General features: G+C 43.0%; 1 protein-coding gene across 2 annotated transcripts; it reads right to left on the bottom strand.

Annotated features, from left to right (window-relative positions):
- Nucleotides 1-9777: 9777 nt before the first annotated feature.
- On the bottom strand, nucleotides 9778-53298 carry c12h21orf91 (chromosome 12 C21orf91 homolog). 2 transcript variants are annotated; one of them, XM_043701411.1, is made up of 6 exons: nucleotides 53066-53298; nucleotides 42720-42827; nucleotides 33617-33747; nucleotides 15409-15951; nucleotides 12358-12420; nucleotides 9778-10084 (listed from the first exon to the last, which is right to left on the bottom strand). In XM_043701411.1, exons 2-6 carry the CDS (start codon nucleotides 42758-42760, stop codon nucleotides 9918-9920), a joined length of 945 nt encoding a protein of 314 aa, XP_043557346.1. In that variant the 5' UTR covers nucleotides 42761-42827; nucleotides 53066-53298; the 3' UTR covers nucleotides 9778-9917. The 2 variants fall into 2 exon arrangements, with proteins under 2 accessions (XP_043557346.1, XP_043557347.1); XM_043701412.1 differs by lacking the exon at nucleotides 42720-42827.
- Between the last annotated feature and the right edge of the window lie 6323 nt (nucleotides 53299-59621).

Below are 59621 nucleotides of genomic sequence, written 5' to 3'. Positions count from 1 at the left end.
GTAAATGTAGGGGTATGGGTGGGTTTCGCTTCGGCGGGTCGGTGTGGACTTGTTGGGCCGAAGGGCCTGTTTCTACACTGTAATGTAATCTAATCTAATCTAAAAAAAAGTGGGCATTTTACTTGAGAAGCCTCGATGTCCAGTCAGATTGATTGTGGATTGAACAAGACCCAATCAGCTATGTAACTTAATAAGGAACTTAACTGATATTTCCTAAAATCTGGGAAGTCAATCCTCCCCTTGCCTGTGGAAGCTGTAGCTTCTTCAGCTTAAATGAGGGGCCGTCTATGATTCCAGATAAAGGAACCCAACCAGCCATATAATTTATGTAGTGCCAGCCTCGGCAGCATCACCGGAAGCATTCTCATAGGGTATAGGAGACGGGGCAGTACATGCATTTTAATTAGTGCTATTCTACCCAACCAGGAAATTGGAAGGTCTCCCCATCGCTGGAGGTCCTGCCTTATCCTTTCCAGTAAATGCACAAAGTTAGCCTTGTATAACTGACCAAATACTGGGGTAATAAAAATGCCTAAATATAATAAACCCTCCAGGGACCAACGAAAGGGAAAGTGGGATCCGTCCACTAAGTGGGGTATCATAGCAAGGCCACCCATTGGTATAGCCTCTGATTTTGAGAAATTAATTTTATAGCCTGAGAATGCGCTAAATGTATTAATAACTTGGATTAGGCGAGGTACGGACATCAGAGGATTACTGAAGAATAGAAGAACATCATCTGCATACAGGGTAATTTTATGTTTACCTGTACCAATCCTCGGGGCCGTTATATTAGGATCAGCTCGTATAGCTTCTGCTAGTGGTTCAATTATTAGCGTAAATAACAATGGTGAGAAAGGACATCCCTGATGGCAGCCCCTACCCACACTGAAGCTATCCGAACCTAATCTATTGGTAACCACAACTGCTTTGGGATCACTATACAATGTTGAGACCCATTTGATACACCTTACCAATGCCAAACCTTTCCAATGTATAAAACAAATATGACCATTCAACCCTATCAAATGCCTTTTCTGCATCTAATGAAACTACGACTCCTGGTATCTTTCCCTGATGGCAGGCTTGAATCATATTCAAAACCCTTCTAATATAATTGGATGATCTACTGCCCTTAATAAACCCCGTCTGATCCTCCTTTATGATATGTGGCAGTACCCTTTCTAGTCTCAATGCTAACGTTTTAGAAAGGATTTTAAAATCTACATTTAGCAAGGATATTGGTCTGTATGACGTACAATCTTCGGGATCCTCTCCTTTTTTAAGGATAAGAGAGATATTTGCCTCTTTCAGCGAAGGCGGGAGATAGCCCTGACTATATGGATAGTTATACATGTCCATAAGTGGACCAGCCAATATTTCTGTAAATTCTTTATAGAATTCAGCTTGAAAACCATCTGGGCCAGGTGTCTTACCGCTCTGAAGTTGCCTGATTGCGTCAAGTATTTCTTGGACTGTTAGGGGAGCATTTAAGACCGATATCTGTTCCGGAGTTAGGCCCAGAAAGGTCAAATTTTTAAATAATGATTGCATCCTCCTAGTCCTGTCTTCACAATCCTGCGATTTATATAAATCAGAATAAAATTTTCTAAAGATTGCATTAATCTTTTTATGATCATGAGTCAAAATGCCCGTACTTTCCTTGATAGATGTGATAGTTTGAGGGGCCTTTTTTTTCTTTGCAAGAAATGCTAAGTATCTACCCGGTTTGTCGCCAAATTTAAATAACCTTTGTTTTGCAAATAATATTTCCCTCTTAGCCGTTTGGGTAAGCGTTTAGACTGTCCTAAGGGCCGTAATCCTTTGCAATTTAATAATAGAAGGTCTATCAGCGTATGCAGTTTCAGCTGCTTTTAAGCGAGCTTCGAGCAGACGCTGTTGTTCTCCCTTTAATTTTTTCTGGGTCGCTGAATAGGAGATGATCAAACCTCGCGTGTAAGCTTTGATGGTCTCCCACATCATTGTGGGAGACCATCAAATTTAGCCGTACCTAAATTAATTTCTAAAAAAGTTTTAAATTCTTGAAAGAAGTACTTTACAAATTTACTGTCTTTCATTAGGAAGGGGTCCATACGCCAATGCCGAGGGGATGTCCCATTGTTCCTCGCCTTGGTTTCCATATATACAACAGTGTGGTCGGAAATTGCTATACTACCTATTTTATAGGATGATATGGAATTTTTAAAAATTGAGGGGACAAAAAACATATCAATTCTGGTATGGCATTTATGTGGATTGGAGTAAAAAGAAAAACTATTTGTAAATAATTTTAAAAATGAAACGTATTTAAATGGAGATTTTCCCCCTTGTTCCCAGGGGGTGTCACTCCCTTTCCAAAAGTCCATCGTATCCTCTCCCAACCAATGCCACACCCTTGACCCAGGCGCTTCTCAATAGGATGAGGAGAATTCAGATATAATACAAAGCTAGAGTTAACAGCGAGTACCCTACCCCCACCCACCCCCCGCCCACACCTGGATATATTTGGTATGTTAATACCATGTATAAACATATATAACTATAAAATTACAACCTCAACAAATAATAATTAAATATAATAATACAAAATAGCAAGGGAAAACAACCCCGACAGAGGTAAAATAGAATAGAATAACCTCCCCCCCACCAACATTAACTAAACCCCCGGCATATATATACATATACACACACATACATAGAATAATAATAAAAACAACCCCAAGGGGGGAGAAAATCATTAAATAGAGAACAAATAAATAAAACCCTCTCCCCACCCCAAGATAATATTAAACAGTAAGGTAAGAAAAAAGAAAAAGGGGGGGGGGGGATATAAACTGGAGTGGGGGAAAGGCAATCCAACATCCATTGTCTCTTACAATTTATCGAAGAGAGTCCAAAAGATCCTTAGCCTTTTCCAGTGATCCGAAATTATGCACGGATCCTTCATGGTTAAAGTGTAGCGTCGCTGGGTAGCGTAAGGAGTACTGAATATTTAAGTCCCTTAAACACTTCTTTGCCTCATCGAATGCCTTCCTCTTTCAGACCAGCGCTGGGGAAAAGTCCTGGAATAACATGATCTTGGATGCTTTATAGATCATAGCTTGGGAATCTTTTCCAATATTTCTAGAGGCTTCTAGGAGTATCTGCCTCTCCCTATAGTCTGCAGCTGGAACAGGACCGGGCGTGGGCGCTGGTTCGAGCCGGGCCCATGTATTGTGACCCGGTAGGCCCATTCCACCCTTACCTGGCCTGATCCAGCCTCCAGATTTAAAAGCTGTGGCAGCCACTGCTGGAGGAATGCTGTAAGCTGGCCTTCCTCTTCCCGTTCGGGAAGGCCCAGCAAACGAATTTTTTTTCGACGACCTCGATTATAGAGGTCATCAATGTGATTCTCTAAGGTCCGGGCTCGCTGTTCGAGAGTCCGGACCTGATCCACGGCCGATTGCGCTGTGGTTTCGGAGGTCGCGGCCTTTAGCTCCACCCCTCCGACTCGGCGCTCGATTTCTTGAATGTCTCGGTCGTGCTTTTGCAGCGCGGCTGAGAGGGAGTCCCATCGACTTTGGGATTCTTCAATGAAAGCATCGATCTTTGCATCCAGTTTGGAGAGGATTTCCACGAGGCTTGCCACTGTAGGTAAGTCCCCCGGGGTGGCTGTGGACGCCTCTGCTGAGGCTGGAGAGGGTGGGGGAGGGGTTCCTGCTTGCTGAGAGCTGTGGGCTCCCTTCCCTTTAGTCATTTTTAATAAAGATTAGATTGTTTAAATTTAATACTAAGCAACTAATTAAATTAAATAGCTATTTTAAATGATTTGGTGAGTGTGGTGGGGGTGGGTGGCCCACTTTGCTCAAGTCTTGGGAGGAGCACTATAGACTCAGACTTGCTGGGTCGCCGCCATCTTGGATCCCCCCCGGATTCTAATTCTTAAAGAATTTTCTTTTTATGTGGCACATCTTGGAATGATGTACAATATAAAATGCATTTTAATGAAAAAGTTTTCTTGCTCAAAGAGCAAAATTGACAAATTACAAATACGCCACAAGAGGGCAGCAGCAGAACAGGTTCTTAAAAAAAAGTCCTGTTATTTTCCCCATCCATTGCTGGAGCCACAGCAGCCATTGTTTATCTCTGTTCGGGACAAAAAAAACCCTGCAGATGCTGGAATCCGAAGTCGGACAAGGAGGATGCTGGAAGAACACAGCAAGCGGAGAAGTCGCTGTTTCGGGTGTAACCCTTCTTCAGGAGGGAGGTTGTACCTGAAACATTGACTTCTCCACCTCCTGATACTGCCTGGCTTGCTGTGTTCTTCCAGCCTCCTGCTTGTGTACACTGTTTACCTCTGTCTAGGTTTGAACCTAACTAGCAAGTTATTCAAGTATAAGAAGTTGTACAATAGAATCCAACTCAGTGCCTGTTCACTGGGAAACACTGGAGAGCTCTCAGGATTAAGAAGCCTGGCTAACTTCATCCAATTGCTGTAAAATTCTCAGCCATGTTTTCAACTCCTTCTGTCATCGCCATACACAATTCGTGAAAAGATTTGTAGCTCGGGTGCTCGTCATTGTGGTTCTGTTCGCCGAGCTGGGAATTTGTGTTGCAGACGTTTCGTCCCCTGTCTAGGTGACATCCTCAGTACTTGGGAGCCTCCTCTGAAGCGCTTCTGTGATCTTTCCTCCGGCATTTATAGTGATTTGTACCTGCCGCTTCATCCACAGATTCAATCAATAAGCACATCGACCTGGACCCAATATACCGACCACTACAGCGAATAGCTGGAACTGACAACTGGAAGCTGCAGATTTAAACCACTACAAATGCCGGAGGAAACATCACAGAAGCGCTTCACAGGAGGCTCCCAAGCACTGAAGATGTCACCTAGACAGGGGACGAAACGCCTGCAACACAAATTCTCAGCTTGGTGAACAGAACCACAACATCCCCATACACACACCTCCCACCCCCCCATCTCTAACTTCAAACCTCAAAGATCTTTAAGGCACCAAGGTGGCTCAGTGGTTAGCACTGTTGCCTCACAGCGTCAGGGACATGAATCCAACTCCAGCCTTGGGTCTGGGTGGGTTAGTCTCTGGAGAGTCAGTGTGAACTTGTTGGGCCAAATGGCCTGTTTCCACACTGCAGGGATTCTATGATCACTGCCATTTGTCCACATCTGGCCTCTTGCACAGCTTATGTTTCCAGTGTGGCAACTGACTGTAAGCTACAAGTTTTTAAAAACCTCTCCACTATAACATACATCTCATTGACCAAACATCACCATGCATCCACCAAATCCCACCATATGTGGTTGACAGAAATGGTGGGAGAGTCACACACTCAGAACTGTCTGTTGAGGGAAAAGAAATCTCCATTAAATATGGAAGATTCTTCCCATATTTAAAAAGAAACAACAAAGAGGCAGAATAAGAAAATATTATTTATTTAAAATCTATTTTCCAGTAGAGTTTTAATTTATACAGCACGTGTGTAAAAAGAGTTGCAAGACTGAGGAAATGTATTTGCTACGTCTTCCCCAACAGCAGGGGAGCAACCACAGGAAGTCTGCAGTACAGACAACACAAGTATCAAACTAAAGCAGAATCTACTCAACACATGTCAGCAATCCCCCCCCCCCCTCCTCCCCCAGTGATATCCTGACCTAAAACTGGAGAAAATAGCAGTGGTTCACAGATGTGTGCAGCACACCCTATTATGAATTCCTGCGGGGCTTCTGGGAAAACCTCTCTATTTTTCCTGAAGACTTTGAAGGTGGAACATTCTCAAAGAGGAGGAGACAGGTCAGGATAATGGGATGGACACAAAAATACCCACACTTCACACATTCATAAGGCTGCTCTGTATTCCAGACAGCACAAATGTGTCAAAAAGAGCTGAGTACACGTTTTTGTTTAATTGAACCCAAGTGACCAACCCATCTGTGGCTGAGAACGTGGGACTGAAGCTGGGATATTGCCACTTGGAAGGTTCAGTACCAACCCGGGGAATTATCCAAAATCAAAAAAACCAAAAGAAAAAAGGAGTCAACATGACAAGTCAACACAGAATGCTTCAAAACAAAACAGGAGTGAATATTCAGACCAATGAAAAGTCAGAGGGAATGAAAATCCTGAGGAAACCCACGTAAATGTGGGATCTGGGTGAACACTGAATAAAGACACTAGAAGTGTACAGACTGCTGGGTTTGGATACTCCCTGAAACAGCCTTGTGTTCTTGCACAGTGTGAGCTGATGAAGGCACAACTACCCCAATCCAAAATGGCAGCTCACACACTACAGTCACTGAATTTACCGATGTGTTCCAGACACACTCCAGTGCTGCAGTATACAAACAAAATGTTGTATTTTCAAACCTCTGAACACACCTGACCTGCGTACAATACAAAAATACAAAACCTCTACCTCCAAAGACAATAAAAAAAAATACATCAATGCTACAGATTCAGACCAAAATCACTTTACAAAATACGGACTGAAATTGGAAAATGCTGAGCACAGCAGGCTGCTTTCACACACACACACACGCACACAGTTAATGTTTCCAAAAAAGAGCAATTAACGTGTCATTAACACTCCACTTCCCTCTTCCACAGGTGCTACCAGACTTGCTCGAATTTCGACAACTTTCCAGGCTTAATTTCAGATTCCCAGAATCCGCAGTATTTCACTCATCTTCGGATTGTGGAGCTTCTCTGCAGTACACCCTTACAAACAGTATTTACGTCATCCTCCTTTCCACCCACTCAAACACTGGGCAGGGTTACTACTCAAGCACTTTACCTAACGTCACAAATAAAATATACATTGAAATGTGAAACAGGCAGTGATTCTAGAAACTCTAGTCGGAGGTTCACTGCAAGAAGTTGCTGAGAGGGCTGAACCTCATCAGGCGGCAACAACGAGCAACTCGCTGGTCTGACTTCGGAGTAGGTGGCACCAACTCTGTATTTTGTTGAATCCTCCCTCCCTCTTCCACATGTTCAGGCTTTCAACCGCAAAAAAATTGACATCACCTACTCACCACCACAGCAGGAGGCCATTCAGCCTCAAGTCAATTAGAACTTGGCCAATCCGTCACTTACTGCAGGTGGGCTCAGTTGGCTGGAAGGCTGCCTTGCAATGCAGAGTGACTCTAACAGTGCAGGTTCAATTTGCCAGACCTGCTGAGGTTACCAGGAGGACCCTCATGCTCAATCTCTCCCCTAGCCTGAGGTGACCCTCAGGATAAAAAGCCCCCAATCATTTTTATCACACACACACACACAAATCCTATGATTCACAGGGGCTATGGCAGCTTGACTTATTGTTGTTTCAGTTATGCGGACAGGCTGGAAAACTTAGGGAAGTTTGAGGGAGGTCTCATGGAGATGGTCAGAACATGGAGGAGCTTGGATGAAGCAGACATGGGGAAAACACTCGCATTCAATGGCCTGAGGGCACAGGTCAAAGGTGACATGAGGAAAATTATTAAATGATCACAACTGAGTATGCACTACCAGACCATAGGGTGGGTGGGGGAGCAGATTCAATTGGAGGATTTTAATAACACCATTATCTGAAAAGGAAAACTGTGCAATGATACAGGGAGCAGGCGGAGAATGGTGACTTTCTTTGGGGCATTGGTGGTAGGGAGTGGGGGTGGGGGGGGGGGGAGGAGAGGGGAGAGAGAAGGAAATCCAGAATTGGAAACTAGTCTCAGTAACAATGACCATTAAACTATCAGAGTCAGAGATTAGCAGCATGGAAGGAGGTTCTTCAGCCCATCATATCCACATTAATCATCAAGCATTTATTGTAATCCCATTTATTGCTGTAAAAACCCTCTTGTTCACTAACAGCCTGCAGAGAAGGAAATCTGTCATCCTTATCCAGTCTGGCCTACTTGCAACTCCAGATCTTAAAATTCCCTTCAAGAGCAAGTGGGGCTAGACGACAAATATTGGCATTGTCATTACCATGAAAGAATTTCTCTAGAAGAACCAGCACTGATATGATGGGCCAAATAGCCCTCTTCCATGCTGTAACTATTTGATCAGTGCATCTTATTCTTGTGTTGTTGGGCAATAGGTGATTGATATCACACATGTATGGCTGTAGGAACAGGATCACTCTGCTAATCAGTAGCTCCTTTTGTTGTCACTGCTTGAAGAGGACAGAAGGGCTTAAACATTTCACTGCAACTACAGTAACTCTGGCGTAAAACCCCGAGAGCACCATATAAACAAAAGAGTTAAAGATCAGTGAAATTCTCCCTTCCACGTCACAGCAGACAGGGAGTGCACACTCATGCATCCCTCGGTAACACATCACCTTCTGTCAGAGTCACTCACTAACCCTACTTTGACGCGATTAAAAAAAACAACCTCCAAAAATAAAAAAATAACGGAGCTATACTTAGAAACTGTCCGGGCATCCAAGGAGGAGACTCACTGCACTGCTTGTCCCGAGAATTTCTGACATCAAAAAGACACACCGTTAGCTGTGAAGAATTTGAAGGATGATGGGAGGGCTTTCCTTTTCTTAAAAAAAAAATCCAAATCTTCAGATCTGAACTAACCCCTGAACGTTCTGGTTCCCCACGCTGTGGGTTCAAAATGCCAGGAATGGCTTTTGGTATATGGCTTTATCAAAGAAAGAGCCAAGCTGATAGGCTCGAAGCACTGCCAGAAATGATAACATAACTCAAAGTCAGGGTGCCTGAGCCAGACCTGGTAACAGAGGGAACTGGAGAGAATTTCCCTGTGTGGCTCCAGAACCCGCTGAGAGCGCGGAGTCTGATGCCCTCCATAGGACTCAACCACAATTTCACATATTGTTCCAATCATTTTGCATACATTAGTTAGATCTCGCTGTGTACAGCCAGCTTAGCTCTGAACCTTGGTCTCCGGACTGTGAGTAAGTTAAGGTAAAATTGCCATAGTCTTACCTGGCCATTGTGTTGCTGTCTCAGAGAATGAGACACACACAACTGGTAGTGGCTTAACCTGTGCGTCACGACATAGAATAGAATAGAATAGGCTTTATTGTCTCATGTACTCAACGAGTAAAGCGAAAAGTTTTTACGTCGCCAATTTAGGGAGAAACTGAAAAGGAGAATCCTTCATTGTAACCTCAGCTTTACACCAAATATGTGGAGTATGGGCATACAGTTGAATGCACCAGAAAATGTAACTTGCCGATTTTATGAATGATTAGAATAATAGATCACACAAAGACCAACACAAAGTGGAGTGCCAGTGAGGCTGAAATAATGGATTCCAGCATTGCTTTCACACACTAAGGTAGGATGCCACAAATCAAAGTTAAATGCCTAATCAGGATAAATGTCTCAATTGCCATGGCCTCCAGGGAATTTCAGGCTGAAACAACGACATACTTAAGGTGTCACAGCCCTGTGCAAACTTGTTGCTGCTAGGTCTTCCGGCAAACAAGTAGGGGGGGGGGGGGGAGCGGGGAGAAGAGTGTGTAATGACCAAATGTGAACTCGCAAACAGTGTTGGTACTGAGCGGTGGAACCTTGGAAAACTCTCCAGCCCATCTGTGACCAGAGAGTAAACTTCAGAGCTAAGTCGCCTACATTCAGCTTGTCCTTACAGCCCAGTAAAACTCCCAGTCATCTTCAATGCACAATTCCCCAAATTACACTTGGTAGCAACTAACAAACTCAGTTGGAGATTCCATAACAAAAGGTTTGGTCAGACACACAGGGGTAAGAAAAAGAAAAGTATTTTTGAAAAAAAAATAAGTCGCTTAGAAACCAGTACGTAAAATAAATTATTTTTTTTTTCACCTTTTGCAAATATAAATGTAAAACATACAAAACACCTCCCCGTGGTAGAGTCCAACTTGACACTGCTGGGAGCCCCATTTCATGTAAAGCTGATTTCTGATCTGTTAGCTGTGAGTCAATGATCAAGGGGAACATTGGGCTTGATTCCTCCTTGTCCCACTCGCAGCCAGGGCAGCTTCTCCCTGTTCTTGAACAGCTGCTCAATGGCGATGTAGCGTACATGGAGCTCGGAGGAGAGAGAGTCCTTCTTCTCTAATTCCTGTGCAAGATCCTCAAAGACCACTTGAAGACGACAAAAAAAAATCAAGTTGGTTTCAAGTACAAGAGAAGGGAATGTTCTATCTTCTCCTAAAAAGACAACTAAAATGCTTGAATCAGTTTCAGCTGGAATACTGCCTCCAATTCTGGGTGTGATATTGTGTGTTAGTTTTTGGGGTGACTCAGTGGTTAGCATTGCTGCCTCACAGCGCCAAGGACCTGGGTTTGATTCCATCCTGTGCGTGGAGTTTGTACATTCTCCCGTGTCTGCGTGGGTTTCCTCCGGGTGCTCCGGTTTCCTCCCACAGTCCAAAGATGTGCAGGGCCAGGTGAATTGGCCATGCTAAATTATCGCAGTGTCCAGTGATGTGCAGGCTAGATGGGTTGGCCCTTGTAAATGCAGGATTGTAGGGATGTGGTGGGAGGGGGGTGGGATCTGGGTGGGATGCTCTTCATAGGATCGGTGCAGACACAATAGGCCGAATGGCCTCTTTCTATACGTTTATTTTATATTTTTATTAATGCGCTTATTTAAATGTCATCCACATTGCTGTAGTACCTGCAGTCACATTCAGGCCAGATCTAAAGGACATTGGTGAACCAGATACATTCTTATGTCAACTGACTGGCTTTGGGTTAGTTTTTAAATTTCATATCTTCTTCACAGTCTGCCACAGTGGGATTTGAACCCTTGTTCTCAGATTTGAACCCATATCCCTGTAGCTCTGGATTACTCATCCAGTGTTGTTACCACTGTGTCATTACACCACACTTCAGGAAGGGGTGTCAATGCCGTGCAGAGACTGCAGAAGTGATTGCAAAGAGGGGTTCTGGGTACGAGGGACATCAGCTAAGGGGAGGCAATAGCCTGGTGACAATACCACTAGTCTATTATTCCAGAGACCCAGGTACAGTTCAGGGGACCCAGATTCAAATGCTGCCATAGCAGATTGTGAATTTGAGTTCGATAAAAATCTGGAGTTAGGACTCTAATGATGACCCTGAAGACCATTATCCATTGTTGGGAAACACCTCATTTGGTTCACTAATATCCTTTAGGAAAGGAAATCCGCCATCCTCACCCAGTCTGACCATGTGACTCCAGACTCTCAGCAATATGCTTGACTCTTAACTGCCAATAAATGGTAACCTCGCCAGCAATTCCCATTCCCCGTGAAGGAATTAAATAAAAGTTAAAGGGAGAGAGAGAGATTGGAGACATTGGGATTCTCCTCCATGGAGCAGAGTAGATTATGGGGCAGTTTATCGGAGATGTTCGAAATGGAGATATTTTAACCACAGGATGGCAGTAGGATCAAGGTAAGGATTGAAGATAATTGGTAATCAAGGCAATTGGTTTAAAAAAAAAGTGGGAGAGAGCAATTCCTTTTCTTCTTTACCATAATCTGGAACAGCCTCTTAAAAGGTGGCAGGGGCAATTTCAAATATAATTTTTTAAAAATTGGAAAAAATGCTTCAATATAGAAAATTTACAGGGTTGAGAGGAATATTGGGCAGGAGGACTAATTAGGAAGCTCTTTTTAGGAGCGAGCATAGGTACGGTGGAAAGACTGGCATCATTCTATGCTGTCCAGGATTCCTTGCAAGGCATTGACTCATTGTATCAGAGATGGTCCTTACGCTGTCAGAGATAAAATATCCATCAGGACACCTTGGGTAAGTCACCTGCTTTCCCCCCTTGAGAGAGCAGGGTGAAGATGCAGACAGGAGAAAGTGAAACAGGAGGAACGGGAGGAGAAATCCCCTAAAGTGTCCCTTAATTAATATCTTTCGATATTAGTTGCAGAGTCAACTTAAAACTTATGTACTTGGGCAGTTATACCACAACATTTACTCAGAAGTATGGGCTCCAACAGGTAAATTAAGAAAAAGCATAAATGAGTCAGAATCTCTTCAAATTATCCATTTGAATCATACGCAACACTGGTTTTAATTAACTGATGTTAAACTGAGGCTACATCTGCAGTCACAGATGGATATAAAAAGAATGTTGTGGCACTATACTGAACAAAGAGGAGAGAGATTCCTGACCACTATCAATCCCGCAATCAAACACATTATCTGTCAATTATCAGTTTGATGTTCCCGGGGGCCTGTTGTGCATGAACTGGTTGCAGCATCTCCCATATTTACAGGATTGGCTAAACTGGGACGGAAAAAGAACTTATACGAAACAAAAAAAATCCAAAGTTTTAGGAGTGTTTTCTGTAAAGAATCGCGACATGTTAATTTAAATTTTTGAATGCTTCCCACCCCATACAGATGTGATTGCGTACCTTTGATTTGTTTGAGGAGTTGTTCGTTCAATGGCACCAGATCATCCACCGACATAGCACTCACTGAAAGAAATATCAAACAGCGTTCGAGCTATTTTGGGCATTGGTGTAAGCAAACGCAACACAGAGAGTCTTCTCTGTTTGTAATTCCCTGTAGTCTGTACAGTAAACAAGACAGGCATGGGTACTATGCAATGAGAAAGGAACATTGGTAAATGTATTCATGAGAAACTCCTGGGGGATGAGTGACAATAATGGTTTAGAATTCTTCAACAAGATAGAATGTGAGGTAGTTGACTCTGAATCTAGGGTCCTGAATCTTAATGAGGGAAGCTGCAAAGGTATGAATTGGCTGTGTGGATTGGGAAATGTTACTAGAATGAATGACAGTGAATGCTTGCCAGTGCCTGTCCATTGAGTGAATGGGTGAATTACAAAAATGACTTCTGGCGCGAGAGAGAACAGTGGCCAAATCCTGGCTTATGCAGGAAGTTAGAGATAGCATTAGATGCGCAAAAGTAAAAAAGCAGGTATACCAAATGGACAAGAAAAAACAATAGACCTGAGGATAGGGAACAGTTTGAAAGTCACCAAAGGAGAACCAAGGGGTTGATTAAGAAGGGGAAGATAGAATGAGAGAGTAAGCTTGCAGTAAACTTAAGAACTGAGTGTAAAAGTTTCTATTGGTAAAGATGGGTGAAAACTAACATAGGCAGAAATGTGACAAATTACAATGGGGAACAAAGAAATGGCTAACAAACCAATTTAATACTTTATTCATGTTCTCACTTGTGAGGACAGAGGCAATGTACCAGAAATGATGGAGAACACGGGGTTTACTGAGAGGGAAGAACTGAGGCAAATCTGCATTAGTAGGCAAATGGTGTTGGACAAATTGAAGGCTGATAAATCCCCAGGACCTGATAATCTTAAAATTGACTCATTTTGTGGGATATGGGCATTGCTGGCTGGGCCAGCATTTATTGCCAGTCCCTAGTTGCCCTTGAGAAGGTGGTGGGGAGGTGCCTTCTTGAACTGCTGCAGTCCAACTGCTGTGGGTTGATACACAATGCCTTAGGAAGGGAATTCTAGGATTTTGACCCAGCAACAGTGAATGAACGCCAGTATATTTCTAAGTCAGGATTGTGAATGGCTTGGAGGGGAACTTGCAGGTGGTGGTGTTTCCACAGATCTGTTGTCCTCGTCTTTCTAGATAGAAGTGGTCATGGGTTTGGAAGGTGCTGTCTTAGGATCTTTGGTGAATTTCTGTAGTGCATCGTCTAGATGGTACACACTACTGCTGTTGAGTGTCAATGGATGTGGTGCCAAACAAACAGGCTGCTTTGTCCTGGACGGTGTCAAACTTCTTAAGCATTGTTGGAGCTGCACTCATCCAGGCAATTGAGGACCATTCCATCACACTCCTGACTTGTGCCTTGCATATGGTGGACAGGCTTCTGGGAGTCAGGTGAGTTACTTGCTGCAATATTCCTAGCCTCGGACTTGCTCTTATCATCACTGCGTTTATGTGGAGAGTCCAGTTGAGTTTCTGATCAATGGTAACTCCCAGGATGCTGATAGTGGGGGATTTAGTAATGGTCACACCATTGAATGTCATGGGATGGTGGTTAGATTGTCTCTTATTGGTGATGGTCATAGCCTGGCATTTGTGTGGTGTGAATGTTATATGCCACTTGTCAGCCCAAGCCTGGATATTATCCAGATCTTGTTGCATTTGGACACGGACTGCTTCAGTGTCTGAAGTGTCGCGAATTGTGTTGAACATTACACAGATAACATCTCCATTTCTGACCCTATGATGGAGGGAAGGTCATTAATGAAGCAGCTGAAGATGGTTGGACAGAGGACACTACCCTGAGGAAATCCTGCAGAAATGGTCTGGAGCTGAGATGACTGACCTCCAACAACCACGACCATCAGCTCATGTGTCAGGTATAACTTCAATCATTGGAGAGTTTTCCCTCAAAACTGATTCCAGTTTTGCTGGGGCTCTTTGATGCCACACAGTTAAATGCAGCCTTGATATAAAGGGCTGTCACTCTTACCTCACCTCTGGAATTTAGCTCTTTTGAACCAGGCTGTAATGAGTTCAGGAGCCGAGTGGCCCTGGTAGAACTCAAACTGGGTGTCACGGAGCAGGTTATTGCTGAGCAGGTGCTGCGTGATAGCATTGTTGATGATGTCTTCCATCACTTACTGATGATCTAGAGTAGACTGATGGGGTGGTAATTGGCTGTGTTGGATTTCTCTTGCTTTTTATGGACAGAACACCCTTAAAGAAGTAGCCCTAGAAATAGTGGAAGCATTGGTGATTAACTTCTAACATTCTTTAGACTTTGGAATAATTTCTACAGGTTGGAGGGTAGCTAATGTAACCCCACAATTTAAGGGAAGTAGAGAGAAAACTATGAATTATGGACCAGTGAGTCTGACGTCAGTAGTGAGAAAGATGCTAGACTTCCAAGTCAGGATAAGAAATGGGTTGGTGGGAATTTGTAACTGCTGGTGCTTCCATGTATCTGCTGTGCTTGTCCTTTCCGATGGCAGTGGTTGCAGGTTTAGAAGGTGCTGTCTGAGGATATTTGGTGAACTCCTGCACTGTACACACTAGTGCTATTGAGCATCGATAGAGGGAGTGGATGTGGTGCCAATCTTTGTCTTGGATGGTGTCACACTTCTTGAGTGTTGCTGGAGCTACACTCATTGGGGGGAGTATTCCATCGTGCCTTGTAGATGGTGAACAGGCTTTAGGGAACCAGGAGGTGAGTTAATAGCTGCAGTCATTGTGGCTACAAGAGCACGTCAGAGGCTAATGTGTTGATATGGCGAGTCCAGCTCAGTTTGTCATTAATGGCAGGCACCAGAATGTTTCTCCTGACATTTATAGTTTACCCTTTGGTTCAGGTTCATTCAGGGACAGAGTGCCATACCCAGATATTTCAATGGTTATAAATGAGATTGTTTTAAGAAGTGTGTCGATGGGTCTGTAATCAGTGAACCTTCCTCCTCCCGCCCAACCCTGATACTTACACTCCTCTTGGGTGTAGTGGCGATGACATCTGGACTCCACTCTGCCACAGCTTCCCATTGAGAGCTGAGATTCTGCCCCTCGCCCCCGCTCCTCAGGCGACCAGCCAACGTCCACACCTGGAAACCTGTCAACAGCCACCCCCAGCATCCCCAGCCGGAAGTCTGCCGGCCCATCCTGCTCCAGAATCCCCTGCCTGCACTTGGAATATCCCGGCGAGCTCCCGTCCAGCCAGCGTGGGGAGTACCGGGGTAACTGCAGGCCGTTCACCTGGGGGAAGTGTGTCCTGAGTGCGCTCGGCTGGGGGTCATGACCCTTGACCTGGCCCTGCCCGCACTCCCGCAGGTCAGAGTGCGAGTGCTGGTTTTGTGCGTACTGAATAATGCGGTTTATCTTCCTGCTCAGGATCTCCTTCACATCCTTGTAGGTGCTCTTCAAAACTCTCGGCTGTGGGAGGTCCTGGTTGGCGATTAGGTGATACTTCTCGAAGCACTCTCTGTGACCACGCACTGATTCAGTGTGGAGGAGATTCTCCCTGGCCACCCCTGAAAGACAAAAGGACCAAAAACAAAAACAACACATTTGCAACAGTCCTCCAATCAGTATTCACTTGGCTACGGAGTCAGTTATCAGTCACACTCCCAGCTCCAAGATGGCAGCAATAATCTCAATTCATACGGTGTTTTGAACAATCGCTGTGGCTCAGTGGTTAGTGCTGCTGCCTTACGGTGACAGGGATCTGGGTTAAATTTCACCCTCTGGTAACTCTGCGTGGAGTTTGCACATGTTCGCTGTCTGCGTGGGTTTCCTCAGAGTACTCTGGACATTGGCAGGAAACCAAAGATGTGCAGGTTAGGTGGATTAGCAATGGGAAATGCGAGGTTACAGGGATAAGGTAAGGGGGTGGGTCTGGATGGGATGCTCTTCAGAGGGTCAGTGTGGACGTGACAGGCAAAATGCCTGCTTGCACATGGTAGGGATCCTTTGATTTAGGAGTGCTTTCAAGAACAGAATTTAGGTTTCTTACATGTGTGATTTTGGTCATGTTCACGACAGAAATATTATGACAAGTGACCAACAAATTTGATGAAGGAGGTCAGTTTTAACCAGGAAGAGGGATTTCAGAAAGAGGTTTCGTTGCTTAGACCAGAGGCAGTTGAAGAGCTACTGCTGATCCAGACAGCAGGATGACAGGACGGAAGGATGAGGAATGATAGTGACAGGAGAGGAAGGCTAGGACAGAAAGGCGGGGAGGAGCAGGATAGAGGAGAAAGGTGAGAGACAGGGAGCTGAGGAAGAGGGGTGGGAGCCAGTTGTCCTCTCTACCCAAAGCTGTTCAGCTTTCCTTGGTAACTGTAGAGCACAGAGTTTGGTCAGAAACACGCAAGACATCTGCTCCCAAAGGTCACGCCAGACCCAAGAGAAAACAGGTGACCAACAATGCAGCACCACACCGGCAGCAAGTTGATGCGTACAAAGATGAACCCAATGAAGTAAGAGGCAAAACTTCAGAAGATGACTGAACTTTCCATATTATTAGTTGAGAGTGCATTGCAGGTCGGGCAGCATCCAAGGAGCAGGAAAATCGACATTTTGGGCAAAAGCCCTTCATCAGAAGTGAGGCTGGGAGCCTCGGGGGTGCAGAGATAAATGGGAGGGGGAGGAAAAGAGAAGAGAAGGTAGCTGAGAGTGCAATAGGTGAATGGAGGCTAAAGGATATAGATCAGAAAGGAGGATGGAGCAGATAGGTGAGAAGGAAGATGGACAGATGGGATGGGTTATGAGGACGGTGCTGAGCTGGATGGTTAGAACTGGGGTAAGGTGGGGGATGGGGAAATGAGGAAACTGGTGAAATCCACATTGATGCCCTGGGGTTGGAGGGTACTAGGGCGGAAGTCAAGGCATTCTTCCTCCAGGCGTTGGGTGGTGAGTGAGTGGCGATGGAGAAGGCCTAGGACCTGCATGTCCTCGGCAGTGTGGGAGGGGGAGCTCAAGTTCAGCCACGGGGTGGCGGAGTTGATTGGTGAGGGTGTCCTGGAGATGTTCTCTGAAGCACCCTGCGAGTATAAACCAGGTTGAGCGCAAAAGGCAATCGGAAGCTTTTCTGACCATTAATATAAATATATGTCCTGAAAAACTAGGACAACACATGCAAAGCTTAGAATCAGCAGGGGATAGCGCCAACATAATTCTATTATGCATTGCCCAAGACATGCATCTCAGCAGATGGCACACAGTGAGGCAGCCAATCAGACCCCCATACAGCAGAATACCAGTTCAGTGCATTACCACAATCACACTGCAGTGCCCATACACAAACTCCTCCTGGGTTCCTGCAATCTACCACCAGTTGAAGTTGCAGGACCATCCATGCAACGAGATTGTAACATGATTTGTGTTAAAATGTGAAAAGGTGCCACTCTGGTGTACCAGTTAATGCAATTAGCTTAAAGGCGTAAAGACTGAATGTTCCATGTGGCCAGAGGAAATGCATTGGGTGACAGCCACTGAAGTTTGTACCCATTAAGAGTTGGGCACTGTTAGAAACGAGTCAAACAGGAGGAAGGGGTTTGACGTGATATCGCAACTAATGTACAGCAGTCCAGCCCATTTGACTCAAATGACCCACGACAAGAAGTATGGTCCACATGAACCTCCTCCAAATCGGTTGCCTTGCCTTCTTGGCACCTTTCTTATTGCTTTCTTTGTTACACACTCAATTGGCTTATGCTGAAATTCATCTACATCATTCACATTTACCACTCTGATAGTGAGTTGCAAATTCCTACCAACTCTTTGGAAATCCCTGGAATTAATCTTCTGATTTATTACTATTTTATATGCTAAACTCTCCAAGTTTTAGTCTCTCAAACAAAAAGGAAAAAAAAAAAAAGTGTTCTCTCCACCCTCCCAAATCTCGAGCAAGTTATTTTCTGAAGAAAGGGACTTCAGTCTTTTTCAGGGTTTTGTGATGGGCATAACCTCTGAGCTCTGCCATGATTATTTACTGTGCTCTGTTTTCAGCAGATAGCCCTGCTGCTGGTTCAAAACAAAGGAAAGAGTAATCGTCTGCACTCCTCCCCCACCACCCTTCCTGTGTGACACCACATCTCTCTGCAGGTTGCAGCAAGTTTGCTCATACAAGTTGCCACATCTACAGTTTCATCAAGAGCAGCTGAATTTCACAGGGCTCAGCACCAAGATGAGACCGTACCAGCGTGCAACCAATTGGCACATAGTCAACCGAGGCAGGACTGGGAGGGGGGAAAAAGGTGGGGGAAGAGGAGAGAGGGGAAAGGGGTCAAGTCAGTCACCTGGAGGGAACTAAAATGCAGGATTTGTGACTTTGCATTGATCTACTGAGTGGCTCTTGATTTTTCTGTACTGCGAGATATTTGGCTTTGATTAAAAGCTGTACCATTAACTCCTTTTCCAAGGCACCAGCTGTCTCACAGTTACACAACAGTGGTGTGTGTGTCTAGACGGGTTGGATTAACAGGCATATTCCTGGAACTAGGTTATTGAAAAGATAAGATTAATAAAAAAAAAGCTGAGTCTCATCCTATTTTTAGCCCCATGCTCACACACATTGACTTCTGATCACCATCCAGTGAAAGTCAGCCAGAACATTCAGCTCATTAACCCAGGAATGTGACTGTATTGTGACAGCCGTTTCACTCTTCCAGGGTAACCTGATGAGCTAATTCAGCAGAGGCTAGGGACATAACCTGCATCAGTCGTCTGGCCAATGCGAGGGGAGATGGTGGCAGCGTTGTAATACTTCTGGACTGGAAAGGCAAGCTATGCTCCCAGGGCATGGTTTCAAATTCCAACACATCAATACATCTGGCAAATGCAGCTTGTTTCAGTAATGGCAACCACAAAACTTGAAAACCCAGGTTAACCAATTCCTTTTAGGGAATCAATCCTGCCATCCATGTGACCCCAGACCCATAGCACTTCTCTGGAGCAAATGATGCTCTGAAGCAGAGTCGGTGAGACTCGAAACGTGAGCTTGCTTTCTCTCCAAGGATGCTGCCTGACCCGTTATGATCCACAGCACTTCTTGTCGATTGTTAATTACCCTCAATGGGCAATCACAGATGGCCAACAGATGCCCTCACCCCAAGATAGGTTAGAGATCAAGCAGTCAAGTATGGTGCTAGAAAAGCACAGCAGGTCAGGCAGCAGCCAAGGAGCAGGAGAATCGATGACAGTATCGGTGCCACCTCTTGCTCCCCATGAAGAGGTTGAACAGTTCATCAACTTCACCAATACCTTTCACCCAACCTCAACTTTACCTAGACCATCTCGGGGTCACCTCCCTCCTCTTCCTGGATCTCTCCATCTCCACCTCTGGTGACTGACTAACCATGGATATCTACTACCAGCCCAATGACTCCCACAGCTACCTGGACTACACTTCCTCCCACTATACCTCCTGTAAAGACACCATCCTTTATTCCTAATTCTTCTGCCTTCACCATATCTGTTCCCAGGATGACTAATTCCACCTTAGTAAATCCCACATGGCCTCCTCCTTCAAATACCACAATTTCCCCTCCCACATTGTTTTTCCCATCTCTCCGCTCCACCCTCCTTTCTGACCTATCACTTTCTCCCTCATCTTCATCGACCTATTGCATTCCCAGCTACCCTGCCCCCAAACCCTCCCCCTCTCATTTATCTCTCAGCTCCCCCGGCTCACAAACCTCATTCCTGGTGAAGGGCTTATGCCCGAAATGTTGATTCTCCTGCTCCTCTGACGTTGCCTGACCTGCTGTGCTTTTCCAGTACCACACTCTCGACTCTGACCTCCAGCATCTGCAGTTCTCACTTTCTCCTAGAAAGACAAGCAGCTCAATACCATCCAGGACAAAGCAGTCCACTTAAATTGTTTCTTTGGGCAGTCTCTGGGGCTCAAAGACATGCTATGAAATAAATCTTAATAACTTGTCACTGAGCCAGTGAAAATGTCATGACAATTAATCCACTTTTTCACGTCCAAACAGTTCTCTCTGCTCATTTCCCACCTCTTCTTTATAACAACAGGTATTTAAGAAAAAGAAATCGGCCTACACTGGGGAATTAGTTTTAGATTCTTTTTTAAAAGTGCAAAAACAAAACAATAATGCAGTATAAAACAATAATGCAATATAAACAGGAAACATCTGTCATTATCATCACCATATCCTCAAAACCTGGCAACAGATATATCGTTAAGGAAATTACATCACAGGTTGACAAGAGAGAGGGGGAAGTGGGAGAAGGTTGGGTGGGTAGGAAGGAATAGCAGAGTAGAGGGGGAAGAGGGAACAGGAAGGAGTGAGAAGGGAGAATGGTGGGGGTGGAAGGAGAGAATGGAAAAGAGAATTTGACTATTAACACTTATTGCTTCCATTGGGCTCTGTGTTTGTGACTATGTTCTGGCGCAATATCTCATGGAACTAATTCAAAGTTACCATTTGGCAAAAAAGCGCAATTTTGAAACAATCGCATTTCAAATGAAATCACACCTTCCACCATTAATACGAACAGACAGTGCTGTGGTCAGGAACGTTATTTTTAATAATTAGATGTTAAACTGAGACCCCAGTGACTTTTTCAAAAATAGACATAAAAGATCTCATGACAGCACTCTGATAAAGAGCAGAGGGACTTCTCAAGTCCTAACTGATACTTATCATGCAAATCAAAATAACTTGAACTCGTTATATTTGGTAATGAGCAAATTGATGATCATGGGAGTTTGCTGTGCAAAACTGGTCACAGAGTTTACTGTATTAAATGATGACTACACTTCAAGAGGTGCAGGCGTGGTGGAATGAAAGGCTTCATGAGTGCTATATTTCATTGACCAGTGGATAGCTGTTGAACATTTGGCTGGTTAAGCATCGCATGATTCTTAAACACAAAGCGTCAGAGTCATACAGCATAGAAACAGACCCTTCGGCTCATCAAGTCTATGCTGACCAACAAACACCAAACTATACTAATCCCATTTACCTGTGCTTGGCCTGTAGCCTGCCATGCCATGGCAATTTAAGTGCACATCCAGATGTTGCTTCAATGTTGCAAGAGTACCTACCTCCACTGTCCTCTTAAGCAATACATTCCATATTTCTAACATAATTTTGGTAAAATTTATTTTCCCCCCAGATCTTCTGTAAACCATTTGCACCTCACCTCAAAAATTATGCCCTCTAGTTCTGGACACATCAGCCATGAGGAAAGGAATCTCAATCTAGTCCGTGCCCCTCATAATTTTGTGTACCTCAATCAGATCTCCCCTCAGCCTCTTCTGCTCTGATGGAAACAAACTCAGCCTATCCAGTCTCTTCTCATGCCTAGGATGGAATGTTTCAGTTAACATCCTCTCCAGTGCCATCACACACTTCTGATAGCATGGGGATGAGAACAACATGCAGTTTTCCATCTATGGTCTAACTGCAGCAAAATATAGTCAAGGTGATTCAGCCAGCTATATCTGTGCTGACCACAGCTAAACCATACAGTCTCCTTTCAAACCACTTCTCATATTTTTAAGCCTTATAGGTTCTAAATGAAATGCATATCGGAGTATAATGTAAACATAATGAGACTATTTGCCTTCACCATGCTTTCTGGCTGGGAGCTCCCAACACAGACCACTGCCAACCACACACAGTTTATAGATCGAGGCAAAGTAGGAAGGAAAGAATTTGTAACTGCACCACCAGACGTTCCCGCACTGGTCACAAGAAGAGACTACTTTTCATATTCTGGGAACCGTGGCTTAACTGGCAGCACGACACGTGGACACTGCGCTAGCAGATAACCAGTCAGGCTATTTTTAGACCACTGCATCAGAGGTTTGCAGGAAATCAGTCGGTGATAGGGTGGTTGGGAAAGAGATAACAAAGAAACAAAATCTCTTTATAAGAAGATTGTGTCAAGGGTTCGAAAGCACAGCATGAAGTGTATAATCAGCTTCCTCTTCTCGAGCTGCACTTGCTACCCACTCCTCACTCAGATTCGCAATGTGTGAAATGGGCAAAGCCAAGTGAGTCAGAAACAATTTGCCAAGCCTTGTGAACATCCTGTTAGTTTCAGAGGAGCCTTGTTGAGATGCCAGGTCCTACTTTAGGGGAAAGTGTAGGCTGGTAGAGCAAAATAACAGTGCCCTTGAAAACCTCTATTATAAAGACAGGGTCCTCCATGGACATCATGCTCGTAGACTTTCACCTCTGGGGGTTGGGGACATAAACTTCTGGTGGCAAGAATTTTCCTGCAAATCAAAGCAAAATGCAGCATTGATATTTAAAAGATTTCGAATAACCTCAAGTCACATTGTCATGTTTTTCCTTGTGCTTCAGTCTGACGTAATCTGATGTCACATTATTTTCCCATCTAAGTACAAGCAAAGAGCAGCTCCCAAAACTAGAAGTCTAAAGCACTAACAATGAGTCCCTCTGCTATATCATTATGGGGGTACCTGGTCTATGTAATTAAAATAGCCCTCATTAAAAACAGGACTTGATGTGATTGCAGGGGCAAAGGGAAAAATAAAACAATATTTGGACCACATTGTAGCCTCAAGGGTCCAACAAAAAGCTTTACAATTAATCAATTATTTTTAGAAGAGCAGTTACCATTAAGTAGCCAATGTGGACAAAGCCAAATGTGCAGCAAGATCCCACAATCAAATTTGAATGAAGTACTAATCTGTTTGGACTGTTGTTGTTGGAGAAATAAGAGCCAGAGATCTCACCTAATGTGGTTGGGTCTTTACATCCACCTGAACTGGTGCGTGGACAGAACCAACAGTTCCAATAGGGAATGGTGAGCCTCAAGCAATGCAGCACTTCTTCAGTACTGACCCTACCTGAACACAGCTCTGTCTCGGCACTTAGTTCCCAGTCTGAGAGCTTGGCAGATAGTGAGTACTGACCCTCTGACAATGCAGCACAACCTCAGTAAGGTGTTCAATGGCAATGAGAATGTGAAACCCATCATTAGAATGAATAACACAGCTGCATTAAAAAAAGGAAGAAACTCTTATTAGAGAAGGGAGAAAGGAATAGAAGGATATGCTTAGAGCATAGAGGTTTGCAGATGTCTGCTATTCCGAACGGTCCAATTCAGTGCTGTAAAGTCTGTGCAGGAGCTGGAACAGTGCTTGAAGCTACAATGTTCTGATTGAGAAAGTGGCGTGCTTACATAAGCTGCATCTGGATGCAAAGATAGAGTCTACCTTCAGCATGGTGATTGACACAAGCACAGAGATGCTGTTCAGATCCTCTTTTGGTATAATGTAAACACGTGCAGAAACACTAAGTCAGAATGGGATTGGATTTGGATGGAGGCAGATCAGGAGGTGGCACTTTCCGTGACAGAAGATAAACCAAAGAACCCTCTCTATCCAGCTCTTCCCAACCATTTACTTTTGTAAAAGCAGAAATATTTGTACATCGACAAATCAGCTTCAAGTAGCTGTAAACTGAGAAGAGTGCTTGTCTTGACTATTTCATTAGCTGTCTAGTGTTAAGGAAATTAATCATCACACTGGTTGCAAGAATGTTGCCAGGGTTGAAAAATTGCAGCTATTAAGAAAAACCGAAAAAGCTAGTGTTTTATTCTTTTGAACAGAGCAGAATGAGGGATGACTCAATTGAGGTGTATAAGATTACAAGGGGCTTGGATAGAGTGCACAGGGAAGACACGTTTCACCAGGGGACAAGGTCCATTAGCAGGAGGCAGAGAACTAAAGGCAATGGTGGAACGATTAGAGGGACACAAATGGGAGGGAACCAGAGCACTCGGAGGGTGGTGGATTTCTGGCATTTGCTGCCCAGTTTGCTGGTGGAGGCAGAAACTCTGAACTCAGTTGAAGTGCTGGATCCTGAAAGGCTACTGCCTGGTGCTGAAAAGTGGGGTTAGAATCGGCATCTAGCTTTCCCCTCCCCTCGGCCAGCAGGAATTGATGAGCATAGAAAGAAGCCATTCAGCCGTAATATTTCTATGGTTCTATAGCAACTTTACAGTGTTAACTTAAGTATGTGTCCTCCAATACCTTTAATCTGAAGGACTAATTAAACGTAACTCAAAATAGAACTTAGTGCTGGTGTCAGTCCTCTTCTATTTATAAGTGCAAAAAAATTTAAAACAACCTGCAATTTATACAATAAAATTTGAGCTCTATGTATTTATCAGTCTTGTGTGCAAGTAACAATTTACAACCTGAGAAATTAGTCCCATGCTGATTCCAGAGTCAAATACATCATTATTTTAAAACAGCACAATATTGTGGATGTCTTAAATTGAAAAACAAAAATCAGAAAGTGTTGGAAACATGAGTCTGACAGCATCGTGGCTGGAAGACAAGTCGAGTTTCAAGTGGATGGCCATTCATCAAAATGAGTGAAAGTTTTGTTGAATTCTCTCTCCATGGATGCTGTCTGATCTCCTGAGTGTAGCCAGCACTTGCTGTTGTCAGAAGCAACACTAACTGGGTTTCTTGGTAGTAGGAGTCATTTCTTCTGTCCTCTCAAGCAGTTGCTTGCATCTCACAAGGCAGCACCGTCATCAGGGTCAGGAGGTCATCCTTCCACTCTCAAGACACTCCCAGTGCCTGTACTGAGGGCAGGTTGCATTGTTGAAAGTGCCTCGATAGTTTTGAAAGAGACCTTGCCTGCCCCTCAGATGCTGAAAATAACATGGGTTTCTCTCCAGTGTTGTAGGCCGACATGTGGCTGTTTGAAACAGAGCACCTGACAATTAGCAGTTATGTTCACTTGGGCCTTGCTGGATGCAAACATGACTACCTTCTTTCTGACATAATAGTTTCAGATAAAACTATTTTCTCACAAGACAATGGATATTGCACTAGAATAACCAAGATGGGAAGTCTTGCAGGCTGACACTTGAGTGGGATCCCCAATCGATAATGGCCAAAAGACCTTAGGACACAGAAAAGAAGTAGGCAATAGCCTAGTGATATTATCGCTGGATTATTAATCCAGAGACTCAAGAAATACTCTGGTGGCCCAGGTTCGAATCCCGCCATGGCAGATAGTGGAATTTGAATTGGCTCTAATGATGACCATTGTCATTGATTGTTAATTGCCAGGAAAAGCCTATCTGGTTCACTAGTTTCCTCTAGGGAAGGAAACCTTCATTAACTAGTCTGGCCTACATGTGACTCCAGACTAACAGCAATGTTGTTGACAATTAACTGCCCTCTGGGATAGGCAATCAATCCTGGCCTAGCCGGTGACACTCACATTTCATGACTGAATAATAAAAAAGGCGATTCAGCCCATTCAGTCTGTCCTACCGAGGTCGATCGGATAATCCTCAACGCCACTTTGCTGCCCTCTACCCCATAAGACTCCCTTATTGTTGATTTAACATCTATCTATTTCAGCCTTGATTATATTTTATAGAATCCCTACAATGTGGAAAGGCCCTTTGGCCCAACAAGTCCACACTGACCCTCCCAAGAGTAACCCAACCAGGCCCATTGCCCTACTCTATTTTCCTTTATTTTACCTCTGACTAATGCACCTAACCTACACAATGGACAATTTAGCATGGCCTATTCACCTAAACTGCACACCTTTAGATTGTGGGAGGTAACCAGAGCACTCGGAGGAAACCCACTCAGACACAGGGAGAATGTGCAAACTCCACACAGACAGTTGTCCAAGGTTGGAATTGAACCCGGGTCCCTGGCGCTGTGAGGCAGCAGTGCTAACCACTGAGCCACCGTGCCACCCCCATATTTAATGGCCCAGCCTTAACAGACCTCTGGTGAATAATTTTACAGATTCACTATGTTCAGAAACAGAAATTCCTCCTCATTCTTAAATGCGTGACTCCTTATTCTGAGATGATGCCCTCTGGTCCTAGATTCTACCAAAAGGGGGGGAAAATCCTTTCTGCAATCTACCCTAAGAATCTGGTCTGTTTTACAGGATGGGTGAGCCATTGCCTCAGTGCCTCCGACTGTCTGTCACATGACTCAGCTACAAAATCCATCTCCCCTTTGCCGTGTTTTACTCCCTGTAGCTCTGCTGCAACAATCTCCTCTGGACTCGTCTGGAGAATTCCTCTTCTAGTTCCATTGCCACCTTCTTTCGTCTTGCATCATTATATGTTATGTCATTTAATTGCTGCTGTGTCCACCAAATTTCAGGCCTTCCTTTAATGTTCTTAAGATGCATACACCCACCTTTTTTTTTTTTGACTTCATACTCACTGAAAAGCTGTTCATTTTGCAGGTTCAGATGACAGGATTAGAGTTCAAAAGCCAATGATTTACCCAAATCTGTTGAGTGTTTGCTTCACTCTGCTTTTTCATCAAATTCGCTCCAATCATAAAGGGAGAAAGTGTCTTTTTTTTGGTGTGTTTCATCAATGCAAGTTGTTCTGACCTGCCACTTGAAAAATGTGATGTAAGCAGATTAGATAGAAACTTTAAGGTTGCCCTGGACAAAGATACTGAAATAAAGTGCTGGGCACTGGGCAAAGAGTACAGGGGCAGCTTGGTAAGGACAAAGAACATTGTGATTGTCACTGAGTTGATCATTGTGTAAAGACTTAACATAAAGACAGTTTATTCCATGTTGTAGGATTCCATGAATTTGTCATTCTTCCTGCGTCCCACTCCATCCAGGCTGCATGTCCGAGAGAAACTGGCAGTGCTGCCTATGCAGTCTGAAAAATGTGTTGCTGGAAAAGCGCAGGTCAGGCAGCATCCAAGGAACAGGAGAATCGACGTTTCAGGCATAAGCCCTTCTTCAGGAATCAAAATGTCAACTATATTCTCTGCGCAGATGTAGTCAGACCTGCTAAGTTTCTCCAGCAACTTTTGCTTTGGCAGCATCCAAGGAACAGGAGAATCGACGTTTCAGGCATAAGCCCTTCTTTCAGGAATCAAAATGTCAACTATATTCTCTGCGCAGATGTAGTCAGACCTGCTAAGTTTCTCCAGCAACTTTTGCTTTTGTTTGTTTTGGATCTCCAGCTCAGTTTTATTTTATTGATGCAAAAAGGCTGTGAATAATCAATAGAACCCCCCACAGAGCAATTGGGATTTAGGAAGAATACTGGTTCAACCAGATTAATAATCTGCTTCGACTGTGTGGAAATTAGAGGAACTAATTGTGCACTTTACAGCAAAGGAGGTGTGAAGGAAATTTAATAGAGGTGTCAAAGTCAAGAATGTTTGAGGATAAATAAAGAGAAGCTGTCAGATCAGTAACCAGAGGAGACAATTTGAAAGGTAATTGGCAAAATGACGAGGGTGGAATCAAGGAGAATCATCACTTTAAGCAGTAATTTCTGGCAAGTTGGAAGATACTGACAAATGTTAGATGTAGATTCAATAGCAGCTTTCAAAAAGGGGTTTGGATAAATATCCAGCAGGTATTTCATTACAGCAGTTCAGAGGAGGTTTATTCCTGTGACGGAAAGGTTGAACAGACTGCTCCTTTATCCATTGAGAGTTTGAAAGAAAGTGGCGATCTTATTGAAACATTTAAGATTGAGAGTGGATGCTGCAAGATGCTTTCCTCTTGTGGGGGTCTAAAACTAAGAGTCCCAGGTTAGGACTGAGAGGTTTCCCTTTCAAGATAGAAGTTAGAGACTTTTTTTTTCTCTTAGCACAGTTGGTCTGTGGAATTCTATTCCCAAAAACAAAGAGGAGACTGGGTCATTGAAGTTAGCCAAAGCAGAGTTGGATCGATGTTCGATAATGGAGTGAGTCAAGGATTACGACAGGGGTGGGGCAGACCAGGAAGTAGGTTGACACCAGAACTAGATCAGCCAATTAATTGGCAGAACTAGCTTGATGAGTCAAATGACCTGTAGCTGCTTCTAAATTGCAAGTTACTCTGTAAAGAGTTAGAGGCATGTGGGAAAAAAGCAAGGTGGGGAGCAGGATACAACAAATTATATAGATCTTCCATAGAGCCAGAGAGAGTGGACAGAGATTACAACAGAGAAAGACTAATCTGAAGTTTCACACTTCCTCCCCAACTAGTCAAGCTGTCAGAGTTAGCTCAGTCACTAAGTGGAGTCTTTTCTTCTGCTTGTTATAAAGCTAATATTACATGAGAAGGATGAAGCGAACCGCAGGATATGGAACCATCCAAGTGCTGCCAGCGCTCTTTAAACCCAATTAGTATTGCTCTGGTAGTCAGAGAGACTTACCCATCTCACGTTTAACCGAGTTCAGCCTTCTGCCCACCAAACATGGAATCCAAACTGGTTTTTAATTCATTTACAGGGAGTGAGCACCACTGGCTAGGCAGCATTTATTGCCCATCCCTAATTGCCTACAGGGCAGTTAAACGTCAACCACATTGCTGTGGGTCTGGAGTCACATGTAGACCAGACCAGGTGTGGATGGCAGTTTCCTTCCCTAAAAGGCATTAGCGAACCAGATGGGTTTTTTCTGACAACTGAAAATAATTTCATGGTCATCTTTAGACTCTTAATTCCAGATTTTATTGAATTCAAATTCCATCTGCCGTGGCAGGATTCTAACCTGCGGCCCAAGAACATTCAATCCAGAGACAGAGGTAACGTTCTAGCAATGACACCACTAGGCCACTGCCTCACCAATATTGCGGGCTGCAAGGCTGAAAAATGACTGTGTCAATTGGGAGATTGCTTTTTTTTTAAAATGTTGAACTCTGTGGGGAAATAGCCCCAATGTCAGCGTAGCAAACAAAGGAACAACTGTGTTTAACATACAAAATATCCAATGTGTTCCAAATCAAAATTTAAAATAGAGACACGCAAGAAGTTATTAGGGCAGGTGGCTGCATGCTTGGTTAAGTGAGTTCATAGGAGTGCCTTAAGAGGAGGAAAGTCAGGAAGAGACACCAAATGGTTTAGGGAGGAAACTGCAGACCTCAAAATCTTGACAGCTGAAAGCACAGCCAACGACAGTGCAATAATTAAAATCACTGATGCTTAAATGTCTGGAATAAAAGACATTGCAGGATTGTGCAGCTGAAGGAAATTACAGGGGTGCAAAGGTGAAAGGATTTGAAAAGGGTTATAACTTTTATTTCTAAACAAAAAGATACTTTCAACCAGAAGCCAATGTAAATCACTGAGCTTTGGCCCACCTCACACCGTAAATAAGAATGGAGCCAGACAAGGTCAGTTTCACCCAGCTGGGCACAAGACGAGAAGAATTTGATGTGAATGGCTGATGGCAGATGGAGAAGAATAAGGAGGAGCAGTTTAACTTCTTTCCACAGTCTCACAGTTTGTCACTTTTGACATTGATAAGAGATTTTTAAAAAGCAAAAAAATTTACAAACAAAAAGGGGGCAAGAGTAAAGATCTATTTACAGATTCTGAATCAGAATCATTTTTCAAAACTATCCCTGTTTTGGCTGACTGCCAAATAAGCACAAAAATCAGCAAAAGATCGGCCGCTGCAGAAAACTCAGGGATACTACATCATCCCTTGTTCAAAACTCTTGATGCAAATGAATGTGAAAAATTTCATTTGAAAATATCACTTGCTGCAACAGAGATGCTTGGATCAGCCAATAGCCAATGTTAAGCATTTACGACTGGTCATAATGGGTTGTGTACACAGGATACCAACAAGGCAATGTAGCATGTTAAAAACCAGTTGAAATATAATTAACATCAAACTCAAACTGATTTGACTAACTCTTGGTTTACAATACAAGCTCACCAATTCCTAAATGGAAGTTGATTTTTTTTTACCCTTCGGTCAGTTTGTGAGAAATGACCCAGTTGTACCATCACCCCGCCGCGTCTTAGTGAAATATTTCAAGGGAGATGGTGGCATTTTATTAATATTGCTGGATTAGTAATCCCAACACCCAAACTAATGGTCTGGGACACAGGTTCAAAATCCCACCACAGTAGCTGGTGTAACTTAAAAAGTCAACTAACAACTGTGGAGTTGAAAGCTAGTGTCAATGATGGCAACCATGAAACTGCAAATTGTCAACAAAAAAAAACCCAACCAATGCTCTTTCTGGAAGGAAATACACCAACCTCATATGGTTTGGCCTAGATATGACTCTAGACCCACAGTGATATGGTTAAATTTGAACCACACTTGTGCAGCTCAGCAGGTTACTCAGTTCAAGGCTAATCAGGGTTGGGCAATAAAATAGCAGTGACACCCATGTTCCACGAAATGGCTATTTTTTTTGTTTTATAAAGATCTCAGCTTGTGACACAGATACCATCATCATTTTGGACTGGGTTCTTGACTGAGGAAGAGACTGCATCATGTAAAGGTCAACATCATAAATATCGCTTGGTCCAAATGATGCTAATGGACATGGTATTGAGCTGTTCAGGCAGCAAGGATATTTTAAACAGCAGTAGGGCCATCAGCAAAAAAAAACAAAAAGACACTGGATCTCTTTAGACTGATTTCTGGGTACCCCACATTTGGGTAAGATACTTATTTTCTGGTTTTGCAATTAACATGCCTAGATTCATTTGAACTAAAACAAACCCAATTATTGTTGGAATTAGAATTTCCATAGAATCTGGATTCCCAGTTTAATAAATTAACTACTGGGCTGCAGTACTCTCTGCCTGTTTCTTAGTTATTCCCATGGTAAGAGAACCTTCTGCTGCTTTCAGGACATGGATGAAGTGTAGCCTGTGCTTAAGATACCATGAAATTGTGTTACTGCATGAACTGCCACCTGTCAGGCAGAGGAGGGTGGGAATGCAAACTCGAAGAAAAAGAACAAAAATGCTCAAAGTGTATGAGGTCATTAGAGAAGTAGAACTTCATTGATTTTAATTCCTGGATTTTTTTTTCCATAAGTATGTCAGCTTGTGTTTTCCAGAAGGTTACGTTTTGTGAACACAGTCAGTCTGACCTTCTGTTGAGTCAAAGGAGCTGGGTCTCCAAATTGATTGCATTACACGTAGTTTCCTGTTTTCATAAGTATTCATTGATTGACCTTTCCACTGCAATCCTTGCTTCTCCAGTGGGGAGGTGATGCCTAGTGGTATGATTGCCAGATATATTATTTTCTGGGGACCCAATTCAAATCTCACCACAATGAAATTTGAATTTAAATTTTTAAAAATCTGGAATTAGAGATTCCAATGATGACTATTAAACAGGTATGGAAGACGATGCACAAAGGAAGATGGTTATCACTGCTGGAGGTCAGTCATCTCAGCTCCAGGCCATCCCTACAAGAGCTGCTCAGGGGAAGGATTTTTAATTGACATGTTTGGAGATGTTATGATGCATCCCCACTGCAGGTGAGACTTGAACACAATAGATTGCCAAAAGTTGCCCCACAGGTTGATAGGGTTGTTAAGCCGCCATATTGCATGTTGGCTTTCATTAATGGGGGATTGAGTTTAAGAGCTGAGAGGTTATGCTGCAGCTCTATAAAGCTCTGGTTAGACCACACATGGAATATTGCGTTCAGTCCTGATTGCCTCATTATAGGAAGGATGTGGAAGCTTTAGAGAGGATGCAGAGGAGATTTACCAGGATGCGGCCTGGACTGGAGGGCGAGTCTTATGAAGAAAGCTTGATGGAGCTGGGGCTTTTCTCATTGGAGTGAAGAAGGATGAGAGGTACCAGATTACAAGAGGCATAGATAGAGACTTTTACCCAGATCAGAAATGTCTGTCACGAGAGTGCATAATTTGGAGGAAGATTTAGGGGCGATGTCAGAGATAAGTTCTTTACAGAGAGTGGTGGGTGCATGGAATGCATTGTGAGCTGTGGTAGTAGAGTCAAATACATTAGGGACAACTCTTGGATAAGTACATGGATGATAGTAAAACGAAGTGTGTGTAGGTTAGTTTGATCTTCGAGTAGGATAAAAGATTGGCAGAAACATCGAAGGCCTGTACTATGCTGTATTGTTCTATGTTCTAAACCATGGCCAACTGTCAGAAAAATCCATCTGGCTTACTAATGTCCTTCAGGGAAGGAATTCCACCGTCCTCACCTGGACTGGCCTATATGTGACTACAGAACCGCAACAATGTGATTGACCTCTGAACTGACCTTTGAAATGGCCGAACAAGCCACTCGTTCAAGGGCAGCTGAGGACAGACAATAAATGCTGGTCAGCCAGCGATGCCCATGTCCCCTGAGTCCACTGATGTCGCTTGTGGGAAAAGACCCTGGCAAGTTATGTTTAATTGTCATAGTCAGTTCCGCTATAACGTGATAGTTCTGTTCTTGTGCAATCCAGTGTTGTGAAAATAATAGCAGCACCATTTAAACTAATGGGGCTGGAATCACATTATAACCAATGCACGCTTTAAAATTTCACATTTGAGAAACAGTGTCGACAATTCGTCAATCATGTCATAGCGAATTTGCGTTAAATAAATGCGCGTTACGGCAGGACCACCTTTATTTGGGTCTAGGTAACATTCAAGAAACTTGCAGAGACAGAACTTCTAAAGCATGTGTAACTTTGCAGCATTTAATGGATAAAGTATCAGAATTTGGTCTCATAACACAGCAGTTTGGTTTAACCATTTGTAAAAATTTGATTACTTATGCATACAGAAAAGAGTTATCAGCTCTCTCAATTCTCTATGACTTTACATCATTGCCATTCTAATTCTGAACATGTTTGTCCAGTAATGCATTGCACAAGAGTTACATTGCGTGATGGCAACACAAACAACACGTCTTCCCCCTCGTCATTTTATTTATCTTTAAAAACAACTTGGCTGCTCTTTTCCCCCGGTCACTCAGGATTGAAGGCTACAGGACCATTCAGAGCTGTCATTGAGAGACTCAGCCTACCACTGATGAAGGCACTGCATATACCTGTGTCATGACAACCTTGCATGATTGTCTGGCCACTTTAATCAAATATTTGCATGTTAAACATTTAACATGAACATTCTGGGCAAGATCAAACACTGGACCATAAATAAAACATTATTTCACTAATAAATTCAGTGAGACACTTGTTTATGGTCAACTACAATCCAACTGATTAGGAAAGAGACTCAGTGTTGCATGGGCCCCTTCTGTTCTTTTGCGATGAATTTTCTGAGATGGTAATTGACCTGGATATCATTTCTGGCTCTCACTTTAATCATCATGTAGAGAGCAGAATGGGTAAAACAAACATACAGCCTACCTGGCTAAAGCAACATCTACATTCACAAACGTCCCCTCCTCAATCCAAGTTCCTCTCCTCTAACCCCTCTTACCTTCAATGCTGAGCTCAAAGCAGACGTGGCAAAAAGAAAGCAGCTCCTTCGCAGTCTCGAGTTTACAGACACCACAGATGTCGTCATCATTGAGGTCAATATTAACAAACTGCTCCTCGTTCATACTGAGTCTGAAAACAACAAACAAAGCGTCACAACACATCAAGCAAAAAGAGAATGATCGTTCAAAGAAAACTGCACCTGTGGGTGGGAAACAGGACCCATTGGCAAGATCACAGTGCAATTTAAAGGATGGTGCAATTCACCAGCCATCATTTAAAAATGTCACCAGGAAGTACCCTGAGCTGCAAAGCTGGTTGGAAACTGTGCTATAATGTAAGCGCCAGCAGACAAAAACCCAAATTTATCTAGTACATTCAATTCATTAAGATATCCACAGAAAGTGAGGAAACAGATAAAAGAAGCGAGTCAAACAGTCAGGGCAGGCAGGGACAAAGTAGAGAACAAGGTTGGACTGATAAATTAAACTCCATTTATTTCAATGCAAGAGGCCTAACAGGGAAGGCGGATGAACATAGGGTATGGTTAGGAACATGGAACTGGGATATCATAGCAATTACAGAAACATAGCTCAGGGATGGACAGAACTGGCAGCTCATGTTCCAGGATACCAATGCTACAGGAAGGACAGAAAGGGAGGCAAGAGAAGAAAGGGAGTAGCGTTTATGGTAAAGGATAGCATTACAGCTGTACTGAGGGAGGATATTCCCAGACACACATCAAGGGAAGTTATTTGTGAGAAATATTGGAATTGTATTATAGACCCCTAATAGTCAGAGGGAAATTGAGAAATAAATTTGTAAGGCCATCTCATATCTGTAAGAATAATAGGGTGTTCTGGTAGGGGATTTTAACTTCCCAAGACTGGGACTGCCATAGTGTTAACAAATTTCTCGCCATCTAAACCATTAAGTGTGTACAAGAACATTTTCTGAGTCAGTATGTGGATGTAGAGAAGGTGAAAAACTTGACCTACTCTTGGGAAATAAGGCAGGACAGGGGACTGAGGTGTCAGTGGGGAGCGCTTTGGGGCCAGCCACCATAATTCTTTGGGGCCAGCTGATTGGGGATAGATTTTGCAGGTAAAGGGACAGCTGGAAAATAGGAAGCTTTCAGGAATGAGCTAACAGGAGTCTAGATATAGTATATTCCTGTTAGGGTGAAAGGAGAGGCTGGTAGGTGTCAGAAATGCTGGATAACTAAAGAAATTGAGGATTTGGTTAACAAACCAAAGGAAGCATATATCAGGTATAGACAGGATAGATTGAATGTTTCTTTAGAAGAGTATAAAGGGAGTAGGAGTATACTTAAGAGGAAAACCCGGAAGGCAAAAAGAGGACATGAGATAGCTTTGGCAAATAGAGTTAAGGAGAATCCAAAGGGTTTTTACAAATACATTGAGGACAAAAGAGTAACTCGAGAGAGAATAGGGTCCCTCAAAGATCAGCAAGGCAGCCTTTGTGTGGAGCCGCAAGAGATGTGAGAGATACTGAATGAGTATTTTGTATCAGTGTTTACTGTGGAAAGGGACGTGGAATATATAGACTGTAGGGAAATAGATGGTGACACCTTGCAAAATGTCCAGATTACAGAGGAGGAAGTGCTGGATGTCTTGAAATGCATAAAGGTGGATAAATCCCCAGGACTTGATCAGGTGTAAACCAGAACTCTGTGGGAAGCTAGGGAAGTTATTGCTGGGTCCCTTGTTGAGATAGTTGTATCATCAATAGTCACAGGTGAGGTACCGGAAGACTGGAGGTTGGCTAATGTGGTGCTACTGTTTAAGAAGGGTGGTAAGGACAAGCCAGGGAACTATTGACCAGTGAGCTTGATGTCAGTGGTGGGCAAGTTGTTGGAGGGAATCCTGAGGGACAAGATGTACATGTATTTGGAAAGGCAAGGACTGATTAGGGATAGTCAACATGGCTTTGTGCGTGGGAAATCATGTCTCACAAATTTGATTCGAGTTTTTTGAAGAATTAACAAAGAAGATTGATGAGGGCAGAGTGTTGGACGTGACCTATATGGACTTCAGTAAGATGTTCGACAAGGTTCCCCATGGGAGAGTCGTTAGCAAGGTTAGATCTCATGGATTACAGGGAGAATTAGCCATTTGGATACAAACTGGCTCAAAAGGTAGAAGACAGACAGTGAGGGTGGAGGGTTGTTTTTCAGACTGGAGGCCTGTGACCAGTGGAGTGCCACAAGAATCGGTGCTGGGTTCACTACTTTTCGTCATTTATATAAATGATTTGGATGTGTGCATAAGAGGTATATAGTTAGTAAGTTTTCAGATGACACCAAAATTGGAGGTGTAGTGGACAGAGAAGAGGGTTACCTCAGAATACAACAGAATCTTGACCAGATGGGCCAATGGGCTGATAAGTGGCAGATGGAGTTTAATTCAGATAAATGAGGTGCTGCATTTTGGGAAAGCAAATCTTAGCAGGGCTTATACACTTAACGGTAAGGTCCTAGCAAGTGTCGCTTAACAAAGAGACCTTGGAGTACAGGTTCATAGCTCCTTGAAAGTGGGTCGCAGATAGATAGGATAGTGAAGGCGGCATTTGGTATGCTTTCCCTTATTAGTTAGAATATTGAGTAGAGGTGTTGGGAGGTCATGTTGTGGCTGTACAGGACATTGTTTTTTTTTGGCCACTGTTGGAATATTGCGTGCAATCCTGGTCTCCTTCCTATCAGGAAGATGCTGTGAAACTTGAAAGGGTTCAGAAAAGATTTGACACTGATGTTGCCAGGGTTGGAGGATTTGAGCTATAATGAGAGGTTGAATAGGCTGGGGCTGTTTTCCCTGGAGCATCGGTGGCGGAGGGCTGTTGTGGTGTAAAATTCCAAGCAGTGGAATGTGGTGAAACGGTTAAAAATTATGTCCCAATACATGTGTGAATCATAATGTAACACATGTATTGGGCCAAGCAGTGGAATGTGGTGAAACGGTTAAAAATTATGTCCCAATACATGTGTGAATCTAACCGGAATGGAGGTGTTGCTTAGTCCCGTGTGAATCTTATTACACACCTTCCCGTGTGAATCTTCTTATCTGTATGTAACCAGAATGGAATGTGTTTTTTAGCCTTGCTCTGCTCTAACCGAAAATGGAAGGTGTCGCTTAGTCCCGTGTGAATCTTGTTATACACCTTCCCGTGTGAATCTTCTTATCTGTATGTAACCAGAATGGAATGTGTTTTTTAGCCTTGCTCTGCTGTTCACATGAATGTTTATATCTGGAAAAGAGTATATCAGCTGGAAAAGTCTCCAGTTCGGTGAGTCTGCTCCGGGGTTACGTTTAACCGCCGAGCGTGGGTTGTTGGCAACCGCTCTATGAGAACTGACGGCTCCCAGTTCCGGTAACATGTAGAGTGAGTATAAACCAGACCCGTTGTAGTATGAGACCTGGTTGTGGCGACGCTGCGGGGGATAAAATGCTCATATTCTAGCAGACTCGCCTCTTGGTCGTTTGTTCTGTGTCAGACTACTCTCCTACGAACCTGACCTTGAGAATTTTTTAAAACAGCTGTCCTTAGAGGTGTATTAAATCATGGAGGGGCATGGATAGGGTAAATAGGCAAGAAGAATCCAAAACTAGTGAGCATAGGTTTAGGGTGAGAGGGGAAAGATATAAAAGAGACATAAGGGGCAACTTTTTCACACAGAGGGTGATAAGTGTATGGAATGAGCTGCCAGAGGAAGTGGTGGAGGCTGGTACAATTGCAACATTTAAGAGGCTTCTGGATGGGTATATGAATAGGAAAGGTTTAGAGGAAACAGAGTGGGTGTTGGCAGGTATAACTAGATTGGGTTGGGATATTTGGTTGGCACAGACAAGTTGGACCCAAGGGTCTGTTTCCATGCTGTACATCTCTATAACTTTCTGACTCTAAAAATGCAGAATCAGAACCTGGCCATTCTCCCCATCAAATTTGCTGCACCAATTCAATGAGATCACAACTGATGTATTCATCCTCACTCCACTTTCTTGCTTTTACCCCATAACCCTCAAGTCCATCACTGATTAAAAATCTGTCTGTCTATCTCAGCTGTGAATATACTTAATGACCCAATTTCATATGTCCCATGGTGGAAAATACTACCACAGAATCATTGTGCTCAGAAGAAATTCTTCCTCATCTCAGTCTTAAAATGTATGAACCTTTGTTCTGAGATGATGTTCTCTGGCCCAGACTCTCCCATGGGGATATCTGCAAATAATCTTTTAAGTGTACTTTTGAGACAGTCGCAGGGTCCATTGATTTTTGTGATTAACATAAATGGTTTGGATGCGAACATAGGCAGTATGGATAGTCAGTTTGCAGAAGATACTAAAATTGGTGGTGTGGTGGACAGCAAAAGTTACCTCAGATTACAATTGATCAGATGGGCCAATGGGCCCAGCAGTGGCAGATGGAGTTTAATTTAGATAATTGTCAGGTGCTGCGTTTTGGAAAGGCAAATCAAAGCAAGACTTATCTACTTAATGTTAAGGTCCTAGTTGAGTGCATTTGGTATGCTTGCCTTTTACTGGTCAGTGCTTTGAGTATAGGAGTTGGGAGGTCATGTATATTGCGGCTGCACAGGACGTTGGTTAGGCTACTTTTGGAATACTGCGTTCAATTCTGATCTTGCTGCAAGGAAGGATGTTGTGAAACTTGAAAGGGTTCAGAAAAAACTTACAATCATGTTGCCGGGGTGGAAGGTTTGAGCTGTAGGGAGAGCTGAATAGGCTGGGGCTGTTCTCCCTGGAGTGTCAGAGGCTGAGGTTTATAAAATCATGAGAGGCATGGATAAGATAAATAGACAAAGTCTTTTCCCTGCAGTGGGGGAGTCCAGAACTAGAGGATATAGGTTTAAGGTGAAAAGGGAAGATATAAAAGAGCCCTAAGGGGCAACTTTCTCACGCAGAGGGAGATGTGTGTGTGCAATGAGCTGCCAGAGGAAGCAATGGAGGATGATGCAGTTACAAAATTTTAAAGGAATCTGCATGGGTATATGAATAGGAGGGTCTAGAGGGATATGGGCCAAATGGGATTGATTAATTTCGGATAACTGGTTGACACGGATGAGTTGGACCAAAGGGTCTGTTTCCATGCTGCACAGCTCTGACTCTAGAACTATTGTCGCATGAAATGTCAGTGCACATGAATGGACAAAAGTTTAGATAAAATTGAGGGTGATCAAAGCTCTTTTAACATCACAATATATAAACACATTGTACCTTAATCTTATGTTTGAGCAAACTCTGCTCCATCTAGTAATTAGTTTGGAATTTGTTTGAAGGGGACAAATAAAGATTATCTTAAACAAACATCAAAGTCAGCGAGATTGGCAAACTGCCTAAACCATTAACATTTGCTTTGAACAATGCCAATTTTCAACATTTGCATTATTGAGTCCACTAGTTTATGGGAACGGTGATTTGAATCCAGTCTCCATTGACAGGATCTCAAGATTTTAAAATGGCTTTTTGGAGTTCACATTTGTCATTCTGTGACAAGGCTTAAATAATTTGTTTATTCAAGAGAGTGTTCATGCATACAGTTCTGCAACCCGATACATCCGACAATCCTTTACCTTTAGCTAATCAAGCATTGAAGTGCAGTCACTGTCATGTCAGTACAAGTAGTGAACATTATTTAAATTGTGTGAACGCCCAAATCAACATACAAGATGAAAGGCAAATTAACCCAATCATTAGTGATGCTACTTAAGCAAGAACTGTTGCCTCAGCTTTCTTTTGAACAGCATCGGAGAACCTTCTACTTCTCCCTCTACATCAGACATGACCCAGATACTTTGGCTGACATTATGTCCAAAGTAAACTCCCTCGTAGCTTCAATGAGGTCCCAGCTAAGCTAAAATAGATGTGGATGCAGGAGTCCTGACTGAGTGCTTAGAACACAAAGTCCATTGTTAAATACTAAGTTACGGACCATCTCACTCAAAACAGGCTGTAATGACATGACAAAGTGAAACTTGTATTTATGTAGAGCCTGTCACATCTTCAAGACATCACAAAGAGTGGCTGGGGTCAAGGGAGACATCAGTTCTTTGAAAAATAGTGCTGAGCAATTTTCTTTAATATCTATCCAAGAGGACGGCGGGGCTGCAGTTTAACATTACATCTGAAAAGGTGTGTCAAATGGACACAGGGAATACACTCACACTGGGCTTGATCAGTATAAATGGAAAGATTCAGAAAAGGAAGACCGTGATGTTGCACCAAGAATAAATGGGAACACCCAGTTAAGGTAGTAAACTATAATGATTCTCATCTTTCAAGTCATCACCTTTAATTCTTCTCTCCAGTCCCACCATCCGGCACTATATCAGCCTGGTGTTCCAGCACTAAGAATGTACCAACATCCCAAAGTAGGAGCAGAAAATCTATGAGATCTTTTACACAGTTCAAGAAAGAACCCAGCAAAGCTACTGAACACTTATTATGCTTCACTGTGCCATGTGCACAGTGCCATGCTACACAACCAGTGTTGGTGGAGGGGTAAATGTAGGGAAATGGGTCTGGGTGGGTTGCTCTTCGGAGGGTCAGTGTGGACTTGTTGGGCCGAAAGGCCTGTTTCCACACTGCAAGTAATCTCTGACAGAGAGAGACTCACCTTATGTTGAGCCTGATTAGAGCACTACAGTTGGCCTGAGACAGAAATGTTGGCATGGGAATGAGGTATGGTCAGTTTTACAGATGGCATGTCGGCATTCTACAAACTAGTCACTCAGTCTGTGCCTAGCCTCCCTAGTGATCTGCAAACAGTACAGGTAAATCACTTTGACCTAGGTGTGTCTAGGGCCTTTGATACTGAGGGAGGGAGGAGGTAAATGGGCAGGTGTTGCACCAACTACAATAACAACAGAAAGTGCTGTAGGTGTGGGGTGGTATTGGGAGTGGAGGAATGCACCAGGATGTCCCAGAGGAAACGGTCCCTGCAGCATGCTGACAAGATAATTATCTTTGTTGTGGCTGACCAAGGAATAGAATAGAGTGCAGCTGATTCAATCATCCTCACTAGGGCACAACTGAAACCTTCAATTTCAGTCCCGTGGAGGATGTGACCTGTTGACACTGCCCAGAGTGCCAGACTGCTGACAGTGATGGGATAAATGGCTTCCATTTTAAACCTGAATAGCTTTTTGAAACCAATTAGTTGAAAATAAAACTATGAGGAGCTACAAGATGAAAATTCAGCACATGCTTTTTCAACCAGATGCTTTCCAACTACTAAATCTCAGGTGACATATAATTTGCAGACATATTATTACGTACATGTATTAAGTTTGCATCTCAACAAAAAAAAACTTTAAAACAGACCTAACTTTGAATTACACCATTTTGCTGCTTTTTAGAATCTAGAATTTTGACCGTAAAGTTATCTTTAAAACTGGGGTCGATTAGCTCAGTTGACTGGATGGCTGGTTTGTATTGCACACTGATGCCAATAGTGTGGGTTCAATTTCCACACTGGCTGAGGTTACAATGAAGTACTCTCCTTTGCAACCACACTTAGCATCTGAAGCATGGTAATACTGCGGATAAACCACCGCCAGTCTTCTCTCTTGAGAGAGCAGCCCTATGGGCCTGCAGGACTGTAGTGACTTTATTATCTTTGAACCAATCTATAATATTAGACAAGTGATACTATATTATGGTTATTGAATCTTGTGATAAAATTATAGCTTCCACTAACAATTCAGAATAACTTGTCACCTGAGCTACATCAGCAACAGAAAGGTTACAACCATAAAATCCAGTTCCTTGAAGGAAAGCCAATATCTATTACAATGTTATAGCATGATTTGGAGATGCCGGTGTTGGACTGGGGTGTACAAAGTTAAAAATCACACAACACCAGGTTATAGTCCAACAGGTTTAATTGGAAGCACTAGCTTTCAGAGCGCTGCTCCTTCATCAGGTGGTTGTCCACCTGACGAAGGAACAGCGCTCCAAAAGCTAGTGCTTCCAATTAAACCTTTAGGACTATAACCTGCCGTTGAGATTTTTAACAATATTATAGCACACACTGCATCAACACTACTCAAAACGGTTTCCTTCACATGACGACACTTTCACTAAATTAACTATTTGAAATAGTGGCATGGAGATTACAAAAGCCACGCCCCTTGCTTTTCTTCACTGAATTCTGTGTGCTTTTTTTAAAAAAAGATGTTTCTTCCATGTTAATGTGATCAATTTGAAAAAGTCAAGAGCATGAATGAGATGTTCATGTGGCTCTGCAAGATGCAACCCTGTTATATCGGGCTCTCAGTACTTGAAATTGGGTAGTTCACTACCACCAATCCTCCCTTCCACCTACTTTTCTAATTAATCTCACCAGAGATGTTATTACACAACTCTGGAGCAGGTGGGACTTGAACCCAAGCCTCTCTGGCCCAGGGGCAGGGACACTACCACTGCACCACATGCGGGCCCTCAAGCCTCCCTTCTAATATTTTAAGTAACAATTAAATTGATTGGACAGCTTCTGGTGGGGAAAACACAAAATCAAAAGCTCAGTGGATGCTGAACCTAATTGTTGGTGATACAGAGTAAACCACTCATGAGTTTTAACAAGAACAAGCACTTGTCTTAAAATGAAAGGATGCTGTTCATTGCAGAATAGAATTAAGAATTAGAAACTAGTTTGGACCATAATTATTATAATTGTAAGGTAATGTAAGGTATGCTACTTTCTCCCCACCCCCACCCTCCTCTCATTTATATCCCCACCCTTCAGGCTCTCTGCCTCTATTCCTGATGAAGGGCTTTTGCCCGAAACGTTGATTTTACTGCTCCTCGGTTGCTGCCTGAACTGCTGTGCTTTTCCAGCACCACTCTAATCTAGACATCATTATAATTGTGCCTGAGGTGACATATCTGTCTCAATTGTCACCTCATGCTAGACTGCCCCGTGTTCCACCCAAAGACTAGGTTATTTGAATGGATCTAATGCAACTTCAACATTAACATATTGAGAGCCATCACTTTGTATAACAAACCACAGAGTGCATCTCATGGTCTTCCACAAATAAAATATCTGTAAGTAGTGCTTCAACTTGCCTGAAGTCTGTAGGGCCTTGATCTTGGGAAACTTCAGGCATAACTTACCGAGACTGAATACGAAAGGACATTCTAGTGCAGTGGGAGATTGGGCCACATCACAGAAGCCTATAGGCCAGAAGAGAAACATGTGGCCTATCACATATTTGTGGGTTTTCTGAGGTATTGAATTATTCCCAATGCACCACACTCTTTACTCTAAGTATGCATTTTTTTCCCCCTTTTGAAAAACATATAATACATATCCAATTTCTTTTTGAAAACTATTCTTAGATCTGCTTCCATCATCTTCAGGCAATTACTACAATCATAACTCGTTGCTAAAAAAAAACTAATTTCATTTAATTCTTTTCCAGTGAAAGAAAACCTTTATTGTCGAGACTATAGTCAGTGGAAAGCCATTGGCTTAGGCTTGGTCTCTGCAGAGGCAGATATTAGAAAAGGGCCAATGTGAGGAAATTGGACAGTTCTCAATCTTAACGTAGCAGTCCTTACTACAAAAACTCATGTGCTTGAAACTAAAGAAAAGCTACAGATCTGAAATACTGATGGGTCAAACCTCATGTTCAGACTTAAAGACGGCTATCAAACAGAATCATAGAGTTTTAAAAAAATCATCATTGGCCTGGGGAATTCTTCTCATTAAACAGATTTGTCACACAGATCAACAACAACTTGCAGCTTAATAGCACTGGCAATGCAATAATACATTCCAAATTACTGCAAAGCAACATCACACAAAATTTGATACCGAACCACAAAAACATGGTGGTTGGTTGTGAAACCTTGATTGAAAACTTTGTTGAAGGAGTCAGAACAAAAAGGGGTTTTCACAGGAAATCAGTTGAAGGTAGCAGTGGTAGAGTGATGAATATCAGGAGTGGGTAACAGAGCTGAAATGAAAGAGCTCAGAGATTTCAGAGGGTTGCAATGATGGGGAGGAAACAGAGGTAGCCAAGAGATACACCAAGGATGAGAATTTTAGAATTTATATGTTGCTAGCTGATAAATCTGCAAGGTGGTGATTTCCACAATTTTAAAAGACCAGTTAGGGATGGCCAAGAAATGCTGAACCAGACAGAACAGCCACATCCCATGAATGAATTCTTTAAAACTTGAATTGCATTTGTATGAACTACAAGAGTCCAAATTTAGAAACCTTCAACATGACAAAAGTGAGCTCATGCAGGCGTGTAATTTTAAAGACCTGACATATGAACATTTCCTGTACTTATGAACAGCTCCTTTACATTGTCCTGCATTGTGTTCTGACTGGCATCCAACACCAACTTGCAAATAGGCTGCAGAACAGAACCAATTTGCAAACTGCAGATTTCTTGTACTCTGCCATTCAATTAGATTGTGGTTGACCTGCATCTCAAATCCTTCTACCAACTTGCCTTTTTTTTATATAAGAATGATTTCTATTATTAATGAACGCACCAGATTAAAGTGACTTTGTAGACATACAAATTACATTATTATTTTATTCTATGCTATACAATTCTATTCAGTTAGTTGTCCAATGGTCAATGAACTTGCATAACAAAAAGTGGCAATCCAGTTTTGAAATGGTCAGTTGACCAAGGAGGTCAACAGCTATTCAGAACAATAGTCACAGATTTCCATGACTGTCCATGTGAAGGGATGATTTCTTAAGGCTCTAAGTTACAGAAACAGGACCTTAAATTACTTACCCCATTTAGTAATACAGGCAGAATAGAGCACTGCACACAGCTGGGAACAAAAAACCCATCTGATGCCAACTATCTCAGTGCAAAACAAGAGACTAGCAATTTCAGTTCTCTTCTCACAATAAAATTCCAACAAACTAAAATTACACCAGAAGCAGCTGACCTGCTTTCAGGTAATCGCAGGACATCCTAATGGTTTACACTGCTCAGCCACAAGTTATTTTGATACTGTCAGTTCGGCTGCTCACAGTGCTTGCGTGATGGACTGTGGAAATCACCACAATATCTCCCAGCCTACTCAAGGCTTTGATGTGCCCACAATACAACTGTCCAGCACCTGTGACATAGCCACAAAATTGATAAGGAAGTGCAAGGTGAGCACAATGAGTGCAGGTCTGACACAGTAAAACAAATTGAGCACATTGATGGGGGTGGGGGTTAAAATATGTGCTCCAACAAAGGGGAGGTGACAGCCTAGTGGCATCATCGCTGTTAAACCACTGTTAATCATTACTGTTAATCTACTGTTAATGTTCTGGTGACCCGAGTGTGAATCCCACAATGGCAAATGGAAGAATTTGAATTCAATATAAAATGTTTAGAATGAAGAGTCTAATAGTTACCATGAATCCAGTTGTCGATTGTTGGAAAAACCCATGTGGTTCACTGAAGTGCTTTAGGGAAGGAAACTAACATTCTTATGTGGCCTGGTCTACATGGACATGCCTTCTGAATAGTTGACTCTTAACTGACAAGCAATAAATGCTGGTTCAGCCAGGGACACCCACACCCCCTGAAAGAAAACCAAAACTGAACCCATTGTTTTTTTGGAACCTGTCCCACATTCTAAAACCGTTCTCCCTACCTACATCCCATCCCCAACTGTGCCAGGAGGAGGAGGATAGTACATGAAGCACTATGTTGAGAGTGTGGTGCTGGAAAAGCACAGCAGGTCAGGCAGCATCCGAGGAGCTAGAAATATTGACGTGGGCCGGAGTCCTTCATCAGGATGACATTCCAGATGAATGGCTCCGGCTCGAAACATCGATTTTCCCGCTCCTCGGATGCTGTCTGACCTGCCGTGCTTTTCCAGCAACACACTCAACTCTGATCTCCAGCATCTGCAATCCTCACTGTCCCCTATGAAGCACTATACACAACCTCGGTTCCTCCACGAAGCCTTTTGCTTCTGTGAATTATCTTTTTTCAATGCAGCAAATGACCCAAGGTAAGATATAGACACTAGTTGGTATTACATTACTTGATTTTAGCTGAAGCAGATGGCGTGGTACAGCCGCTGTGCACAGAGATAAAACAGTCATCAGAAATTCTCCACGTCTGAGGTCATCCACTCAGTCTAACAATAAACCCTTTCTTCAAATACAGAAACTTCAAACGTTTTGAGACAGAAAGTGCTGGAAACACACAACTGCATCTTTAGCATCTGGAAGCTTTGTCCAAATAACCACTCAGTGTTTTTCTTCCCTTGCTCCACCCCCCCTCCCCACCAATAGAACAAATAGCCCCAGGCCCCTGCAACTCCTAGTTATTCCACCATCAATATTGTAACCCTTCACCTTGTGCTCTCTCTGAAAAACCCAGACATGGAAATTGCGTTCCAAACATGTCTCGCCAGATATAAATTTTAAAATTTGCCAGTCCTGACTTGTAAATTAAATCCCTAGCTATAAGTCAAGTACTTCACCTGTCATTAAGCAGCCAAGATTGAAAACTGACCCTGGGGGGGGGGGCCCTTTCAGGTTTATGCAGTTTCACACCAGTCATGGTCTAGAGTCCTGCGTAACCTCCCCCACCACCCACCCACAAAAAATATTTGACCCATGTACCATTCTGATGTCAAAATTAGCAGCAGTTTGATGAATTCCATCTCCCCCACCCACACTGAACTATCTCCTCCATCTGTAATATTCTCTTTATTTCTGTTGCTTATGAAAGCGCACACAGCATATTAGCCGCCCCCAACAATGTGAACTTGATTATCATTCCACTTCACGGTAATGTATGTCCAGGCACTCACTGCATATCTTAAAAACTAACCTTGTTCATTAACTTCAAAGGCTACGCACTGAATCCTTTATATGCATGAGCTGCAAACACCAAGTTTCTAGCTGTTGCCAATTCCATTAAAGTTGCTTTGTGTTTATAAATGGACTGAATAGCTGCATGAATTAAATGGTGCTTTAAGGCTCAGCATGTTGCAGGTGCCCTTGCCAATTTTCTTTGTCAAATAATGCACTTATGGTATTTGACACAAAAGTGCAGAGCACAAAACTGCCTGCAACACCCCCACCTCCCACCCCCTCAAAAATCTCAGATCATCCAAGTCATAGTGTTTCAGAACACGGAGAGAAAGTTAAGGGCACTATTTAAATGACATTCTCAAAAATAAAGACTTATTTATTTTAATACGAATAAGGAGAAACCGTATCCATTGACAAGTGGCTCATAGTTAGAGGTCACAGACTGAAGGTAATTGACAAAAATAAAAACTGGAGATTTGGGTTGGGGTTGGATGCAGAGATGTGGATTAATATAAAAATGCAGGATATTAAATATCTGGAACCCACTGCCTTGAAAATATGAGAGGAGGATGAAGACACACACAGATGGTCTACAGTACCATATGATCAACCTGCATTTGGCGTCATACACCATAGAAACAGACCCTTCGGTCCAACCAGTCCATGCTGAACATACTCCCCAAACTAAACCCATCCCACCTGCCTGCTCCTGACACATATCCCTCCAAACCTTTCCTATTCATGTGAATCTCTCTCCTCTTACCTTAAAAACATGCCCCAGTTCTTGAAATTCCCCATCCTAGGGAAAAGGCAACTACCGTTAACTCTATCTACACCTTTCATTACTTTATAAACTTCTATCAAGTTGCCTCTTAACCTTTCATACTCCTTTGAAAAAAATCATCCCAGCCTCTATACTCAAAGGACTTTTGGAATACTGTGTGCAATTCTGATCTCTCTCCAAAAGGAAGGATGTTGTGAAACCTGAAAGGGTTCAGAAAAGATTTACAAGGATGTTCCAGAATTGGAAGGTTGGAGCTACAGGAAGAGGCTGAATAGGCTGGGGCTGTTCTCACCTGGAGTATCAGAGGCTGAGGGGTGACCTTATAGAGGTTTATGGGATACTAGCCAACTGCTGGCAAATGGGACTAGATTAATTTAGGAGATCTGGTCGGCATGGGCAAGTTGGATTGAAGGGTCTGTTTCCGTGCTGTACATCTCCATGACTGAGCTATTGTTGGGCCCAGGGATCCTTCATATTATGGTAACTATTCCAACGCTTACACTCCCTCTGGGTAATTACTTGCAATTTTCTTGGTGCCAACTTTTTTTCCTTTCCCTGTCCCATTATTGCTCATTTTTACCTTTCAAAATTACCTGAACCATCTAACCCTTTGTGAGACTTGAAAGGATTTACAAGGATATTGCCAGGGTTGGACGGTTTGAGCTATAGGGAGAGGCAGAATAGGCTGGGGCTGTATTTTTGGAGCATCAGAGGCTGAGGGGTGACCTTATAGAGGTTTATAAAATCATGAGGGACATGGATAGGGCAACTAGATGAGGTATTTTCCCGAGGGTGGGGGAGTCCAGAACTAGAGGGCAATAAGTTTAAGGTACAGGAGAAAGATTTTAAAGGGACCTTAGGGCACCTTTTTCACGCAGAGGGTGCTGTGTGTATGGAATGAGCTGCCAGAGGAAGTGATGGAGGCTGGTATAATTACAACAATTAAAAGACATCTAGATGGATAACAAATAGGAAGGGTTTGGAGGGATATGGGCCAAGTGCCAGCAAGTGGGACTTGATTAATTTTGAACATCTGGTTGGCATGTTAGTGTTGGGCTGAAGAGTCTGTTTCCGTGCTGTACATCTCTATGACTCAATCATACAGCTTCTCTTTTATTCCTTGTCTGCATCACCTCTCCCAACACTCAACTATTTTTTCTGACAACTGCCATCACCCTGCCAGTTTTACACCCGTTCAAAACTATAAATCCAATATCTTTTAGTTATGAAGAAAGACCACTGTTATGAAACAGTACCTTTGACTTCTCTCTCCACATATCATCTTGTCTAAAGTGCAACAGAAGGAAAAGACAGACAGTGAATGTTGGGAATCTGAAAAGACAACACAAAATGCTGGAGAACCCCAGCAGGTTTGACTGCATCTGTGGAAATAGAAACTGAGTCAATGTTTTGAGATTATAATGAGTCTTCTTCAGAGGTGGTGATGGCCTCATGGCATTACAACTCAACCACAGATGTGATCCACAGATGTGCAGGTTAGGTAGATTGGCCAAGCTAAATTGCTGTGTCCAAGGAGGAGTAGGTTAGGTAGATTAGCCATGGGAAATTCAGGGTTATACAAATAGGAAGGGTTTGGAGGGATATGGGCCAAGTGCTGGCAAGTGGGACTTGATTAGGGTTAGGGAGTGGGTTGAGTCCGACTGGGATGCTCTTCAGGGAGCTAGGTTGGACTTGTTAGGCCGAATGGCCTGTTTCCACAGTGTTAGGATTCTATGGGTTGTTACTCCTGAGATCCAAACAATGTTCAAGATAAGGGTGCAAAAACCCCCACGGCAGATGGTGGAATTTGAATTCAATAAAAATCTTAAATTGAGAGCCTAATGTTGACCCTGAAACTGTTGTCGATTGTTTGGGGAAAACCCACTGTTTCACTAACGTCCCTTGAGGGAGAGAAACTACTGTGCTTGTCTGATCAGGCCTGCATGTGACTCCAAACCCATGGCAATGTGGTTGACCTTTAGCTGCTCTCTGGGCAATTAGGGATGGGCAAGAAATACTAGCCTCGCCAGAGGCTCCCACATCCCACAAATTACTTAAAACTGACTTTCTGCATTTCTAATATTTTACTATTGAGCAAACACAGTAGCCCAATCATGCACCAGTGGAAAATACAAAGTAATATTCCTTTTATATATAAAAAAAGGGAGAGAAGGAATGGTAGGAGATGGAGTGAATCCTCAAAATTCAAACTAAAAAAAACACTCAGCCCATTACAGTGTTGGCATTTTGTGACAGCATTCCAAAATGAATCCTATCAATTTATCCCCTCCCAAGGTCTTACAGCTCCCTCCACTTGACACATTTTAACCTCTTTCCCTCAGAAGCAGCAATGCCATCTGTGTTAATCACTATGGCAAATCACTCCACACTGGATGCCATCTGAAGAATTTTCTTACAACCTTTTGAACAAGGATTTTAAACGGATTATCTCACTGGCCAGAAGAAATAATCCGTCCCTGCTCACCAAACCAAGACAAACTCCAGTAACCTTCTCTGCTCTCGTAGAACAGGGCCAGTCTTTCCTCAATCACCACTTCCCCTCTCATCATCCCCAGCAATTCTGTGGGGCTGATTATCATTTTTTATATTAAAAAAAAGAGACAACTACACACATACATTATTACAGCTACAGCTGACAAACTCGACATTCAACAGTAATTACAATTAACAGGCAGATATTTTCCTAACCCAAAGTCACTTAAAATAAGTTGTCTAGCCAAAGATGTGGTTACAATGACAGGTTATTCCACAGTCTCCAAATTTTATATACAATCACAATGTAGGGAATTATGTTTCACATTTATACTTAACTTAAACATCTAACTACCACTCAACACCACTAAGAAACTAAAATAGATACACAATTAAAATAAAATCACAAGCAAGCTAAAATTCATCTCAACATTATGCCAAGAAACACACACAAAAGGTTGAAACTTGTGAACACTGGGGTCAATTACCAGTTTGCTACTTAGAAATATAATTTTGCCTCACTAGGATTTCCAAATCACCACATGTGATAATGTACTAGACATCTTTGACTAAACCCAACACTCTTATCCAAAAACCACTACACATTAGGAGCAGAAATGTATCCTTCATGCAGACTGCGTTTATTGCATATCTGCTCTTGAATAGAACTGTATAGGATTTTTCTTCTGCTCTTTCTAGTTGCTGGGTGTTGCAGTGTCTTGTGGCTCATTGAAATATTGTCCTATTTGTGGGCATTGGGATGATTGTTTCTACAGTTAAGTATTTGACTGGGGCAACACATCCATCCAAGGACAAGCTAAACAAAGACACACATGAGAATTCCTAGAAGCATGGTATTCTAACTGAAACTCCATCAATAAACATGTTGATTTGGACCCCATCTACCATCCTCTGAGAAAAAGAATCAGAAATAAGAAACCAAGACACATAAATAGAAAGTGGGGCAGAACACTAAGTGCTTCACCAGAGATTCACTGAAGATGTTACCTAATAAGGTGACGAAACGTCTGAAAACAAACCTTCCAGCGCAGTGAGCAAACTTACATCCAGAACCTCAACCTGAGCTACAAATCTTCTCAAAAATCATTAATGGATGGCTGTTTGCAGCAAACGGGAGTGGGATGAATGAGTGAATTACATTCTACAATGGGAAGAAATAAATTCAGTGGAATATGACTGTTTCTTTCTAAAAGGGAAAAAGTGAGGACTGCAGATGCTGGAGATCAGAGCTTAAAAATGTGTTGCTGGAAAAGTGCAGCAGGTCAGGCAGCAAAGGAGAAGGAGAATCGACGTTTCGGGCATAATGCCCGAAACGTCGATTCTCCTTCTCCTTTGCTGCCTGACCTGCTGCACTTTTCCAGCAACACATTTTTAAGCTCTGTTTCTTTCTAAAGCCAGACTAAAGGATGGGAACGTTAACTGTAAAGAGAGAAACCAACAGATGCAGCATGATTAAAAAAAAACTTAAAACGCACAGCAATGGAGGCCATTCATTCGTCATGCTCATGTATACTCTTTGAATGTGTTGCTTAACTCATCCCACTCCTATGCTCTTTCCCCAAGGCCCTGCAAATGTTTGTTGCTTTGAAGTGAACTTCCTGAATGTTTCTAGCCTTTAACCTTGTTTTTTCCAGATAGTCAGCAGCTCCAGCATTATTTCTTGGAGGGGCAAGGCAGTGTGGGTAGGCTCAGTCACTAAATTATCATAGATTAGTCTTGTTTTGGTGAGCAAGATGGGTGGGGGAAGATGACAAGAGAGGTGGGGGTGGGGAAAGAGGGCACAACTAAAAACATGCAACAGATTCTGGACAGAAACACATTAGTAACACTGCTATATAAAACTAAAACTACAACAAAAAATGTAGATTTGAATTTACAGCACAACTTCAGAAGACTCAATGCTCAGCTCCATTGCCTCACAGCACCAGGGACCCAGGTTCGATTCCACCCTTGGGTGACTGTGTGGAGTTTGTACATTCTGCCCGTGTCTGTGTGGGTTTCCTCCTGATGCTCCAGCTTCCTCCCACAGATTCAGGTCAGGGGGACTGACCATGTTGAATTGCCCAGTGTCCAGGGATGTGTAGGCTAGCTGGATTAGCTGCAGGAAATGCAGGGTTACAGGGATAGGGTAATGGTGTAGGCGGGATGGTCTTCAGAGGGGCAGTGTCGACTCAGTGGGCTGAATAGCCTACCTCCACCCTGTAGGGATTCAATGATTCTATATCAAAAAGCATTTACCTTTGAAACGTAGTCACTACTTAAATGCAGTCACTACTTAAATGCAAGGGACACAATCCAAATCCAATCCAGTTTCAGAGAACACCTCTGGGACACCCGGACCAACTAACCCAACCGCCCCGTGGCTCAACACTTCAACTCCCCCTCCCACTCCACCAAGGACATGCAGGATCTTAGCCTGCTTGGCACACTTTCCTCATTCCTGAAGAAGGGCTCAAGCCCAAAATGTCAATTCTCCTGCTCCTTGGATGCTGCCTGACCTGCTGCACTTTTCCAGCAACACATTTTCAGCACACAATCCAATTTGCCATGGCAAGATGCCATAGTAATCAAATCCACTACATGTATCTGAGAATTTACAGTGATAAATGTCAGGCAGGAGAAAGTGAGGACTGCGTGTGCTGGAGGTTAGAGTCGACAGTGTGGTGCTGGAAAAGCACAGCAGGCCAGGCAGCATCCGAGCAGGAAAATCAACGTTTTGGGCATAAGCTCTTCGTTAGGAATGGGCTTATGCCCGAAATGTCGATTCTCCTGCTACTTGGATGCTGCCTGACCTGCTGTGCTTTCCAGCACCATACTCTCGACAGTGATAAATATCAGTCCAAGTTATGGGGAGAAAGAACTCCCGTTCTCCTGGTTAAACAGTTCGACAACATAGAGACACTTAGAGAGACACACGGGCACATATATGCTTTTGCGTGTGTAAACATATTCATGTGGTTTGGCACATAACTGGGGGTTCAGTCCAAACAAGAAGAAAGTGATGTGGAAAGGCCTTATAGCAAGGGAACAATATCTCCCAGTTTGTCGACGCAGCCGAGCGGCCATCCCAGTTACCCCATTATTATGGACACTGTCCCACAGGACGATGTTACCCCATCAACGTGAGGCCAATAGTTTACGAAGCGGGACTCCACCGGCCACAGAAACGAGTCAGTCAAGGCCCGTACATGAAGCTCGCTTATTAAAATACACGTTTCAATCAGACCGACCAAAATCTCCATCACCGTGTGGTTACCGTCCTCTCTGCCCACCTCCCCCCGCACTGCCTCAGGAAGGCTTTCCCCTACTCACTCTGCTGGCGGTAGCGGCTCTGCGCTGGCCCGGGGTTACACAGTGTCACCCTCCGATACAATGTGCCCTCCTCTCCGTTACACTATTATCTCCCTCCGATACAATGTTTCCTTCACTCGGTTACACTATTATCTCCCTCCGATACAATGTATCCTTCACTCCGTTACGCTATTAGCTCCCCCTGATACAATGTATCCTCTCCTCACTGCGATCCTCCGTGTTCCAATAGAGAACTTCCCTCCCTCCCAACCCGAAGGTGTCAATAATAAAGGGATGTCAAATAGATTCCCCTCACATCATCTCCAACACAACGAGATACCACCCCACGGACTCACACTATCGATTGTATAGAGTACTAATCATTAATGATTACAAGACTCTTTTTCGAAAAAAGCCGCTGAGCTGACCGATAAATATGTAATTCTAATCCTTTAGTCCCCCTCCTCCCCAATTTAATTTGGTTGCATCCAGCGCGTCATATTCCATTCTGGACTATACAATAATACATCAGTCTGAGAGGGTGAATAGTAAATTTTAAACTGAAAATTTAAAATGATTGAAAATGTAAAGCAGGGATTTGTCTTTGCATTTTAACAAATATTCATTGTTTTTCATACTTTTAAAGTATGAATGCAAATATATAGCGTTATTTATTAAAATCAACTCAATGTCTCACTCTCCTCCCTGTCTTTGTGTGGTGTGTTCCTCACCCCGCCCCTTCCTGCCCCCTGCTGGTGGCTCGCTGCCAGCGCAGCCTCTCCATAGCTGCTGGGAAATTCATGGCAGTGGAGGCGTGTTTCAATAATTGAAGAACCTCTGAATCGGTTCGAAACAGAATCTGGGGGTTTCCCGACCTGAAATGCTGACCAAAACATGATTTTACGCTAACTGCTCTGGAATTTCCTAGAATTTCCGGGAAATTCAGGCAGTCAATCCTGCTTTCCCCTTCAATAAGATCATGGCAGGTCTGATCATTGTACATTCCTGCCTATCCACGAATAACATTTCACCACGGTCCCCTCCCCCTTTGCTTATCAAGGACCTATCTACCTTTACCTTAAAGATATTCAAAGGTTTTTGCATCCACCACTTTTCAGCAAGATTTACAAGAGAGTTCGAAAGACTCATGACTCTCTATGAGAAAACAAAATCCCTCAACTCTCTTAAACTGACGATCCCAAAACTTTTAACAGTGATCCCTTGTAGATTCTCCCATTATAGGGAACACCTTCTTCATTTCTGACCCATCAAGATCTTGAATCTTTTATCACTTCAATAAAAACTCATAAGGGTGGATAAATCCCTAGGACCTGATGAGGTATGCCCTAGAACTTGGTGGGAAGTTGGGGAAATGATTGCTCGGCCCTTTGCTGAGATATTTGTTAGCCACAGGTGAGGGGCCAGAAGACTGGAGGTTGGCTACCGTGGTGCCACTATTTTAAAAAGGTGGTAAGGAAAAGCCAGGGAACTATAGGCTGATAAACCTGACATTAGTGGTGGGCAAATTGTTGGAGGGAATCAGGATGGCGACTCCTTGTGAACTACCTTCAGGAAGTCTAACTCGAACATCACTTCTATACTTTTAAAATTATATTGTGAATCTGAAATGCCTCTGTTCAAGTTTTCTTTTCTCACCCTATGCCCTTGCTGACTATGATATGGAGGTGCCAATGTTGGTCTGGGGTGGACAAAGTTAAAAATCACACAAGATCAGATTATAGTCCAACAGGTTTATTTGGTAGTACTAGCTTTTGGAATGCTGCTCATTCATCAGGTAGCTGCGGAGCAGAATCATCAGACACAGAATTTATAATGTAGGTTTGCTTGCTGAGCTGGAAAGTTCATTTCCAGATGTTTCATCACCCTACTAGGTAACATCTTCAGTGGACCTCCAGGCGAAGCACTGTTCATGATTCCTGCTTTCTATTTATATGTTTGGGTTTCTTTCAGTTGGTGATATCATTTCCTGTGGTGATGTAATTTCCTGTTCTTTTTCTCAGGGGATGGTAGATGAGGTCTAACCCGATGTGTTTGTTGATAGAGTTCTGGCTGGAATGCCATGCTTCTAGGAATTCTCGTGCAAGTCTCTGTTTGGCTTGTCCTAGGATGGATGTGTTGTCCCAGTCGAAGTGGTGTCCTTCCTTTATCTGTACGTAAGGATACTAGTGAGAGAGGGTCATGTCACTTTGTGGCTGGTTGGTGTTCATGTATCCTCTTGGCTAGTTTTCTGCCTGTTTGTCCAATCTAGTGTTTGGAGGCCCACTGAAGATGTGACCTAGTAGGGTGATGAAACATCTGGAAATGAACCTTCTAGCTCAGTGAGCAAACTGATATCCAGGACCTCAACCTGAGCTACAAATCTTCTCAAAACTCACAAACGGAATTTATAGCAAAAGATTACAGTGTCATGCAACTGAAATGAAATATTGAACAACCTAGGTTGCTTTTTAAGTCTTTCATCTTTTAGAATGGGTTGCAGTTTTCGGTTCATTAATATGTAAATCCCAGAACTTCTTTTAAGTCACAATCCTGAGATAACAAGGTTTTATATTTAAAAAGTGAATCTAAGCTCAGACAATGCATTAAAGGTGTGAGGTTAGAGTCTGGCTGTATCTCAATCTTGAGTCAGACTGGTTCTATTTCCAAAGTAGGAATTTATAAAATTGACTGCCTGCAGATTGTGTGCTTTTTGAGCAAATTAGAATGTATCTGCAAATACAATTCTGCAAATGCAAATTCACCCCATAGGTGTATATGTGCATGTGTGTGCATGAGAGAGAGTGTGAGTTTGCGTGTGTGTGTGCTTGGTAGAGTGTATGCATGAGTGTGATGGAGTATATGCCTGTGAGAGGATATATGCGTGGGTGAGAGTGTGGGGTATGTGTGTGTATATGAAAGAGGGTCTGCATGAGTGTGTGAGTATGTAAGAGTGTGTGTGAAAGTGTATAGTGTAATGGCATCACCTACAGTGTGACAGCATCCCAAGGTCCTGGTTGAGGCCATCCTCTTGGGTACCAAACTTGGCTCTCAGCCTCTGCTCGGACACTCTGCGTTGTTGTGTATCCTGAAGTTCATCTTGGAGGATGGTCACCCAAAGATCCAAGGCCAAAAATCCTTGACCGCTGAAATGTTCCCCGACTGGGAGGGATTGTTCCACAGTGTCCATTCATTTGTTGTCGTAGCACCTGCTTGGTCTCACCAATGTACCATGCTCGGGGCATCCCTGCCTTCAGCGTATCATATAGACAACACTGCCTAAGTCACATGAGTACCTGTCACATACATAGTAGGTGGTGTCCCCACATGTAATGGTAGTATCCATGTCAACACTATGACGTGTCTCGCAGTGGTTGCCGTGACAGGGTTGTACAGTGTCGTGGTCAATGTTGTCCTGAAGGCTGGTCAGTTTGCTGTGAACAATGGTATGTTTAATGTTTGGCAGTTGTTTAAAGGCAAGAAGTGGAAGTGTGGGGAATTTGGTCCGTATCTCTCTAAACCCTTCCTATTCATATACCCATCCAGATGTCTTTCAAATGCTGTTATTATAGCAATCTCCACCAGGTGATGTGCTCATTGTTATCAATAATGTGTTGCAGGCTGCGAAGAGCAGCTTACCATGCTTACTATGGCCTGCCTGCACTGCTCATAAGTAAAACTTTTCCCTGTACTTAGGTACACATGACAGTAAATCAAATCAAATTAAATTGAGGGACAAGATTTACATGTATTTGGAAAGGCAAGGACTGATTAGGGATAGTCAACGTGGCTTTGTGATTGAGAAATTGTGTCCCACTAACTTGATTGAGTTTGTTTGAAGAAGTAACCAAGAGGATTGATGAGGGCAGAGTAGTGGTTGTGACCATGATAGAATCTAGTAAGGCATTCAGCAAGGCCCAGCATGGTAGATTGGTTAGCAAGGTTAGATCAAATGGAATACAGGGAGAAATAGCCATTTGGATACAGAACTGGCTCAAAGGTAGAATACAGAGGCTGGTGGTGGAGAGTTGCTTTTCAGACTGGAGACCAGTGGTGTGCTATAAGGGTCAGTGCTGGGTCCACTGCTTTTCATCATTTATGTAAATGATTTGGATGTGAACATAGGAGGTTTGGTTGCTAAGTTTGCAGAATACACCAAAATTGGATGTGTAGTGGACAGCGAAGAAAGTTACTTCAGAGTACAACAGGATCTTGATTAGATGGGCCAATGGGCTGAGGAGTGGCAGATAGAATTTACTTTAGGTAAATGTGAGGTGCTGCATTTTGGAAAGCCAAATCAGGGCAGGACTTAGACAATTAATGGTAAGGTCTGGGGAATGTTGCTAAACAAAGAGACCTTAAAGTGCAGGTTCATAGTTCCTTGAAAGTGGAGTCACAGGTAGATAGGATATTGGAGAAGGCTTTTGGCATGCTTTCCATTATTGGTCAGTGCATTGAGTACAGGAGTTGGGAGGTCATGTTGTAGCTGTACAGGACAATGGTTAGCCACATATGGAATACTGCATGCAATTCTGGTCTCCTTGCTATAGGAAAGATGTTGTGAAACTTGAAAGGTTTCAGAAAAGATGATATTGTGTGATTTTTAATTTAGTACAAGGATGTTGCCAGGGTTGGAGGGTTTGAGCGATAGGGAGAGTCTGAACAGGCTGGGGCTATTTTCCCTGGAGCGTCGGTGGCTGAGCAGTGACTTTCCACAGGTTTAAAAAATCATGAGGGGAATGGATAGGTTGAGAAGCCAAGGTCTTTTCCTCAGGGTGAGGAGTCCAAAAGATAGGTTTAAGGTGAGAGGAGAAAGAGTTAGAAGAGACCTAAGAGGCAACTTTTTCACGCAGAGGGTGGTGTGTGTATGGAATGAGCTGCCAGAGGAAGTGGTGGGAGTTGGTATAATTACAGCATTTGAAAGACATCTGGATGGGTATATGAATAGAAAGGGTTTAGAGGGATATGGGCCAAATACTGGCAAATTGGACTAGATTAATTTAGGATATCTGGTCGGCATGGACTTGTCGGACAGAAGGATCTATTTCTATGCTGTCCAGCTTTATGACTGTGATTCTATAAATCACTTCTTACTTTTCTAAATTCAGGTTGACACAAGCCTCCTTATAAGGCATATCCATACTTTGTATTAGTCAAGTAAACCTCTCTTAACTACTTCTTACACAATCACACCCTTAAATCAGGAAAACAGTATGTACACAGCACTCCAAATGTGATCTCAATGTTTATCTCATAAGCTTCACATTTTTTATTTTAATTCCCCATGTAATAGTAAATGACATTTTGTGAGCTCTCCCTTCATTATTGTGTTCAGTCATAAGATTAGAAACATTAACCTTACTACAACTTTCTAGTCTGCTCCTTTATTCTATTGGACTATATTTCATCAGTGTATCATTTCCATTAGGTTGTCTTAGTTCCACATTCATTAGTCTGGTTACCTAACCAAAACCTGTCTGGATCAATGTTGTAAGTTCCACTTATCTGCTTTACTCAGGGAAATTGTTTCAGATTTCCACAAACTTCAGGGCAACCAAAATGTTTGTGCATGAGTCTGGACTCACACTGCACTTTGTTCAGCCAGCACTGCTGTTCTTGCTGATCAATGCTGGCCCCCAACTAAGCAATGCGCAAAATTTAAATTTCTCTCAATAAAAGAAAATAAATAATGCTGATGATGGCGATCTGAAATAAAGGGATTCCGAAAAAGTGTGTTATTTTACTTGAAATTTAACTCTGTCTTTGTCCCCACAGACCTGTTCAATTTCTCAAGGATTTTCTGAATTAATTTACAATTCCCACCCTTGTTTTCAAATCCCTCTATAGTTGTACTCCTCTCTATATTTACCTGCAGCCCACAACACTTTTACATATCTACGCTACTCAAATTCTGCCTTGAGTATTTCTGATTTTAATCATGTCATTGTTGATGACTGTGGTGTTAGCTACCAAGTCTGTAACCTCTGGAATTTCCTCCCCAAATGTCTCACATCAACCTCACTCTTTGCATTTAAGAATCTCCTCAAACTATGTCTTTCAGCAAGTTTTTGATAATTTGCTTTCATATTGCCTTATACGGCTTGGTGTAAAATTTGCTTTTTTTGAATTGCTTCAGGAGGGTTTCCTGACACAATATGTAGATAGGCCAACAAGAGGTGAGGCCATACTGGATTTGGTTCTGGGTAATGAACCAGGCCAGGTGTTAGAATTAGAGGTAGGTGAGCACTTTGGGGACAGTGACCACAATTCGGAGACTTTTAATCTAGTGATGGAGAGGGATAAGAGTGCACTACAGGGCAAGAGTTATAGATGGGGGCAGGGAAATTATGATGCTGTGAGGCATGACTTAGGATGTGTGGCCTGGAAAAGTAAGCTTCAAGGCAAGGGTGTAATTGATATGTGGAGCTTGTTCAAGGAGCAACGATTGAGTGTCCTTGATAAGTATGTGCCCCTCAGGCAGGGAGGAAAGGGTCGTGTGAGGGAGCCGCGGTTTAATAAGGAATTGGAATCCCTTGTTAAATGGAAGAGGGCGGCCTATGTAAAGATGAGGCGAGAAGGT

Source organism: Chiloscyllium plagiosum, chromosome 12 (assembly GCF_004010195.1).
Source record: "Chiloscyllium plagiosum isolate BGI_BamShark_2017 chromosome 12, ASM401019v2, whole genome shotgun sequence".
Classification (NCBI taxonomy): domain Eukaryota; kingdom Metazoa; phylum Chordata; class Chondrichthyes; order Orectolobiformes; family Hemiscylliidae; genus Chiloscyllium; species Chiloscyllium plagiosum.
Note: the sequence above shows the minus strand (reverse complement) of the source record. Positions and strands in the feature narration are given on the sequence as shown.

Bases quoted from the DNA above. Each gene is read 5' to 3' on its own strand.
- c12h21orf91 (XM_043701411.1), bottom strand. From the start codon at position 42,760: ATGCCTGAAGTTTCCCAAGATCAAGGCCCTACAGACTTCAG. The intron at 15,952-33,616 runs GTAAGAGGGGTT...TTTGTCTTTCAG, and splicing joins CTTTGAGCTCAGCATTGAAG to GGGTGGCCAGGGAGAATCTC. The intron at 10,085-12,357 runs GTACGCAATCAC...GTCGTCTTCAAG, and splicing joins ACTCCTCAAACAAATCAAAG to TGGTCTTTGAGGATCTTGCA.